Below are 72,089 nucleotides of genomic sequence, written 5' to 3' on the forward strand. Positions count from 1 at the left end.
TCCCGAGAATTGTATTGTGTCAATGATGGTATTACGCCATGGGACATGTAAAGCGGCCTAAGAGTGCCGTACATAGTATTTGCGCACAGGGCGCGGCTTGGCCACTGGTAGCCGAGAATATTCACTGAGCTCGGCGTAAGCGGACCGGAGTCAGTGGGATAACGGAGGGAGCAGCCTGAGAGCGCTAGCCCTAGTTATCATTTGTGCAGTAATATATGATATGAATTGATATGCTCAACATGTTGGATACTTGATTATACTGAATGATTATATGATTGAGAACTTGTGACGCATTGTGAGATATGGGTTTGTCTGTTGATTGCTTGTGCTCTACTGTTATGTTTTCTTGCTGGGCCTTGGCTCACGGATGCTACGTGGTGCAGGTAAAGGCAAAGGCAGATTGGACCAAGTCTGAGGTGGAGAGCTCCGAGGTGGAATGTACATAGCCAGCTGTTCGATCACCATGGTCGAGGAGTGGGACAGGACAGGGATTACCTAACTGTTTGTTTTGCCTTAGTAGGCTGGTTATTGTACTTAAACCTTGTAACTTTTGTAAACGATCTTTAAACTTGTATTTTGGGATCCCGTGTAAACAAATAATGTTTCTTAATGAAAATGTGGCTTTCGAGACCAAAATACTTTAAACCCTAGTGCCATTATAGTCTCAGTAACACGATTTTGTTTAACTGACTTGGTTAGCAAGTCTGACACTTTATAAACACACAGTGTAACGGTCTTGGCTATCCATGGCGTTACAAATGATCACTTATCTATAAAGCCCCGGTGACCCTATCGTCACATGGCTAAAGGGAACGGAACCCACCTTAGTGACTTGTACAACTGTCACTCTTTTATTTAGGGCTATAAGCCCGGTATGGTTACCGGAACCACCGGTGTTAAATCACTATTTTGATTAGGATTGACTTGATAATCATCCACTCAGGAGGGTAGGATTCCTTATCCTGGATACCCATCATTACGTGAACATATTTGCCTGCTTGAATAAAGCTATATTTGCTAGGCGTGTGCCTTATGATTTGATGACATGTTATTACTGTTCATGAGCATATTAAGTTTTCTTGCTAGGCTTCGGCTCACGAGTGCTATGTGGTGCAGGTAAAGGCAAAAGAAAACTGGACCATCCTTGAGTTGGAGAGCTTAACTGACGATGTGTACATATGCAGCTGCTCGACCGATTAGCGAGTTTAGCACTGTTTATAAGGCACACCGTAACGGTCCCTGGAGTTTAGGGCGTTACAATAACACTGCAATGTGTAAGTAGATCATATCGTAGATTGGCAAGTCAGTGTAAATCCTATGCACTGACTAATCTTCGGACTAACTTATATTTGAACACATAATCATATTTATATTCCACTATGATTATGTCACTATAAATACGATTATCTATATGCTCAGGATTTAATAGAAGTTTATATTAAACAAATAATCTTGAAAATAAAACATGTGAGCAAAGTGATTAACCAAGTCAAAAAATTATTTATATTTTTTTTATTAATAATAAATGAGATTACAAAGAAATTGAGTTTTAATTAGGGCATAAAACCCCAACAAACTCCCACTTGCAATAATTGAAACTAATGCCTTAATTCTACTAATCACATTTCCTTGATAGGCTTATCAAATGTAGCTTCTGTTAGTGTCTATGTAAACGGATTTGCAAGATTCTCTTCAGATGCAATCTTCATAACCTTCACATCTCCCTTGGCCACATATTCTCGAATTATGTGATACTTCATTTCTATATGCTTACTCCTCTTGTGACTACGAGGTTCTTTCGAGTTGGCTATCACTCCTGTGTTGTCACAAAACAACACAAGCGATTTATCCATATCTGGAATAACACCAAGATCTGAATAAAACTTCTTTAGCCAGACTATTTCCTTAGCTACTTCAGACGCAACTATGTACTCAGCCTCCATGGTGGATGTAATGCCCTGGATAACCAAGAATGTTACACTGTGTGTTTGAAATAGTCCAAGACTTAAGTTGTCTTGACATCCTTTTGCTAGATCTCATAGTCGAGAGTGGCTGCTATGGATAGGAGGATGCGAATGGACCTGAGCATGGATACCAGACTAAAAGCTTCATCATAGTCCACACCTTCTCTTTGGGTATAACCCTTTGCCACTAATCGAGCTTTATAAGTTTCGATATTTCCATCAACACCTCGTTTCTTCTTATAGATCCACTTGCACCCAATGAGTAATGTCCTAAATTCCCTAATATGGCTTAGTGCCTTGATTAGGGGGCCAGGATGACAATAATTGGTTTATTGTATTATTATGTGATAATATGCATGATTATGTGAGTTATATTATTATATGGTTGTGTTTGCATGGATGTGGGTCCGTTTCTTATTAGAATGACATTTTTCGTAATTTTGGCACGTTGAGGACATATTTGTATATTTGTGTGTATATGGATTGAGACCACATTATTACATGGATATATTTGGATTATTCGGCACGAGACGATCCCAGCGAGCAAAGTAGCGGTTTGGTCATAACGAGGTCAAATACCCGGCTCTGGGTGAGCCTAGGGGTAATTTAGTACATTACCAAGATCGGGTAATGAGGAAATTATTTGGTAATTATTTGAGGATATTGGAAGTAACAGGAATTGTGAGACGTTAATTAGGATTAACAGGATATGTGACTAATGACAAAATTTCCCTTGAAGGGCTTTGGGAGAGTGTTTTGACCCTAGGGGCATATGTGTCATTTTGAGTCAAAACCAGTGACTGAGTCACTCATCCCTTCAACAAGAGGAAAGCTCAAAACAGAGTAATCAAATAGAACTAGCTTACTTCCTTTCTTCTCTACACGTTTTTCTTTCTCTCTCTCAAAGCCTTGGAGTTCTTGAAATTTTGGAAGCTTGGGACTAGGAATTGGTATAGCAGCAACATAAGGTCGTTCATAGCTTCCAAGGTAATGATTTTAACCTTTGATTCCTTGAGTTTTTGATTTTTCTGGTGGTGTTCTTGGTGTTCTTGAGTTTGAAAAACTCAAGTATTGATTTTGTGGTGGTGTTTTGATGTATTTAAACTTGGGTTTTGATGAGGTTGATGCATTGATGAGGTTTTGGGGTTAAATTGTAAGTTTGGATGGTGTTTAGATAAGGTTTTGGTGACATGAATTCAGGGGGAAACGCAGGGGAAGAACTAAAATGTTATGGGCTGTAAGGATAGCGCCCCAGCGCTGTCCTGGGCGCCCCAGCGCTAGGCAAGGGAAAAGCAGGGGTAGCTCTCTGACTTGGTGTAACGCCCTACTTCCTTAGAGTCGTTACTAAGTGAGTTTAAAACTTGCAATTAACTCACTAATCGAGGTTTTAGGTTAAAAGTGTGGCTAAACTGTAATAAAAGTCATATAATTTGAAAATGTAGTCATTCGTTGGAATTATAAAGCGTTATACATTTGGGATCCCAAAATACGGTTTAGAAATATTTACAACTCAAAAATATGATTAAAGTTGACTAAACGACAAAATTTAGATTAATACATAACATCTCCCAAAAATACCCCTGGCCATGGCAGCCAGGTAGGCCGAACATGTACACATCGCTTCATGCTCTCCGTACTCATGGTTGGTCGACCTTTCCCTTGCCCTTACCTGCACCATAGAGCACCCGTGAGCCGAAGCCCAGCAAGAAAACTCAACACAAATAATCAACATATGCATATCTATCAATCAACATATAACAAGGCAGCCAACGAGCTAAACACATAGCGGGCATGTCGTCCCAAGCGCTTCACCAAGCCCTGGTTTTGCGGTCTACATCGTGAGGATGACTCAAGTATCCGAGAAGGGTCTCACCCTAGCGGCTTACACTCCGCGTGCTCAACGCCGCTCTTGACCTTTGCCGTACTCGGCCTTGCACTCCACGTGCTTAACGCCCCTTGTCGTACTCAGCTTCCTGCCGTTCTCGACCTTCGCCGTTCCCCGCCTTCGCCGTTCATTCACAAATATGCAATACATAGCATATATTCAACAAATATTTAAACAAATACAAAATATAAACAATAGGGCTACGCCCTGCAATTCAATCACATAGGTTCGTGCCCTGCAATACAAACTATATGGCCACGTCCTGCTCTACGGGCACAATAGTTTTCTTACCTATGTCCCAAGCTTCCCGAGCTCCGATATCCCGAGCACAGTCCTCTAGTCCGAGCCTCACTGAAAACCTAGTCAAAACGCATCAACAACATCCATCCATCAAGCTTTAATCCATTAAATAACTTTGGGATATTATAGTCTCCGGGACCTTGGACTCCACCAATCCGGGTGATAAAATCCATTTGAGCCTTAACTTTTGGATTCCCAAGCAAAAAACCTTCTCAGGGTCCAAAAACCCCCTAAGAGCCGCGGCCCCATGGCCTTGTGCCGTGGCCCGTCTCAACCTCCCCAAATCTCAGACACGCGCCGCGGCCCAACCAAAGGGGCGCCGTGGCCCGTCTTTCTTCTTGGCCTCCCATCTCATCTACAGGGTCACGACTCACCAAGAACAGAGCCGCAGCCCGACCCCTTCGAACCCAGAAAAATCCCTCATTTCAGTAACCAAAACTCAGCCAATTAACTCAAAATCAATCCAACAACATAATTTAACTATCATAGTAGTTCTAGAATGGTCCCAACAACAAAACCCAACAAAAAGCTAGCTTAAAACCTCATCAAATTCCTAATTCAATCTTTAACTTCAAAGACCCAAGAACACTAAAACTCAGCCAAGAACTACAGAATTTAATGGCTAAAATCATGATTCAAAGCTTACCTCAATTTTGGTTTGAGTTCCCCAAGCTAATACTGAGCTAATCTTCAGGTCTAGAGCTCCAATTTGTGACTTCTAGTCCAACAATTACCACTTAGCTTTCAAAGTTTTCTCTTGGAGAAGAGTCTAGAGGAAACAAGAGTGAGAGAGAGAAGAATGGGTCGGTTTAGGCAAAGTGTTTCTGATTTTGTCTTATCTAACTTAAGTCACTTAAGTTACTCCCAAGGCTCGAGGTACCAAAAACGCCCCCGATGGCAAAATGGTAAATTTCCCTGATATTCCCAATTAAATGCTCTAACTTCAAATATATGTCCAATTATTTATTTTCATAACCCGATAACCCAATAAAACGTCTATTGCCCAAAATACCCCTTGACTCGCCCTGAGTCGGGTATTGGGTCCTGTTGTGACTTTCTAGCTAAACCGCTCCCTAGGACTGTCTTGGATCGTGCATCACAAATATATAACCACTCACACGTGATAAAGATCACAATATACACAAATATTGCATTTATGCCCTCAACGGGCTAAAATTACAAACATGCCCCTAATAACCAAATGGGGCCCACATACATATTTAATTCACCTAAACATGCATTTCTAATCACATACTCATCAAATTCACATATTAATATAATGAATCACTTATTGCCCTCCAGGCGTGCTAATTAAGTCCTTAAGCCTTATTAGCAAATTTGGAATGCTACACCTGGATGGCGCCTCTGCACTGTCTTCAACGCCCTTGCGCTAGTCTAGTTTCAGCAAAGCCCATTTTTAGGGCTTGGGAGGACTTATGAGTCAAGGACGGTAATAGCATTGAGTGTTGGTCGAAAAATATTGACTTATCAGTCAAGGACGACAATAGTGTTGAGCATTGGTCGAAAAGCATTGACTTATGAGTTAAGGGCGGCAATAACGCGTAAAGCACTGGTCGATATGGTTAGATGTAATCAGGAGTGCATTATATGCTCGGCCAACCCAATGGTCGTGGAAAACTAAAGCGCCAGGTACACTGGGCCAGCTTCACGGCTGGTTATACAGATGATAGGGCAATGGGCTCCAGGGTAACTTATTATTCTCATATCCTAGGGCACTGAGCCCCTGTGTGATTTATTAATCATGTACTTGGGCAATGGGCCCCGATATGATTCAGTTAATCATTTATGTAAGGCGATTGGCCCCATATGACACTAGTCATTTATTTGAACGGTATGCATGCATGAGTAGGATTATTACTGTTAGACATGCTTATTATGATTTGGTAATGTATTATTAATTGCTTATGAGCATGTTTAAATTTTCTTGCTGGGCCTTGGCTCATGGGTGCTATGTGGTGCAGGTAAGGGGAAATGAAAGCTAGACCAGCCATGAGTTGGAGAGCTTAGGTGGCAACGTGTACATATGCAGCTGCTTGACCACCACGACCAAGGTTTCTCAAAGGAACTAGGGTTTAACCTTATTTTTGCCGCTTAGGTCGGCAGATTGTAACTTTTGAGTTGTAATGACCATTTTACAACTGTAAACAACTTTGTAAATGTTTATTATGGTATCCCATGTACAACTTAATGTTTTAATGAAATATTCATCCCTTTTGACCGAAAATTTTAACCTTGGACCATTAATCACATTTAGATGCACGTTTATGACCTAATGACTCGTTTAGCGAGTTAAGCACTATTTAAAATACACAGTGTAACGGTCTTGGCTAACGATTTTAATGCATTGTGTGTCACCCAAGTCTGTATCAGGTTTCCCTGATTTTCTCATTTGTTTGTTTAATCAATCTTTAAGACAATATATTTATCCCAACATAAATATCAGCTAATTACAAATTAACTTTATCTTAAAATATCGGTTTTAAATTAAATAAATAAATATCATATTATAAGGGGAATTTACTCATTTGGTACCATGTGTTTTTGCAAAGTATCATTTTGGTACCCTCTTTTTTCAATAATGCTCGTATGCTACCCTGTATTTTAACATTATACATATTTGGTACCCTAGACTCATATTTGATAAATAAAATTTTATCAATATGACAAAACTGTCATAAGTTATATGTAATTAAATAATTAAATTTGAATTTGGAACTTATATAATTGAAAGCATGGTGATTAAATTGGTAAAATTTTATTAAATAAATTTGAGTTTAGGGTACCAAATATGTACGATTTCAAAATAAAGGGTACCAAATGAGCATTATTGTAAACACAGGGTACCAAAATGATACTTTACAAAAATACAAGGTACCAAATGATTACCTACCCATAATTATTATAAATAAGATATTTATTATTCTCTCTCTTTATATTAATTCAAACAAGATTAATGTTAATTTTAACCTAAAGTTTTTCAAAATAAAAACTATATAGTTATATAATTAATTAATTCACAATTAATCAATTATCCATAATTATCACATAATTATTTCCTTACCCTGAAAAATAAATTCATTTGCAATTTTGTCATTTCTCTTTACAAATCTTTCTTTTGACATTCTTACCCTTGACAGTGTAGGACAGATATGTTCTGTGGACCATGAAGCTATAATACGAAGCTCCAATAAACTAGATTATTAATAAACTCTTTATCTAATAATCATATTTATTAATTCCATGATTACCCCACAATAAATATGGAATTGCACTCTAAGTATTTATAGAATTATATTTACAGAGTTTTCTCTAGGTCCATCGATATAATCAATATATGTAGTTATGTCCTCCATTATTAGTTTGTTAATTAAATGTGGTCAAAATTATCGTTTTACCCTTCTAATTACCTCTTGATCCTTAAATACCATTAATTCACTACCGAATAATTAATCTATAATCTAATTATAGATTTGAGCTCAATAACTATTCAATTCCAAAATCAACTCTTAAAGGAACCAATATTCGATCCGTTAGGAAAGTGTGGATTTCATTATTGTAATTCATGTTCCCAGCCATCCATGATATTAAATATCCAAAACAAAAGTCATTAGTCTCATTATTCTAAGAGACCTTAACGAGTGAATCAAAAGATCCAATAAACATAAACATGAGTTCATGAATACTCAGGATTTAGACTAATCTACAAATGATCATCTATTATGATAATAATTAAATTTTTACATCAAATGACAAGTTTATAAAGATAATTAATTTTCATCGGTCCTGTCATATATAATATTTATTATATACAACACATTTACTAAGATATCTATCCACGTCAGTAATATGAATCTAGATTACTTGCATCTCATATGCTTAGCCAACTGTACTAGTAGACATTCATTAAAGATTCCTTACTTTAATATGTTACTGACTATTTTATTCATTATATGTGATCTCAATTCTTTCGTACTAATACAAGATCATATTCTCATGAATGAATAAAAAAAATTCTTGATATTATTATATAATTCATTCAAACAATAATTATAACATTCAAATATAATAAAATTGTATTTTTATTTAAAACCAATAAAATGTCTTTACATGCTTTTAGGACATTAATCCTCACAAAAACTACCATGTACATATAGCTTTTTGATAATGTTTTCAATTTTAATTTTAAATGATTTTATTATATTGCAAAAAATGTATTATTAATAATGAAAAAATATACAACTATTTTAATATTTAAATTTTATTAATCACACATTTTTCATTATATTTTTTAATCTATATAAAATAAATTATAATTAAAGCACATGTGTTTCCACCAATAGCATTCCATTTAAAACAACAGCAATAATATATATAGAGGGAAAACACGCACTTCTTATATATTTGTCTAATTTAAATTAAAATTGATAGTCTAATTCTACCAGTATTGTACTAAATGTATTAAGAGAGTGTGAATTTGAAAGAAAAAAAAGATTTGTTATTTAAAATTATTTATATTAATTTAGAAATATTAAATGATTAAAGATATAATAAGAGATTAAAAAAAATGTACCACAACCGATATAAAAGCTACACACTATATTTAAATTTAACTATGGATATTTTTAAGTGGGACAATATCATATTTAATTATACTATAGTGATTAGCTACACATTATTGTGTATAAATAGGGTGTTCAAATTTTGTGTGTATCTCAATCATTATTGAGCCATTTAGTTACGAGTAATGAAAATAGGGAATGAGAATGAAATGGAATAATAATTAAAATGGATAAAAAAATTATAAAAGAAATATTTAATTTTTCTTTTGGCCATGTATTAGAATTAGGGGTGATCACGGTATGGGTGGTGCAGTTTATTGCCAATTTATTAGACCATACCGCATATGCGGTTTGAGCAATTAATATTTCAAATTGTAACCCGCACTGCAAAAATAAGGTCCAGTGTCACCGCAGTATGGGCGATTTATCCCTATTTCTAAATAATTTAACAATTAAACATTATAATTAATAAATATTCATAATAAAACTCATAACTAAAGAATGTTCAACAAAACAATAAATATACAACAAATTAATAATTTTTTAGCAAAACAATAAAAATATAACAAACTAATAACAAAGTAAAAAATGTGATATAAAAGTAAAAGTTTTGGTTAAGGAGGAATATACTTAGGTTAAAATAGAATATGTATTAACATCCTATAAAAAATAATAGTTTTTTTTAGATATTGTGTATATTATACTATATAAATATATATGCATTAAATTTAAATGTGATAAAATTAAAAAAAAATACATGTATATATAAAAAATTAATATATAATAATGTGGTGCGGTGTGGTTTGAACCGCAAATATAAAATTTAAAATCGCAATTCGCATTGCACCGCGTGGATTGGTAAAAATGCAAACTACAACCGTACTATGAAAGATTTTAAACCGTAAATTTTGGTGCAGTGCGAGCAGTTTGTGCGGTGAGGGTGGTTTGATGATCAACCTTACTTGGAATGGTCTTTGATATTTCCTTCTATGTTTGAATGAAATAGTTATCCCACTAAAATAGTGGCAAAGTGATTCCATTGGAATCACATTCTAACCTTTTAGTTTCTAACCAAACAATGAAAATGTATCATTTTCTTTCCTTTCCCCCAACCAAGCTTATAATAATATTGACAAATCATGAAAGCTTTCATTCATAGTAACTATTAATTTTGACCATATTAAAAAAAAAAAAAACAGACAGATAGATAGATAGAAGCTAGTTAGTCTCGTTGTGGCATGGTGATTACCTTAACTACTAGTAACTATATATCTATATTCTAATATAGGTGACTTGTACTAGAGATCAATATAGCTCAATGAAAATATATGTTATATAAACAAAAGTATAACGAAGTACATAATAAGATTAGTTGAAACAAATTAACTAAACACTTTGAACAACCTTTGGTAATCACCTAATTATAAATCCATATCTTTCATTCTCCTAAGTTCAAATTTAACTAACTTTTGAACAAGAACATAGGTATATAAGATATATATATACATATAAACATTGGTTTGGTGCACCACACATTGGGGTTGATTTCTTATAAATTGGATCAATTAATGAAACCTAGGAAGTAGTGGGTTAATTTCTCATGATAAATTAACATCTAAGGTAGTTCACCACCTCATAAATAAACTATATAATATAGTTTATAAGAGTGTTACACAATTAATCAAAAACATTTTAACATATACACATATATATATTATCCGGATTGCTTCAACAATACACCAAAAAGAATATTGTTGTACATTTAGTGGTGATTAATTTAATTACACATATTTTTTTTGTTAGATTACTCCAATTTGGACCGAAATTTGTGGTAAACTTGGTCCTTTTGTGTCTTTATTATTATAGTTTATACAAGTAGTACTATTACATTTGTACGGAATACCACATAATCATATCAATATAAATATTCATATATATATATATATATTGCCTTTATTAATATTATATATATAAGTATAAAATATTTGCTTCAAATTAAGGTTTTTTAAACTCCATCTTCATCCCCACGATTACAAATCATAAACACATGCCACAACGTGCTATGTGGATTAATTTTTCTTACTATTTATTTTTTTTTATTTTTTTTAAATAAAGAATAATAGAATTCTTGGATCTATTTGTTGTGCTTATATTTATTGCACATGAATTATTATTATTATTAGTAATTGCACATGATATTTGATACCTAGTTGGGATACAATCTTGAGATTTTATATTGTTTATAAGGCTCTAATCAAGGGGTAGTTATCTAAACATAATACTTTAATTTAAGGCCATATTTCTATGGTGTTTAATTAAATAGAGATTGGATCTTATTCCTTTTAGCCTTTATTTTTTATATATATAATTATGTCACAGTTAACCAATTTATTCTATCATTATATCTTTTTAAAGCTAGCTCAGCTTTATTTAAAGCAAATCAAACTATTATTTGTTTTTATTTTTAAAAAAATATATAATAATATTTATATACATGGGATATCAACTCAAAGCCACTAATTTATTATTTAGTATTTGAAGGTTTATAATTAAGAAATCTTTGATAACTTCATTTTTTTTAATTATTAAGTTTGTTCATAACCCAGCTCATGATCGATAATGAAGAAATTAAATCTGATCCAAATTAATTGATCAATTATACCAATTAAGGTACAGTTGACTCTTCTATATGTATAGTTGTCATGGAAATTATTAATACAATTACTTTATAAAATTATAAATATACATTGCTTAATTAACCTAAAGAATATCAATTGCTCTTGTAATATTTCTTTTGTTCCTTAAAAGGGAAAAAAAACTTGAAAAGGAAAGTTCCAAGAACTATCTATGCAGATAGGAATAACTTTTGCTATAAATCTTTTTTTTTTAATATATAAATTTATTGCACCAACTAAATCCATTATGTTTTTTTTTAATTATAAATAATAATAGTTGGAATAGACATTTTTATCTTCAAAATATATATTCTCTCTGTAATATATTTTGTGACCACCATTTAAAAAAAATATTTCCATACATTTTAAGTGTAAAAAGATGTCCCTAACATTATTCCTGTATTTAAAAAAAAAACATTTTTCTTGTAAAAATATTAATTTTTCCTTAATTAGTAGTTAAAGTTTAATTAATTTTTCATATTCTAATGTTACTACTTTACTTGTCACACAAAAAATTACAAAAATCTTAACTTTGCCGTAACTAATTGCATTAAAAAAAGAATTGATTTTCACTAATTTTAAAAGCTTTGAACTCAAAATTCTATAATAAATAAAGAAACCAAAATTAATCATATGTCAAATTTCGTTTAATTAAGAAATAACATTATATTCAAAGATGATTTTTTATAAATTATATGCCACTTGCTAAATTATAAGATAGACACTCACTCACTATTACAAAACTAGCAACAAAAAAAATAGTTATATATTGTGCATAATGTTACATAATATATGTAACACATTTTTATATTTAGTGTGAAACAAATACTCACCGACACTATTAATATTTTTTTTTAATTTAATGTACACAATATTATATCATTTAATTTTATGTACATGGATGAGGGTAAAATATAAAGAGAATTATTGTGGTCAAATTTAAGTATTCTCCTAACATTGGTTGCACATAGAGAAATTTACTACTTGGTTAACTTATATTTTTTATTTTATTTTTTGATAAAATAGAAGGTATTAATATAATATAATATTAGGTGGGCTATAGTGATTGTATTTGGGGCCCAATTTTAATGACAGGGAATCAGTTGGGCCTAAATATGAGCCCAATTCTATGATTGTATGGCCATAGCCTTTAGCCTTGGCCCTACCACCATCAAACAACTTATTTTGGTAGCCCTACCTGTCCACCCATATCTTATCAAAAGATTTTAATTATAATTTATGTGTGACAATTATTAATTTGGGATTCATTTCAAATATTCTTATTTATTTATTTATTCTTCTCCACCTTTTTCTTTTTCTCTAAAAATGGTGTTTGTAAATATTTCATAATATATGGACAAATTTTTTATTCTATATTGTTCTATAATGTTCATGTCTTCTTCATGTTCTTTCCCTTTATTTTTTTTTTATATATATTTTTTGGATTTTTCATTTCTTTCTTATAAATTATAGGCTAATTCTTTATAGTTGAGACTACATATTATATAATTTTTAGGGGAAAAATTGTTTAACAATTGCCTATGAGAAATCCTAGCAAGCTACTCAAAGCTTAAAAGTCATAATTAGGCCTAATAAATAAAATAACTCATTATTATTATTATTATTATCATTATTTTTTGGCATGAGGTGTAGTTTATGTGCTTAGAAAGCTCAATTTATAAATAGGTGCCTTATATTTTGTCTTAACTTAAAATTACCTAAAAGTACATTTACAAAAGAGCACTTCTTGTTATTTTTAGACTCTACTAAAATTGTATATAAAAGTTCAAATTTTTTAATATATATTTTTTAAAATTTTAATAAAATTATATAATTTTAATTATTTTTCTTTTACATTTAATTAAAGCTTCATTAATTGAGGGCTTGAGCTAGATTTAGGCATGACCTACCTTAGTTCAAGATGGACCATGTATAATAATATAATATTATTAAATTATCTCAAAATACTATCGAATGAATTGAACAATTAATGATTTATTTTAATAAAGACTTGAGACTAAATTATTTTGCACAGTATTATTTTTTTTTTTTTTATTGAAGTCATGTATTTCATTTTAATAAGTGGTTCTAATATTGGATTTAAACCTCTATGGTAAAAGAAAAAAAAATAAGAATTACAGCAAATATGTTTATGAAAATTAATATTTTTCTTATAATAAAAAATAAAATATAAAATAATAAACTCTCACCCACAACCACTAAAGTAAGAATTATTTCAACCATTAAATCAGCTATGGTCAAATAATTGTAAAAGTGGTTTAATTGACACTTTTTCCCTCTCTCTTTATCTTTTTTCAATTATTTAATTATTTGTAAATATATATTTATGTAAATTGTTATAAATATTCTTATATTTAAATAACAAAATTAACTTCTTCATTCACTCCATCTCGACATATTTTAATATAATCGATATATTTTTAATATAACTCATACAATTAAATTATTAATTTGAAATCATACCAAATGTAAAAATAATATATTTTTTCCCGTATGTATTATTATTTTTTAAATTGAGAATATATATTAGATAAATATATATATATATATGGAGGCATGCCAAGGTGGCAGCTCTCTTCCAATGATTTTTTGACTTTAAATTATTATTATTTTTATAGAAATTTTTACTAATGCGCTATGGCCTATTTTTTTTTAATATTTCATCTCTTTATTCATATTTTTGTTATTCTTATTATGTTCTTACTAATATACAGTTATTAATTTTTTTACTTGAAACAAAAATTTTAGGTTTGTTATTTTTAATAATTTTTTATTAATAGATAATTTGTATAAAATATTTATAATTTAAAATTTACAATAAATTTATTGAAGAAAAAAAAACATAATTATAAATGGACTCAAATGTAAGTGTGATGTTTTGATTAAACTATTTAAGATAAATTTAAAAAAGATGGATGACGTGACACTGAAATGAGTCATATGAAAATGATTAATTATGACCAATATGCATGAGTTGTCCCATTTGGTATAAATACTAAATAATCCACACACATATCTTATATATTCTATTAAAAAAAAAAAGAGTAGAATCATTAGTTTTAATAATTTATTTGGTTAATTTTAATGAAATATTTTAAATATTTATGAAATATATCTTTAAAATTAATTTAAAAATAGATATTTGTCAATTATATTAACATAAATTTAAATATTATAAAATATTATTATTATAATAATATTTAATATAAAACTACTTATATGTAATAATTATATTAATATAAATTTAAATACTATAAAATATTATTATGATAATTCTAATTTTTATTAATATGAATTCAAATATTATAAATATTTAATATTTGTATCAATATAAATTTAAATATTTTAAAATATCATTATAATAATAATAATATATAATACAAAATCTTAATTTTTATTAAAAAAATTATCATTTATGTTTAAAAAAATTATGATATTATATATATTTAAAAAAATTATAAATAGTGTTTGGTTTAATTTTTCATTTAATATTTTTATGTCATTCTTTTATATATAATATTGTTTATTTATTTAAAATTTATATAACAATCATATAAGTTTAATAAATATAATTAATAAATTTTATAAATAAATATATTCAACATTACTTATATCTAATATATATATATATGCTAAATTAATTATTTTTTCTTTTTTTTATAAAAAAAAGTATGGGAAATTAAATTAGAATACAATTATTATAAATAGGGACACAAAAGTCCCCATAAGTATGAGTATTTTATAATTTCAATTTAACCAAAGTTTGTACATTAATAAATACCATGTTAGCTACCCTACAAAATATTATTTATTTTAATTTTTAATACTTTGTTTAAAATGGAAACTATTGGTAAAGTTTGGTGATTATATTGTTTGTGCTATAAGCATATTATGCCCTAAATTACGGATTAGGATTATGATTGTGATGGGGATAGATATAGATATAGATAATAGATATGGATATTTAATTATCAATAATATAAATAAGTTATAAATTTAAAATTGTCACATCCAAATTACCATTTTTTTTAATTTTAAGAAACTACAGCTTATAAATACAAGTGAGTTAGTTCTTTTAATCAACTTAGTTAATCTTAGTAGGAAAATTAAGTTACTAAAATTTGACATTATTTAAAAAATGTAATGTATTTATTTATATTATTTTTAAATGAATAAATAAATACAATTAATCAAGTAGAGCTCTAAGCTCACAATATCCTCTCCTTTTATTTATTTATTTTGGTGTAAAGACAAAACCGTGGATCTATCTCATCTCATCCCACCATCTCTCTTTCTCTCTCTAAAAATATGAACAGAAAATAATACTGAACAAAGCTACAAGGTGAAGAAGAAGCTTTCTCTCTCTTACCTCCAAAGGGGAAAGAAGAAAAATAAAAATTGGATTTTTAGGGTTTTCTTCTTTTCTTTCTATTTGTTCTCTCTCACTTTCTTTCTAAGCAAACAGCATGCAATATCATCCTTCAGATCTGTCCCATACCCACTTCTCCAACATATTAATCTAAGCTTCTTCTTCTTCTTCTTCTCTCTCTCTCTCTCTCTCTTTCTTCTTTCTCTTTTTCTCTCTCTACAGTTGATCTGAGCAATACCCACTTAGCCGTTTCTCCCTTTCTCTTTCTAGAAATGTCTTCCATGCGCCCAGATCTGACTTGCAGAGTATACCCAGAGCCAGATTCCATGGACATCGACCACCTTGATCGCCTCCCCGACTCGGTCCTTCTTCTCGTCTTCAACAAGATCGGAGATGTCAAAGCTCTAGGTCGGTGCTGCGTCGTTTCGCGTCGTTTTCACACGCTCGTTCCTCAGGTTGAAAACGTCGTCGTTCGTGTCGACTGCGTTATCTCCGACGATGATTCCTCCTCCGCCTCCTCCTCCTCGGATAAGTCCCGTGGCCCTTTCTCTAACCTCTTCCGGTTCGTCTTTGGCGGCATTGTAAAGCCCCTTCAAGCTCTTAGCCAGTTTCTCGGCCCCAAAAGAGCTTCATCTTCTTCCTCTTCGTCTTCTGCTTTCGGTTCTGGTTCAGGTTTTGGCTCGCTGGCCGTCGGTACCGAAGACGACGGTAGTGAGGTTGATCAAGCCGGCGTGACCCACCACTCGCCGACTCAGGTTTTAAAGAATTTTAACGAGATTCGGTTTCTGAGGATCGAGCTTCCCAGTGGAGAGTTGGGTATAGACGACGGCGTTTTGTTGAAATGGAGAGCTGATTTCGGTTCTACTCTCGATAATTGCGTGATTCTGGGTGCATCGTCGGTGATTTCGCCGGGATCGATCAAGGCCGCGATTGGTCAGGATAATGGGACTGATGGGGTTTGCTCAAATAATGGCGCTGCAGTCGGCGGTGGGGACGATAATGGAAGCATACCCGATTCGTTTTACACTAACGGTGGTCTGAAATTGAGAGTGGTTTGGACGATTAGCTCCCTGATTGCAGCTTCGGCGAGGCATTACTTGCTCCAACCTATAATCTCCGAGCACAAGACGTTGGACAATTTGGTCCTGACCGACGCGGATGGTCAAGGAGTGTTGTGCATGAACAGGGATCAGCTCGAGGAGTTGAGGGTGAAGCCATTGTCGGCGTCTTCGGCCTCCAAGAGGACGCTCGTACCGGCTCTTAACATGAGACTTTGGTACGCGCCTCACTTGGAATTGCCGGACGGTGTCATTTTGAAAGGCGCCACCTTGGTCGCCATTCGGCCGAGCGAGCAATCGGCGGCCAAGAAGGAGGTCTCTGATGGGTCTTGGGTCTCGTCGGCGTTTGAGGAGCCCTTTGGAACGGCGGCCAAGATGCTGGTCAAGAGGCGCACTTACTGCCTTGAGATGAACTCCTTCTGATGACATTAATGGTGATCTGAGGTATATTTTTTTCCAAATTCAAACTGTTCATTTCTTCACATTCTGTGATTGATTGTGCTTAAACATTATTGATAGAATTCCATATTAGATTTTGATTGCATGCATTACTTCTAGTGCAATAAATGTCTCTTAGCTTGTTGGGAGCTTTCATTTCCTCATTTCCTTGTACATATAACACTAAATATGCTTAAGAGGTTTCCAAATTAAGGGAGGAAAACTGGGTATTTTCTTCTTATTATTATACTGACTCGTGATGTATATATGGAAATATGTATGTAATACTAAATATGCTGAATATGTTTCTAAATCAAGCGAGGAAAACTGGGTTTTCTCTTTTTATTGCACTGACTTGTTGGTGTTAAGTAATTTGTTATATACTAGAAGTGTTGGAATTTGTGTTTTGATGCATAAAAGATACTGTTATGTGGTTTGGTCACTCATTATGATTTGGTTGGGATAATCAGGTAAAGCAAAAATGGATAGAAGGAGAAGAGGGGATAAGGGGGAAGAGTGTATTTCTGATACGGGAGAACCACTGAACAATTTTGTCATTGTTCCACTTGAAGATAAAATCTTGGTTGGACAGGCAGGAAAGAAAAGAAATAAAAAAGGAAGAAGAGGCCGCCGTCCTTTCTTTTCATAAAAAAAATCCTTCGCTATATGATGTGCTTGAACTAGAAGAGTCGAAGAAATGCATCTGCTGGTTGTTTTTATTTCAGGCATATGCTCGTAAGAGTTCACACACGCACGCATCAACGCAGCTAAAAGGGTTGATCTTTGTTAGTTAGAGCTTTGAAGTTTGTAGTCACCTACTTCTATCTATATCTTCATCTTCATCTCTCTGTATTGTGAATATTGTAGGCATGACTATGCTATTTGCTTATGTGTTATATAATATATATATATATGTTAAAGTTCATTTCAGTCAATACTAAAAGCATTTTCTTTTACTATCTCTTCCTCTCTCCCAAGAGCATAGTTGTAAGCTAAAATGGCCCATTTTGGACTTTTTGAAAAGCCACGAGAATTCCCATTCCCAGGTCCTAAACCAGCTCGTAATTAGTTTTAGACCTAGTTTAGTGATTGGGGTGCCCATTAAAAGAGATTAAAAAGGTCATTGTTATCCTTGAAATCACAAATGGCAGGTCCTTGTTATTCTTGAAATCACAAATGGCTTGATTTCTTATCACTGGGCTGGGCGTCATCTTTGTCAGTATTACCATCTTCGCCATTAATATAGCTATGCTGCTATGGAATGAGTAATTGAGAATATCTTTTTGCTTGAAATCACTGAATGAAATTTTCTATTCTCAATTAAGTCTCAGTTTTAATATGGTAAATTTGAGTGGTGTAACCGTAAAAAGGCCCATCACATTCAAATCAATTGGACCCCCTTTTAAAAATAATGATGGGTTTTGAACACTGTCTTATTAGAGAGAGCCACAGCCAGAGTCAGTGATTTGAGGTACTATTTATGAGGTGTTAGAATGTTCATTTCCTTTCTTCTCAATTGTAATTCTGGAAATATTTTGGTACAAAACAATCTGATGAGATTTTTGTTATTACTTGACACAAAAAATGGTGGTGTTTTTTCATTCAGGTGCATGTAACAATCAAATCACTTTTTTTTCTTCTTCAACTTGATTAGGTATACTTTCAACTTGGTGATTGTTAAAGGTCAATTAGGCAGTGTATTTATTTATTTATTTATGATAGCAATATTAGTGGCTATTAATTATGAAGCACCTAGGCTACCAAATGAGCAATTGGAAAACACCAATCATCACTGTGTACCCCCAATATAGAGCATATATTATATTATATTATATTATATATACACATACTATTATTCCCTTTCTTTTGTGTAAAATATCAAATGTTTGTCTCAAAATGAATGGAGGGTAGTTGTATAAAACCAATTCTTCATGTGATTGTGATTAACATAACAAAAAGCATATGTTCTTTTATGACTAGGGAGTGGTATGGACCAACTTGGTTTTTAGTAGGCTTTTGTCCACTTGATTTCTGGAACTTATTTCCTGTTTTGCAATGTTTTCAGGGTCCCAAATATCCTAAAAAAAAAAAAAAAAGTTGCTTATATGCAATTTTATCCGACACTCAAAATGTGACTTGTTTTCTTTTCTCCTCTCCTTAATATATTATGATTAATTTTTTGTTTTCTTTTCTTTTAAAAGTTGAAACCAAGATAAGGGTCGGTGAGAAAGTTGAAATGAAAAGGCATGAGAGACTAACAAGGCATATATATATAAATATTTACATATTTTGTAACTGTTGGGATTTTTATTAGGCCTTTTTTCTTTAAAAACACTCACACATTACAGCACAGCTAAATCTGTTGTCTCTTATAAGAGTGTAGTGTACTACTACAAAACAAAACAAAACAAAAGAAGCATAGTGATATGATTTTATTTTCTACCATGCACACAAACACAACATACATAAGATTGTTTATTTATTTATGGAAAAGAGTTTAAGCTGGTTCCAGATCTCATTTGCTAATATAATTATAATCTTCTAAAAATATTTGTGTTGAAGATAAAGAAATATTTTAATTGAGACAATTATTTTAATGAGTAATTAGCTGGGTCTGCCTCTACCTTTATCTGTTTGTCACATGTGAGATACCTTAACTTTGCATGCTCACAAGTCACAGTCCACGTGAACTCTAATGTCTACACATTACACACTCACCTCACCACTATAAATATATATATTGGGAACGATTACACTTCATCTTTTTTTTTCAACACCGGTGTATTTTTTTTCTATTTCGGTACCTGAATAGTTATAATAAAAAAAAAATTATATGATGGTGTACATTATAGCTATCTAGAACATCATACAAATTTTTAAGAAATTCTGAATAAATTATGATACCGAAACAGGGTCTAAACTGTCTATTGCACACGTACCTATTTTTTTTGTGTGCGCGTGTAAAATTTGATAGTTTGAACTCTGTTTTCGGCTTCGTAAACTATTCAAAATTTCTTGAAAATTTACAGAATATTCTAAATACCTACAATGTATACCGTCATATAAAAAAAATTAGGATTATATTTATCCAAATGCCGAAATAGAAAAATAATACACGGGTATTAAAAAAAAAAGTAATACAATGTAGTCGCTTCCTCTCTATATATATATATATATATAAAATTATATTACACATTTGTTTATGCCTGTAATCCTCAACCCATTATTTTTCTTTCTCCTTATACTTTTTCCTTTTGTTTAATCTATTATTGACCCTTTTTTATTCCAAGGCAATCCTAGAGATAGTGAAGATTTATTATTGAGCTGAAACAATGAAGCAAAAATAATTGGCTGATTATTTTTTGTTTTTTAAATATCTAACTTTTTTACTTGGTTTTGGACCATTTTCTAAGGCTATTATAATAGTATATGGATCTCAAACAACCTTTTGTTAGGAATTAGCTATCTATGACCCTCAAGAGCTGATATTTTATAGATTAATTGTGGTCCAATTTTGGTGGTAAATTAAATGCTCTTTTCCTCAACCAATTTTTTTTTTTTTTTTAAAAGTCAATGTCTAAAGCCCAATCATTTCATTGTATGTTTCAATCCCATTTCTAAGTGCCTAAATAAGACATCAATAATAACCACCTACTGACAGCTGGGAATTATTAATTTCTCAACTTCAATTATTTATATATATATATATACATTTTTTCTTAGACTACCTCTCTTTCATTTTACATGGAACCCTTTACTAGTTCACTCTTTAACTTTAACTCTCTTTTTGATTTAAAGTGAATCTTTGACTTTATTACCATATAAGGCTGTGTATCTAAGGGTGGATTTCTTTTCATCTAGCTTTCCCTTTTTCATTGCATTGCCAATTGTGGAATGAAGCTATGCATGGCATAGTTGAAACTACGGGTGTTCATAAAACCACCTACTCCGTACAAACTGCCTACACTGTACTGTAATTTGTAGTTTAGAATCCTTCACGGTGTAGTTACGGTTTGTATTTTTGCCAAATCGCGTGGTGCGGTGTGGTGCAGTTTGCGGTTTTAAATTTTATAAATGCGGTTTAAACCACACTGCACCGCATCATTATATATATTAACTTTTTTATATATATATTTTTAATTTTACTACATTTAAAATTAATGCATAAATATTTATATAGTATAATATAATATACACAATATCTAGAAAGAAATATAATGTTTGATAAGATACTAACACATATTCAACTTCAATCGAAAGATATCCTCCTTAATTAAAATAGTATTTACTTTTATATTATATTTTTTATTTGTTATTAGTTTGTTATATTTTTATTGTTTTGCTTAAAGTTTATTAGCTTGTTGTACATTTAATTATTTTGTTAAACACTATGATTATGAGATTTATCATGAATCTTTCTTAATTATAATATTTAATTGTTAAATTATTTGACGATGGGTATAAACCGCCAAAATCGCACCGCACCACACCGCATTTTTGCGGTGCGGTTTATGCAGTTTGAGGTCTATGTAGTGCGGGTTGCAGTTTGGAAAATTGTTCAAACCACATATGCGATGTGGTCCAAAAAATTAGAATAAAACCTCACCAACCGCACTACGAACACCCCTAGTTGAAACCCTTTTTTTTCATAACATTAATTAACTTGGGCAGTGTTTAGGCTAACTTTTAGAATTACCCATAAAAGTAAATTTTACTTTTTGATGGTGCTCTCTGAAAAGAGAGAAAATTGCTTTTAAATGGTAGCTTTTTAAAAGTACCATATATGTTATCCACCATTAGGAATCCACTCTTGAAAAAACAGTATCATTATACATGTTTTGATATGCTTAGTCTTTCTTTCTACATTATGAGGCTTCACTTAATTGAAATATAAGGGCTTACTAGGCATGTTTTCAATTATAGATCTAAATGAATTTTTTTCTTGACCAATTTCTGGCAAGAGAAATGATTACATGTGTTAGACTATAATTATTGGGTCATTTTCTAAATTAGAAAAGAAAAAATAAGCTACTCACTAAAAAAATTAGATTAACTACCAAAAGACTGTACAGTCAACAATTTACAACAATCTCAAGAAAATGAGTCAGTTCCAATAATTGAAAAATCTTCATTAACTATGGATAGCAAGATCAGTAAACACATTAAACATTTTCATGTGCTAATAAAACAAATGATAGAAAGGTATTGAATTATTTGGAGCACAGAAGGAAGTGAATAATAGACCAATTATAGCCCTCTTTTTAGAGCCTTTAATCTTAATAATGTGACCATTTTGTACAGCTAAAGCAACACACTTCTACAGCTAAAAGCAAACCCTTATAGTAAATGTCTACTAAAGACTATTACTGCACCAGCACATGCTACAAATGTTAGAATGCTTTTTTAAAATTAAAAAAATAAATGTCATTAAAATTCAAATGCAGACTCCAAAACTGAACTGAAGCAATCAAGCCATGAAAATTGTGGTGATATATAGTTCAATGGTTTTGAAGCTGAGTGTGTTCCAGAAACTGAGGTTAAGCCAGTTGCTTCAACTTGAGAAATTGTACACATAATTTTGGTAAAGGAAAAAAGAATTACTTTACTGGAGAATTGTCAGTTAAATTTCATCAAAACATGATCAATACACACGTACATAAATATATATATAATATATTATATCCGAATTATATGAATGGAAGCTGAATGACTTCAAAATAGGGCGATTTAGACTAGTAGAAAATATCAAACTGTATCAGAAGCATTTAATATAAGCAGTCATCTGATCAAGGGAAGTAGGCTTCACTCTAGCCTGAAGCTACCTTTTCCACCACTTCTTTTTCTTCACTTTTCTGCAAACAGAAGCTTTGCCATTAGATTGATATCCACAAATCAAACCCCTTTGCTTTTGAGATAATTTTGCTAAAAAAAACTTAAGATAAACACCAAAAACAAGCTGAGGTATATGTTGAGAGTATGCCAAGTTTCATTATTCTTGTGCACAAGAAAACATTATTCATTAGAAATTGGTGCTTGCAAAACAAACTAAAAATTTACAAAGTAAATGACACACTATTAATATGCTATAAAACATCAACAACTCCTTGCAGTCCTCATAATATGACTTTGAAAGACTGTAAAAGTAGGTCAATTAAGTTGACAGGAAAATGAAGCTGGACTATTCATATCTTCTCGTTTAAGCCATCTAATGTCAGATATGAAGAAGAGCATTGTACCATTTTGTTTGCAAAAATGGTAAAGGACCCAATTGAATTTTATCAAGAGCTGAGGTGGCAATTTTTGGATTGGTTGGTCGATGTAATTTGGTATTTTTGAATTGATTCACAGCCAATCAATAAAGAAAACAAAGATGCTGCTTTGGCCCATGATTGATAGCCAATCAATAAAGAAAAAGCTGCTGATTGGGCCGTGATTTGGCCTATTTGAACTGATTTTTAGCTACCATTTGCACTATATCATTTGAAATCATTGATTAATATAGGGAAAAGTGAAATAAACAATAAAATGGGACAAGATTTTATGCTAAGAGATCAGGTGAGATGAGCTAGTATATACTGGAGTGTGATGATGCAGAAAAACTTGAAACAGCATTCCATCTTCCTAATTGTATGGTTAGTTCAATATGGTAAAGACAATTTGAAAGAGAGGAATCAAGTTTAAGGATTATAGCCAATACTTTTCCAAACAAATTCTTGTCTAGTTGATCATGCATACTTTTCTTTTCTCTGATAGAGGAAAGCAGAATCCCTTCAGAAATGCATGCAGGGTTTATAAACACCATCTTCAAAACTTAGATAGAAGAAAGTATGATCCTTTATGAATGCATGAGTGATTTATGAAAATCTACATCCTGATACAAGAGAGAATAGCTGGCTGATAAGCTATCTAGAAAGTCTATAAATGAAGTCAAGACCATGCCTACTCAGACTAACCAAAATAAAACATATAATTATGGGTTTTCTGAAATTTAGTCCAAGAAAATTTTGGAGATAAAAATAATATTTTGGTTCTAGATGTAGTCAATCTTCAGAAGACCAATTTTTTATAGCAAATCCATATAGAGCAGTCTAATCTAGCTACTTCTAGTTGCTTGGTATACATGTATAGGACTTCTAGTAACTCATAAGAGGCATGCTAGTGAGTTGCATAGCTTTCAATAATAGGCAAGAGAGCAAGCAAGAGTTTCAATTTTAGAGCTATAGAGGAGATGAAAGATATTTCAATAATACAAATCACCATAATACCAACTGATCATAACTATAGGAGTGACAGCATGAAATGAAATGAAGTAATGAACCACGTAACAATGTTCCTGCTCATAATTTTCTATTCAGAATCTAGTAAATTGATCAGTAATGGACTGATCTTTGGGCCTTTCTGTTGCCTTATTAGTACAACTCAAACTAGCCTATTGATGTTTAAAGGGACCAACCAATCTTTTCAACCTCCAACAGTCATTTTGCAAAACCTATGTCCTTTGCTTCTCTCTCTTACATAGAAATAGTCCATCTTATAATACCTTATGAACACATGCACAGTCACCTCCCTCAAATAGCAACTCCTAAAGATAACATTTCCCAACATTCATATCCTTTTAAAATTGGATGTTGCAAATGATACAGGAGCAATTTTAGCCAATACATACATAGCCTCAGATATTCTAAAGATTACAACAAACCATAGGTATTAAACCAACAACGTGAGCGTAGTTTGAGGTAAACTAAGGATGCTTGAAACTTAAAAAAAAGGGAGATTTTCAAGACCTATGAAGCTTTAAAACTATTGACTACAATATTGACTATGACAATTAAGGTTCAAAAACTCAATTTTTGTTTCAAATAATAATTTGAGCTTTTGTCAAGAAACAATTCCACGTCATATTTTACACTTAATCTCAGATTACTGAAAGACCTTATAAAGGTTCAAGTTCAACTTGAAAGGTTATTTAAGAACTTTGTCACTCTGACAAGTGAATTTATCTTATAAAAATTAAAAGATATAAAACCAAGAAGAAAAAAAACACAAAACACTTCATGAAAAAGTTTCTCATTTTATTTTATTTGCCATTGTTTGAGTTTGCAAGATTCAGATGTGCTACCAAGCTCTGAAAAAGCCTTGATACTCTAATTTGTGCATCTTAGTCTACAAACTAAAACATTAGCATTTTTGGACCTAAAACAATTTAAAATCCCTGCTTATAATAGAATAACGTGGATGTATATAAATATATATATAAATTCTAGGCATGAACATGTACTTTAAATTTAAATGAAAACATTTCTAATGCAGTGTTAAATCTTGCTATTATATATTAGCCTTTTGAAAAAGGAAAATTTCTAAAGTATTATTAAAAGTTATATCAACTTCAGTATAATAATTTTTTTTAATTGACATATTGTCATTAAAATACTTTTTAATATCTGATTAATATTTTTTTTGAATGGATAATATCTGGTTATTAGTTATTATTAATGAAGACTCTTTCACTTATTATTTATTTAAAAAGTTATAATTTCAATAAATATTTAATTAAATATTGTACCAAATAATATGTATATTGTACTTCAAAAAAAATTGTCAGAAAAATATATACTTCAAAAAATACATGTATATTGTACAAAATATAGTATTTACTAGATAGGCTTATTTGTTAGGCTACGATACTAAATACATATATAATAGTGCATATTAGCATATAGATATTTCCGAGAAGAATAATAATATGTGAACCAAAACATTAGACCAACTAACGTGGCATCAAAACATTAGACCAACTAACGTGGCACTAGTTGGTGTAGTATTTTGGGTAATAATTTTGATACACAATCATCACTCTTCCGAAAAATATGCAAAAACTTGTACTGTTGTTATCCAAACAGGAAAAGTAAATTATATAACATAAACAATAGGGCACAAGGATATCCTTAACGTGGGGCTATATGCTTACATCTACAAAATCAAAGAAAAACAATAAAATTTCAGTATGTAAATGAAGATTGTATATTACACTCGCTAAAGAAACATTAGATAAGAAAGAGTCCATAACTTGGACTTGGTTATTGGTATGCTTTGGATGAGAAATCCTTTGGCTACTACTCATATCCAAACTAAAGCCACCATTTTGGCCATAAATGTGTATCCCATTGAGCTAAGAAGCATGCATAATGGCTTCTTCTTAATCACTAGTTTACCTAATATTGGTCCTAATCTTATAACCATATATGATAAATCTCTGCCTCGGCTAAATATTTTCGCAACTTTCTATTATTTTTAGCTCTCTCTTGCAAGGTTTATCTTTTGCACAAACCACTGAGCAAAAGCCAAAGCTCATTGTAGAAGAAAGTAGTTAACAACCAAAATAGACCCTTCTTCTCCTTATTTTTAGTCTCATTTTGTTTTTTTACAAAGGGGTTGGGTATTCAATTTGGTAACGATGGATTTTGTGTTACTTTGAGAGGTATTATATATACATATCTATCTATATCTATATATATAGATATTGGCTAGGTTGGTGGGAAATACAAGGACACCACTAAAATTGTTATTTCGAATTATGTGCAAGATGTACAAGAAGCGTACATGCTTCATTCATTGTAAGTGTACTAAAGCAACAATGCAATCTTATTGTGAGTTTGTCATGCAACCATGCTAAGGCATACAACAGCTACAAAAGAAGTTAAAAATGCTATTTGGCTTCAAAGAAACAGTTACTGCAGAAACAGCCAAAATATTATACAACTAACAAGAAATTAAATGTCACCAAAAAAAAATGTACTTCATTAAAGATGGTAGAAAAAGGGGTTATTAATACAGTTAAGAGAATAGTTCTATAATAATCAATAATCCAACAGTCATGGTTACCAAGCACTGTTTGGACTTGGTATGCAGTAGATAAAACTTTGGGAGGAAAAACAACCAAAAATAATCTATATAAATATTTTAGCCAAATTGAAGATCTGTGTACAAGACTAGAAGATTAGCCTTGGTAAAAAAAATCGTACTTTTAGGTTCTAATAAGCCAAATAAATAGACACATAACCAAAATAGTGACAAAACTATAGCCACAGGGTGGCTTTACAACTAAAGTCAATGCTTTAGCTTGGCAATAGCCAATGGATGGTTCTCCTTCTAAAGTTCATGGACCAATCATGAACTCAAAGTTAACTGGCTTCCACTTTCCTAATATTACTTTATTCTCTTGTCACTTTGTTTAGCAAATAGAAGGTACAGGATTCTATGGTTTGGCTGAGATTTAGTGGTGTGACTATTGGGGTGTAATGAGATTATTTTTGTGGTGGCATTTGCCAATAGCTCTTGTATTATAATCTTCTTTTGCAAAGTACATAAATTTTCTCTCTATTATTTGATTGGCCTGTAAACTTATTATATATTTCCTCTATACAAGTATATTGCTACAGAAACTGGTATGCTAACACTATACTCAGGTATTCCACTATCACATTCTATAGGATTTATATCTGTTTTATCTATGTAAAGATTAAATCATGCTTAAAAAATTGAATTAAAGTCATTCTAAATTTTGTTACTAACGTTCTAGCTGGGATCTTAGTAGTAGGACCTAGTACTATGCCTATTCCATCCCCAGCCCTCTTTTCAAATTGTCAAACAGAAGCTTAATAGTAAATGAACTTGTTGCATTGCTTTAATAAAATTAATTTAAATTACTAAACAGTGTTTAAAGCATAACTACTTTTTGGGAGTGTGTACTGGAGTTAGTAGCAAAGAAAATATATTATAAAATACTGAGACTTCTGGTATCTCAAGTCCAATCACAACTGCCCCAAAGTTAATAAACCAATCAAGTCTTCAAAACTCCTTTCACTATAACCTAACATATAAAAGTTATACAAGGCACTGAGCAATGGCTTATAATTAGTTTCTAAAGTTTGTAGGATCTAGGATGAAAAAATAGTTAATACTTATGAGAAAAATAAGGAATGGTTGCTTAATATTACAAGTCTTTGGTATCTGAGGCAAAAAAAAAATGGTGCAGATGACGAAGAACATGGTCAGTTTTGCCTTCTCAATCTTCATCTGTAAGAGTTCAAGTAATTTGTCTCCCTTAATACTTTACTAGATTAGTTACTCTCATTTCAAGTTTATAACAATTCAAGAAAACCGTATTAGGCTTTTTGTAAATGGAGTTATATATCTATTCCTTAGTTTAATATCATCTAAGTTAAAGATAAAATGCCATAAAATTAATAGAAATTTTTTTTCATCAAATACAGGTAGTGCAATGATACTCAATACCAAAACAAAAAAACAAAAGAATGCAGGGAACTTAGAACACACACATTTTGGCTTATAAAGAATGTAATAATATTAGAAGGGAGTCAAACATATCTGATTGTGATTGTATAACTGAAGGCCAAATAAAAAGGTTTGAGAAGATAAGGAAAATAAAACATTGTTTCAGTATGATATGAAGTTTTCTTTTGAATACGAGTCCTGAGGGAGAGACCACGTACAAAAATAGTTTTAAGGGAATACTTCCAATGAAAATAGATTTCCATAAAAATATCTTAATTTATTTGGTACGGCAATCTGGATAATTGCACTGCAAGAATTTTCTTTATTTTTCTTTTTAATTAAGGAATAGTGTTCAATCATATCCTAATACAATATTCCAAAAGTTATGATCAATGTTTAGCGCTAGTTTTAATCTACATAAATTTTTTTTTTAATATTAATTTCACAAATAGTGTATACATTTATTGCTAAATAGCAACTATCTTATTTAGGAAAGGCATATAATTATTAATAAATAAATACATAAATAAAAGGAAGGTCTACACTGCGTCCCACCCCAAGATTTTTTTTCAAAAGGAAATGAAAAATAATATACATATGGATTCTAAAGGTCATATCCAAACATAATATTCCACTTTTTTCCAACCTATTCTATTACCTATATGTATGCCATTATTTCCTTGCACCATATATATATTCATAAACACCTACTGTACTAGGTTCAAGAACCAATAATCCCTTTTATTGTTAATTAATATAAACTCTTGTCTAAATATAACTTTCCCACTATTTCACGACTTTTAAAGAACATAAAAACTCAAGTGTTAGCTTTTTAGGAGCTTGAGCCATTATAGCTATAGCCCCATTGCACTTCAATTTTGTTTATCCTATTTCAAAATTTCAAAATTTATTATTAGGTTTTTAGTTATCATTAATAAAGTAACATATTTACATCTTTCACTATTAAAGTAAGTTTTGGTGAAATTCAAACGTAATAACTACTCATTAGATCTTTTCATCATCATGCACTACTTTTCTAACCATGATATTTACTTAATGATTTATCTTATCTAATAGATTTTTCTCAAAGACAAAATATAGGGAAAATTTCGGGTGCATCCTACAAAAGAGCATACCGGTACACTCCTCTCTAGTTTTTGCCTAGAAAAGTATTTTCGACACAATTTTTTTTTATGGTTGTGTATATTGTAATTATTTAAAACATACCGTAAATTTTCAAGAAATTTCGAAAAATTTACCGTGCCAAAAAATAATAATTAAATAATTTGATAAACTCGTGACTATTTTTTTTATAGGCGTGGAAAATTTCTTATTTGGATATTGTTTTCAGCACTGTAAATTATTCAGAATTTAGTGAAAATTTGCAGGATACCCTAAATAACTACAATATATAAGGATATAAAAATATTTGCGCCAAAAAATCCTTCCCGAACCAAAAACTGGAGAAAGGATGCACTGATGTGCCCTTTTTGGGGTGCACCGAAGAACTACCCCAATATATATATATGGATTTTTTTAACATGTCAACTCTCTCTCTCTCTCTTCATTGATAGTTATTAGCTAATAGACAAGAATGCCTAAACCTTAAAAGAACACAATGTAAAACAGTAATGGTATATGGAGTATTACTATTTTGCACCTTAAGTTACCCAACATTAAATGTGGTTGGTTAGCAACAGTACATAATACTTATTAATTTTAAATATGTGGAACCCGATATTGGATTATACCAATCCAATAACAGTATGTCATTCCTTGTGGTGTCTTGTGGTGTTGGACACCAGTGCTCATAGCGAATGTGATCATCAGCTCAAGCAAGAAGAAAGAATGCTAGAACTACTACAACTACGTGCATGGCAGGCTTTTTTTAAAAAAACTTTTTAAGCCCTTCATGTGATTCACCTCGACAAATCTAAAAACTAAAACCAGTAGTGATTAACTTCCGACATCGGTTGCCATGTGTTGTGATTGGAAAGCAGGAAAAGGAAATAAAATAAGAGAAAGAAAACGCTAGAAAATGGGAGAGTGGACACTCGTAATTAATAAAGCAAGCTCTACCGGAGTAGCATTTACATATTTTTTGTTAAAGCGAGGTTGTTCCTCTCATAACCAACACATGACATAGCCACGGGGAAGTTAACAACTGTCAAAGACTTAACAAATGCTAGAGAGAAGGGAACCAAAGAAAGAGAACAAAAAAGGAGACAACCAGCCGATCGAATCACTATTCACAACAATCCATGCAGCATGGATCAAAAGAGAAGACATTATATATTTATTTATATATTTATATTTATAATAGAAAACATATAACCATAAAAATATGCCCAATGCCTTTCGACTTATTTAAGATTACCAAGAAAGCAAAACCTGTTATCATTCATGGTTGTATGCACTCAACACGTAAATCCAAAAAAAAAGCAATAAAAGAAAGAGAAATATATATAATAATATATTTCTGCGTTAGAGACGGAAACCTATGCTATGTCATGAATGAGGAGAAAGAAACAAACAAACAAACAAGCAGAGATCGATATGGAAAAACAATGAAACAAATTGTAATAAAAGATAAAAAAGACAAATGGTAATGAGAGAATTGAATGGAGATTACCAGAAAGAAGAACATGTGCCAAGAGGAATCTGCATATGCCATTAAATTCAGTTCTTTCCTTTTCCCTTCTGCTGGTCAGAATGCCGGTTACCATCGCCGTAGCAGAGTTGCAGTCGGCCATCAACAAACCCAGCTGAGAACTGATGGTGGTGGTTGTGGTTGCTGTGATGGTGATTCTCCATGGGAGGAGCAGCAGCAGCCGGAGCCGCGGCTCCTATGAAGAAGGGTACATTATTTGTTCCGTCTATGGGAGAAAACCTCTGAAAGTGAGGCAAAAGAGACGGTGAATTGGACTGAAGGGTCCCCCTATTGAAACCAGCAAGGCCGGAAGAGATAGAGAAGTTGAGGTTGTAGTCACCCCCATTGCCGTTGGGTTGGGACGTGGCCACCGGAATGAGATGTTCGGGAACAAAAGAGAAATGTTGTGGCAGTACTGTCTGATCACCATTATTATGGTTCTGATGTTGATGATGATTATGATGATCACCAAACGGAGACATAGACATAGACATTGACATCGTCTGCGACGGTAACGAGTTACCCAGATGGATTTGCCCAGAAAACCCAGAAGATTGGTGATGTTGTTGTTGTTGTGCTCTCGAAGAAGAAGAAGATAACCCGAGAAGCCCTGAGGCAAAGTAATCCATATGAGCTCCTCCACCGCCACCGGTTGCACCTGGGTTTTGCTGGGTGGGACTAGAAGTGTTGTTGTCATTGACATTACTCATTCCAGCCGTGAGAAGCTCAGTAAAAGTTGAGTTTTGAGAAATGGAGTTGATATTGTTACTGTTGTTGTGGTGGTGGCTGCTGCTCCGGTGGACAATCCTGGACTCATTCTCTTTCTCCTTCTCCTTAGCAGCTCTCTCCCTGGCTCGCTCCCGGGCCTTAACCCGGTTCACCCGAATATCAGACCGAGAGAGAGACAAGCCAGAGCCTTTACTCGTCTCCGAAGTACTACTACAAGCAGATTTCGACAAAGAAAGATTATGCTGCTGGTTTTGGTTTTGCTGCTGCTGATCTTGATGATTCTGATAATTCATACCCTGATCAGTACCGTCCATCTCAACCTCAGCTGAGTCAAAACCTTGTTCGGTTCCAACACTAGCCCTCTTCTCATCGCTGAGCTGCTTAGGCGTATCGGGGAAAGAACTGCTGAGAGAAGGAAGCTCAGCAATGGCGTCCGACGCCGCATTGATCAACCACTCAACCGCTTTACTGGGTTGATCGAACCCCAACCGATCTTGAAGGTCGTAGAACTGAATCGCCGTCGTCACCGACAACCTAACGCGCCGGTCTCTCAACCCTTTCGAGGTCCACACTTTGCTGTGCCGATCTTTACCACCAGAGGCTCGTGAAACCCTAATAATTCGCGACGAGTGGTGCCACCCACGAAGCCGATTCGCGCCGCCGCCGGCGTTGATGACGGATAGGTCAGCAGCTCCACCTCCGCCGGCCACCCTTTTAATCTCTCGGCCATCTACCTCGTCATCAGGGTAGTGGTCGTTTCCCCCTTTCTGGCCTAATAGCTTAATATTACTGGAATCACTCCTACCATTTCCAATCCTTGAGTACTTACACGCTTGTGCTTGAATCTCCTCCACCTCCATAGCAGTACTTTCATGCCTTTCCCAAACAAAAACAAATAAAACAAGTCGAACTCATCAAGACTATGCCAAAAGTTACCAAAGACTTAACCTTTTGAGCTTCAAGTTCTTTTTTTTTTTCCTTTCTCTTCTTTCTTATTTCGTTTCACTCTTCTTATCCCTTGGACACAGAGAGAGAGAGAGGAGAGAGAAAGTGGTGAAGGGTATGAGAGAAAGAGGAGAAGAGATGAGAGTTGGTGATTAGAGAGAGAGAGAGAAGAGATGAGAGGTGCAGGTGCAGGTGGGGTTGGCTGTGTCCTATTGCATTGATGACGATAATTCAGAGAGTACTTTGGCTTTGTATTGATAAAAAGACCTTTTTTTACGCTTTGATATATCACAGTCCAAGTCAGGAAGAGGGAGAGGGCTCTCACTCTCACTCTCTCTCTTTTAAGCTTTTTGCAGTTTTGCAGAGAGAGGTGAGTGATGGTGGTGGTGGTGCTGCTGGCTGCTGTGCTGGGTGTGCTTTCAAAAGCTAAGCTTGCAGATTTTTTATAGCCTCTTCTCAAGCCTGCAAAACACAAACAGGAAAAAACCATTTGACAATAAATATGAGAGCTTAATAATAAGTACATCAAAAAAAATATATAAATATATAAAAATATACAATAACACAGTAGTACTATATCTATATACAGATAAGTAATAAAAGCAATACTACTCACTGTTTGTGTAAGCCTTTTACACAGCCTAAAAGATCTGACTTGGTATTAATCTTAGCTTAGTTATATATATATATACAATTAAACTGAAAAAACAGCTAAAGCTTCATGCCTAACAAAAGGGTTTTAAAGAAAAAGATAAGCTTTAGCCGAAATGCAAAGGAAAAAGCACAACTACTAACACTAATTAGTAGTAGTATACAGTTATAGCATACATATAGTAGTAGTAGTATTAGTACCAGTACAAGCTCCTATTTTAAAGACTATGATCTGTAATAAGGACCCTTTTTCTTTTTCTTTCCTTTTTCTCTTTCCAGCTTCAGATTCAAGCTAAAGAAGTAAATTTCAATACAAGCCGCCGATTTGAGACCGACCCTTTTGAGAAGAGAGTATTTAAAGACCTTGGCTGGCCGTTGCAGTCCCTAAAAATGGCAGACTCATACATATTAGACCGCCATTATATATATACATATAATATTTAAAATATGCAAATGACAAACCTTGAACAGTGTTGGATTAATTAGATTCTGGGGTACAGGTGTCAAAGTCTCTGGGGAGCTAAACGTTGACTGTGATTTTGTGCTTAAATATTTTCTTTTCTTTTTTCTTTGTAAGCTCACAGATCTGTGTATTCAAAGTTCATGGGATCAGTTCCATTACTGCAAAAACCAATATAACCATAAACAAAAACAAAACACTAAATTCCACATATTAATTTCTTAATTAATCGTAATATATATACACACTCTTTCTCCTCTCATTGCCACCACTGGCCACTGTAATATCATCAATCCCATTTTAGATTTTCATATGAACACCTCCTCTTTTGAGTTTCTATCAAAATCTTACCTTTTCAGCTCATGATTTTGAAAAATATATAAACTAATAAATCTGAAAACCCATTTACAAGTTGAAATTTTTTTCTGTATATATATATATTGGAAATTATATATATATATGACAAAATAAGCTCCAAGTGAAGATCAAAACCCCACGAACCAAACTTGAATTCACAAAAAATCTCAGCTCAGATTGGGGCAAAAACAAAGAAAGAGAGAAAGAGATTCAAAATAGTGAAAAAAGAAAAGAAAAAAACTTACTGATTTGACAGTAGGAGTAGTTTAGGGTTGGTTTTAAGCTAGCACTAGCTACACATATATATACTAGTATATGTTTGGCGAGTGAGAAAACGAACGAAAGAGAAAGAGAAAATCCAAGCATGTGGGAATTTGAGGGACAGTAAATCTATTGAGAGAAATAGATTAAGTAGAGAGAGAGAGAGAGGTGTCGATCTTCATAGTGCCATAACTAAGATTAAAAAGCCATAAAATTAAATAAAATTAAATATTTGGGGCCATCTTCCTCATTCGAGCAAATCACCGGACTTATCGGCAAAAAAAAAACAAAACAAACAGACACAGCGCCGTTCCCCTTAAAACTTTTTTTTAATTTAATTCCGCTTTTGCCCCTCTCATTCTTATTTTTTTCTGTTTTGCCCTTTTCGATTTTATATTTGTTTGTTTTTATTGATTTTTCTTCTTAAACAAATACTGATGCATATGATTTTTCTTGGGATGTCTGAAACCAGATAAATAAAATAAATAATGTTAATTTTTTTTATTTTTTTTGTAGATATATATGTATTTTTCTTCTCATTTGGACTTTTCTTCATCGTTGTATTATTGGCTTTGATAATTTATTTATTTATTTATTTATTTAATTTTCACATTTTTGGTTGGTATTTGGTTTGGTGAGTAACGATTCTTGTTTGTATCTTAAAAGATTTTTTATTTATTTAATTTTTTGTTTTTGTTTTTGTTTTTGTTTTAAACATTATCATTAACTTGAATTTATTATGCTGAATATTCTGTGTACTTTTCTTTTTATTTGTTCCTATCTGGCTGATTTTTTTTCTAAGCTAGAACAAATCTCTTCTCTGTCTATATGTAATGTAACTAGTAATATTTATTATAAAAATAAGTACTACAAATGAATATAAATACAAAATAAAAAATTAATGGGATTTGTTTAGGTAAGAGTTCACATAAATGAGCAAAATTAATAAATAATAAATAATTATAGAGGATTAAGATGATGAAATGAAGAAGATCACTATTAATGATGTCATTAGATGAATCACATCATGTCTTTATAGTGTGATATAATTATCATCATATTCTCTTAATCCGTTAATATGGTTAATATATATATAGAGAGAGATAGAAATTTGAGTTGGAATATTAGATAAGTATGAGATAAAAAGCAAGAATAAAAATAGAAATTTGTTATCTAAATTTGAATATTCTCATTTAACTCAATATTAGTTAGGTGTACAAGTTACTACGTATAAAATTATTAAATATTTAATAATTATATTAAAATAAATTTAAATATTATAAAAAATATATTATTATTAAAATGATATATAATACATAAAACTAAACAAACTAATATTGCACCTTATTTTCACCTAATATTGTGTTTGGTAAAATTTTTGTTTTTGAATTTTTTAAACACACAAATGAAAATATTATTTTTATTTTTGTTATTTTATTTTTAAAAAATAAAAATATGTTTCGTAACTACTTTTGTTTTTTGTTTTTTAAAACAAAAAATAATAAATACGTTTGAATAAAATGAGGTATTGATTGAAGAAGAGAAGAAAAAAAAACTAAAAATCGAAAACGGTTTAAAAATATTTTGAAAGTAAAAATTTTTTATTTTCAAAATTTAATAAATTTTATTTAAAATTTAGAAAAATAATAAATAAAAATAGAGTTATTAAATACTATTTTATGTTTAATTGTCAAATTTCTAATTATTTAAATAAATAACTATTCTTTTTAAGTATTACCAAATAGCATCATAGTTTTATGATTTCACTTAGTATTAGTTGTGACAATATTTTTTCCAATGATAATGATGATTATGTGGCCAACCTAAACTATATGATTAACTATTTTTGTTATCATCTTCACCAAAAAAAAACAAAAAAAAAAACTATTTTGGTTATCATTAAGCGATGAAAAGGATTAGTTTAGAAAGCCATGCATATAAATAATACATATTAATTATTTAACTTTAATTATCAACAATATATATAAATATATCAATGTCACGCTAACGGGAGTCTTAAGTAATCATTTATTTTCTTTGAATAATTTACTTCTTCTAATGTTTTCATTGTCTTCATTAATACTTTAATGTTATGTGGTTCTCTTTTTTCTCCATTGCCAAATTATTCAATTCATGTTTTGCATTTATTTTGGTTCTAATTACAAGTAAAGAGAAAATGATGAACACTTAGTATTAAATTTATAATATCTTAACTAGCTAGTTTTAAATTTGCATACATATATATATATATATATAACTTAAGGTGGGTCTATTGGCATGATATTTTTTAATTAATTAATGATTATCAAATATATTAATTAAATAAATTCTCATTTACTGTTATGAAATAAATATTTCTTTTCTTACCCACCTCTAAAACATTTAGTATATATTATTAATATATTAATGAGTTTATTATTTTTTTAAAATACATAATTTAATTTTTAAGTTTCACTAATATGGAAATAGAATATTGTAATTTTACTAACTATCTTGATTCTATTGAGATCAATTTTGTTAATTTTTCATTATTCATGTTCATATTTATTCTTTATTTGAGTTAAAAAAAAAATTTGTGATAAAGTTTTTTCATTCTTAAAATATATATTATTTTAATTAAGAGCATAAAAAATGCTTTATTTGAAAAAATAATAAATAAACTATAGAGGTGGAAAAAAAAATTTGGAAAATTATTTATTAATAGATAATCTTGTATAAAATAAATTTTAAAAATTTATGAATATTTCGAAAATGTTAAGTACGGAAAAAAAAATATGTGTAAGCACCCATAATTTAATCATCATTCATTGAAAAGAAGAAGAAGAAGAAAAAAAAAGAGAGAGAAGTCATATTTTATTTTATACTAATGGTGAACCACATACCTTATAATTAATAAAATCTAAATACTAAATATTAAAATAGTTGTATATACTAGTGGTAGCACATAATTTAATTTATATAGATAAAAAATATAATAAAAAAAAGTGTGATTGATAAAATTAAATATTAAAATAGTTGTATATTTTTTTCATTGTTAGTGATATATTTTTTACAATATATACTAAAATCATTTACAACTAAAACTGAATACATTATCAAAAGCTACATGTACAAAATAGCTTTATTATCTCGTTTACATATTTTGTCATTTTTTTATTTAGTTGCATAATTAAATTACTAAGATGCATAATTTATTTAATATTTTAAAGTTAAGAATTTAATACCAATCAAATTATATTTTACATGTATTTAGTTGGCAATTTTTAAGTCTAAAATTGTTTATCACAGATTTGGCTAACGACACTAAATCTAATATACGACAAATAATTAAATAACTGAATGATAAAATAAAGAACATTAAGAATTTAAAGTGCTTTGGCCCCAAGTATTGGTAATGACATACATCTATTTGACACTTTCATTGAATAAAATCCCAAACTCAACATCAAAATAATAAGATTCAACTGAGTGAGAAAATACAAAACAATAGAGAATTTCTGTATGTACAGTGTGCATAAAAATAAATGAGTTGTTCAATCAAGTTTTTATAGACTTCAGGACTTTACATAATGGGTTTTGGGTTTTAGATAGACTTTTATTACGATATTTATAGATAAATGACTAAAAAATACATTCAAAATCCGATACAAAAATAAAATACATTCAAAATAGATATTCAAAAAATAAGATGCTCGAGCTATGCATCTTGAACTTTATACTCGACCAGCTACATATTTATCGAATAGTTACATCTTCAACGTCCAGTGGTATTCTTGTTGTAATGCTTTTGTAGCACATGCACTTATCTTGATCACTATATCCGACCAAATATTGATGTCATATAAGTATTCTCTTTGTCAAGTGCCCTTCAAAAGTGTCACATCATCAAGTTATTTTTTAGGGATAATATGGTGCAAACTATTTTTAAAATTAAATACTTTTTTTCTAATTGTCTTTTAGAAAAAATACCTATGAATTTCATTATATAATAAAATATTCAAAAATTCTAAATTAAAACTATGAATTTAAAAAATTTATTTGATCAAATTTTAATTATTTAATTTAGAAAACTTTTGTTACACCCAGATTTCGAGCCATGAGAATTGTGACCTCGAAAGCTGGATTCATAATGAATGGACTCCTAATATCTGGAACACGTCCGAAGCCTAGGCATCAAGCCTGCAAAGCAGAGGCGACTTCGAAGATGGTAGCCTCGAGATCCTCACAAGCTCGAAAGGCTGACCCCGAAATACGTCCGTTCTCGGGATAGCCTCGGATTAGGGGTCCCGAGCTCGACATATGTATGAGTTCGAAACCACATGATTTCGGGAAGATGCTATAGCTCAAAAATCGATAAGAGACCTGGGTGAATAGGGCCTTGGCGATATAGGATAATAACTTTGAATATCCTAATGAATCATCTATAAGAGATGCGGTCTACATTGATTACTATAAATCCCCTATAATCAAGTGATATTATTTGTTCAGTTATACGCCCCCTGATCTTCAGGGGATGTTTCTTTGTATATAGGATTGCTGGCTTTTAATGCCATTTAATTTATTTGCATATACAGAATAACTTCCCGAAATATGTGGAATAGTATTCTGAAATATTCTCTATAAATAGAGAGGTCATGCACCATTGTAAATGACCGAATTTTGGTGATCTTGAGAGAAAACTCTGGAAAATTCATTCTTGAAGAATTTTCAGAGATCATCTTAAGTTTAATAACAATGACTCGTGAACTAGGCAGATTTAACTGCTGAACCACGTAAAAAATCTCGTTTGTGTTATCATATTTCCTTTGGCCATAACTTATTATTGTTTTCGTGCTCTTATTTCACTGTTGACGAAAAACGGCGTCAATAACTTTAAAGCCAACAAAAAGTTATATATAAATATATTTTATTTAATTAATGGCTAGAACAATAAAAATAATTATGTAATTTCTCATTAAAAAAGAAACTAAACGACAAAATAAAAAATATGTATATTTATGTCTTATTTCACTATTACATATATATTTGGATAGACAAAATACGTTAAATGGCAAAATAAATAATTAATAAAAGAAAGAAAAATAAATTTAAGCATATAAATATTTTTCGGTCACAGTTTTGAAAACATAATTGATATAATAATTTAAATAATTTAATATGAAATTTTAAAATATGTGATGAGAAATTATTATGACTCATTATGGTGTTAGAAAACAAAAAAAATGTTAAATTTTAATAGAAAACAACAATTTTTATTAAATACACATTTATTATATATAAAGATCTATTGAAGAATTTTCACACATGTATAACATAAATATATAGCCTAATTCAATAAGTATATATATAAATATAAATAATCTATATTTGAAGTAAAAATGCCTATAATAAATGTAATATATCTTAGAAAAAAAAGAATCTACAAAGGAAAGATTTTTAAAAAAAAAAACAGTAGAGAGTCAGAATAAAAGAAATTATTGACACAATAATTAATAATTAAATTTTGAGAAGAAGTGGTAGATGAAAGTAAAAAATATGCTCTTTACTTCTAGTTGGTTTTGGATATTGAAGAGCTTTCATTGCAATGGAAGACTGGAATATATAAATATGTAAAATATTATTATTGCTCATCAAGGACTTAAAATAAAAAACTAACTTTCCAAAGATTAAATGTATAAAGCCAAAGAACTTTCCCTCTTATTAACTACTTTTCACTTGGGAGAGTGAGTAGCTGTACAAAGATAAGTATATTCAAAATCATGAAAGTGAAATATATATATTTACCTTCATACTCATTATGATTCTAATTAATGTGATCAATAGTACAACTGACCAGAATAATAAAAATTGGTTCCCCTGGTCTATCTATACAAAGAAAAAAAAAACCTTACAACTTATTTCTACTATATTCTTGATCAGCTTATTTTTATTAGATTAAATAGGATTTTTGTTCTCGAATTATTACTATTTTAAAACCACGCCCTTCAAATTTTTTGCGTTATTAAAAATTTCTCTCGAACTATTACCACTACTAAACTGTGCTCATTTGTCTAAAAAAGGTGACGTGACATATTGAGCAACTGACACGTAACTTTTTCACACCCCGTGAAGTATTGTTATTGTAGAGTTATGTCTTTTGAATTATTATTAAATTGTAGAGTTGTGCCCCTCGAACTGTTATAACTACCAAAACGTGTCCCCTGAATTTTGAATAGAGGGGCACAATTTAATAATGATAATAATTTGTGTAAGTTTTTAATAATGTAAAATATTTGGGAGACACGATTTGAAAATGGTAATAATTCGGGTGGTGAAAATCATATTTATTCTTTTCATTATGTCCGAAACAACATTTAATTTGATGAAAATATAAGTTTTAAAATATCACTTTCACAAAAATATTTATTGAAAGTTGGTTTGCAACTTTTATATTTTCCAAGTCCAACACAATTCAATTGTAATTACTGTCAAAACACACTAAAATATTAACCAAAACACACCAAAATTTTACATGATTTAGTGAATAAATACCTACTCTATAAGACCTTATCCATTTAATTATTATTTTTTTACTAAGAATCAATGATAATCTATTATCAACACCAAACAAAAATAAAGAAACAAACCAAAACTTTTTATTTGTTTCAATAATAACACATATTACCCTCTTCAATGCAAGTTCTTTTATTTAGAGCATCTCATTCAATTTTTACAACTAGAATCCCTCAAATGAAAAACATTGAACTCTCCCTTGAGTTTTTGATCTTGAGACTCTCTCAAAATTTGACTTGAAATTCATTCAAGAATCTATATATATAGTATTCTCCCACTGTCTCACCAAAGAAACACTTTTTATGTACGTCTTACTTGTAAGATTTGTAAAAATCAACACTAGAAACAATAGAAGATGACACTAATCAACAATTTAAGAAACGAATGAACAATTTAAACAAATATAATAACTATGCACTTAGGTCAACAATTAAATGTTGCCACAATTTGTTTATAATGAGCCAATTCAGGTAAAACAAACATTTACATTTAAGTTAAAGAGTTTTTTCGATAAATTTTTAACCTATATTAGTGTAAAATAGATGAGATGTAAGTGTTAATTATAAAAGGAAAAATATCATTTTGGCCCATGTATTTTTCTCGAATACGCGATCGGTTCTTATGTTTTGTTAAATGACAATTTGGACCATGTATTTTACAAAATGAATCAAAATAGTATCCTAGACCCGATTTTGGTCAAAATATTTTCAATTATTAGATCAATTCTCGGATCGTTAGTAATGTGATATGTTCAGAAAAGTAGAGAAAGTGGTCGAAGAGCTGAAAATAAAATATTATATTTGAATTTTTTTTTACCAAAATTTGGTATAATGTACTATTTTGATCAATTTTGTAAAACACTGGGTCCAAATTGTTTAATAATACATAGGGCCAATCGCATATTTGAGAAAAATACAGAGGCCAAACTGATATTTTCCCATTATAAAATGAGATTTCTAAAAAAAATATTTTGAAAAAAAAATATTCATTTGCAAAAACATTTGTAAATTTAAATTGCTCTCAGTTTCAGAAGAATTAATTAGTGAGTACTTATACTAGTTAGCTCTATGATGTGTTTAAAGATGTTGATTTAGAAGAACAACTTAATTAATGGTTATTAGTAACACTAGCATGGAGCCATATTAATTTGTGTCTCTAGAGTGTTGTATCCCTCTAAATTTTATTTTTATAAAAAGTATAATTAGTTTATTAATTGTATTAAGAAAAAAATCTTCAAAATCATAAAAAAGTAGCTACTGAGCTTTTCCTAAAATTAAAAATGAAATAAAAATTAATCCCCTAAATGCAATCTGTTTCTCTTGGAAAGTACACTATTAGAGATTAAATACTAAAATTTACATGATAAATATATATACAAGTATCAATGTGAATTTAATTTTGAGTATGATTACAAGTATATTGCTTCCCAACAATAGTGTAAAAAGATTAAACCATCCTTAGTTATTATGTATTTATAACAAATTTTTTAAGCGTAATTATTAAGCATCCATAAATAAAATGATTATCTTGGTTATTTATTTATTTTGGTTTGCATGGAACATAAGATAATAAATAATATGGTTTAATTATTGAATTTATACTTCCTTTCCATTTAAATTTATACTTCCTTTCCATTTAATTTAATAAATTATTGAATTTGTCAAAAAATATTTTTTGACAAAGTGAAATAAATCAAGTAAGAATAATAAGAATGAAACAGAAGCAAATGAACAAATAAAACCAAATAAAAGGATCAAACTCCATACGTGAGATAAAATAATATTAGATTGAATTAGTAGTTTTTATTACTATTTATTAACAATAAATTATGACAAAACAAAATTATTAAATATAAGCCTATTATATATATTTAAAATATGTACATACTTTATAAATACTAATATTTATATATAGGAAAATTATTGTTTGGTGATTGTTTTTAATTACTTCCTATCCTATAGGTACTTTAGTATTTTTGATACGTATAATAAGTTGCAATTCCATTTTTTTTAGATGACGCAGAGTAATGTATTTACAGGGAACATCCCATAATTTTTTAGGAAATTTTGAATAATTTAGGATACCGAAATCATGATTCAAACAGTTTGTTGCAAGTGTGCTTATTTCAAAATTTATATGTGTGTACAACATGCTGTTTGAATCATGATTTCAACATTTTAAATTATCTGGAATTTTCTGAAAATTTGTGAGATGTCTATTGTAACTACATTATACACAGTCATGTAAAAAAAGTTACAACTTATTCATATACCGAAAATACTAAAAGTACATATGTGTAATGGTTGTTTTTAATTACTACCTATATGTACTTTTAAAATTTTTGGTATATGAAAAAATTGTAACTCTATTTTTTTTACATGACGATGTATGATGTAGTTACAGATGATCTCCCATAAATTTTCAAAAAAAATTGAATAATTTAGAATGCCGAAATTAGAATTTAAACAACTTGTTATACGCATGCTTGTTTCGATATTTATACACACATGCAATAGGTTGTTTGAATCTTGATTTCAGTATCCTAAATTATCAAGAAATTCTTCAAAATTTGTGGAAGGTTTCCCATGTAAAAAAAATAGAGTTACCATGTAGCGTTCCAAATTTGTTAATAAGGCTTAAGGCCTTGATTAGTGTACTCGGAGTGCAATAATTGATTTAATTATGTTAATATGTGAATTAAATGATTATGTGATTAGAAATGCATGTTTAGGTGAATTAAATATGCATGTGAGCCCAATTTGGTTAGTGGGGGCATATTTATAATTTTGGCTCGTTGTGGGCGTAAATGTAAATTGTATGCAGGTCGTGCTTGATACCACGAGATTGTGGTGATATATTCGTGATGCATGATCTGAGACGGTCCTAGGGAGCGGAATAGCAAAATAGTCACAACGAGGTCAAATATTCGACTCGGGGTAAGGTTGGGGGTATTTTGGGAACATTGTTGGTGTTCGAGATTTACCGGGCAGTGGGTAGTAAGTTAGCGATTATTTAAGCGTGTCAGGGATTAAATGGGAAATTATAGGAACACTCGAGGACTTAGCTGGATGTGGAAATTGACAGAACTGCCCTTGGTGACAGGTATTTTAGATATTTTGGAGGCTGGGGGATAAGTTTGAACTTGGATTAGGCAATTGAGACCTTAGAATTAAGGAAAGACAGAAAATAGAAACTTTCAACACTCTCTCTCCCTCGGCTCTCCATCTCTCTCTTCGATGCTTGGTAGTTTGATGAGTTTTGAGGACTTGAGGCTAAGAAATTGAAGGATTGGAGGCTTGGGGTGCTTGGGAATCAACTCAAGGGTGAATATATCATAAATGTACGGTTTAAACTTAATTTATTTCTGATGAATTCTGCTGTAAACTTTAAGCTTGCATGAGAGTTGGATTTTGAGTATTTGGTGAGGATATGTAATTATTTCTGGATTGTTACGAGGCCTAGGCTATGTGGATAGGAAATATAGGCTCAATTCTAGGTTTAAATGGTGTTTGGAGTGTGAATTACGGATTTAGGCTCGGAAAAATGCAGTAGAAAGCTGGGTTTCTGGGTTTAAGGGGCTCGCGCCTATGACCCTGTTCTACAGGCGTCGCGGTCTGTGTGTGGAAAAGGGCCTAGGGAGCCCTTGAGATTGCCCAGGCGTCGCGGCGTAGGCCATAGCCGCGACCTGTGTCCTTTAGCAGAGAGAGCTTTGCTCTCTGACTTGCAATGGGCCGTGACCCTAGGGGGTGAGCTGCGACTCAAAATAGGGAAAAAGGGGCAAATGTGGGTTTTAAGCTCGGGAACCCAAACGTCAAGGCGCGAGAAGGATTCTACTACTCAGTTTAGTAGAATTCAAGGTCCCGAAGGTTAGAATAATATTCTGAAGTTCTTATTTGGTTTAGAGTTTGATGGATTGTTATTATGGATGCGTTGTGACTAGGTTTTCGTCAAAGCTCGGGTTAGGGGATCGTGCTTGGGGTCGCGGTAATCAATCAACTCGGGACACAGGTAAGAAAACTGTTTTTGCCCGTAGAGCAGGGCATGACCCTATTGTTTGTATTTCAGGGCATGGCCCTATTGTTTGTGTTTAATATATGTGTGAATATATGTGAATGATATGATGTGTTATGCATGCTAATGAATGAACGGCGAAGGCCGAGAACGGTAAAGGTCGGGTACAGCAAGGGGTCAAGATCGACGTTAAAGCACGTTGAGTGCAGGTCGCTAGGACGAGACCCCTTCAAGGGTGTTGTATCCACCCGCTCGGTGAAGACCGCGAATCCAGGGACTGGTAAAGCACCTGGGTCGGCGTAGGCCGCTATGTGTTTAGTTTGTTGATTGTTTTGTTGCATATTGTAGATTGACATGTGATATGTTATATGGTGAGTTTTCTTGCTGGGCTTCGGCTCACGGGTGCTCTATAGTGCAGGTAAGGGCAAGGGAAATGCCGACCAACCATGAGTTGGAGAGCATGGAGCAACAGGTACATGTTTGACCTACTTGGTTGCCACAACCAATGGTATTTTGGGAAATGTATTGTAATGATATGCTTTGTCGCTTAGGTCGACCGTAATTATATTTATGAGTTGTAATACATTTTCTAAATAGTATTTTGGAATCCCAAATGTATTACTTTTATGATTTTAATGAATGTTCAAACATTTATATCCAATGTTGTCAAATGAGTCTTTGTTTCAATTTTAATCACACCTTTTAACCTAAAACCTCAATTAACGAGCTAATGACACATTTATAAATAAAATGGTAACGACTCTAAGGAAATAGGGTGTTACATGCCATTTATTCATGCACTAAAAATACTAAAAAATACATATAAATAGTGATTAAAAACAAGCACTACCCAATAGTTTTCCATCTTTAAAATATGGTTTATCTCTTATATGTAACAAATAATGCTTATGTATGTAATTCAGAGACACTTCTTAACATTTTCCTTAGTTATTTTTAGGGATATTGGTGGTGATAATACCCTTTTTTTTTTCCAAAAGTTATACTTTAATACCCAAATTTTTTTTTTTGGTGGTAATAATACATAAATCTATAATTTTGGTGCAACCGTTAGTACTTACCGTTAACTGCCCGTTAAGTATCCACGTTGCATGTTTTTATCAGTTTAATTGACGGCGATAATATCAAAATCTTTTCAAAAGTTATACTTTAATACCATTTTTTTGCAGTAATACCTAAATCTACAATTTTGGTGCAACCGTTAGTACTCACCGTTAAGTATCCATGTGACACATATAGATTTTATGATGATTTTAGACTAAATTATTTAAATATTATAAAAATCATTTAAAAAATATAAAATATTATTAAAAGCTAATTAATAATATGAATTTTGGGATGATTTTGAGTTTCAATTTTAATTTGGGTTGTTTTGAATTTGCAAATTTTAGTTTTATTAATTAGTTTCTAATAATCTTTTAGATTTTTTAAAATTTAAATGATTTTTATAGTATTTAAAGAATTTAGGGATATTGGCGGCGATAATATCCAAATCATTTATAAAGTTACACTCTAATACCTAAATTTACAAGTATAAAAAATGTGTCACGTAGATATTTAACAGTAAATACTAACAGTTGCATCAAAATTGTAGATTTGAGTATTATTACCGCAAAAAAAAATTGAGTATTAAAGTGTAACTTTAAAAAAAAATTAAAGTATTATCACTGCCAATAACACTTATTATTATTATTATTATTATTATTATTATTATACATCCTTCTTTCTCGAACTACATGATACAATATTTTCCACTCAAAGTTTATTATTATTATTATTATTATGTGAAGTGGAATCAGATAGAAGAAATAAATGGGTTTGATGGACAACTTCAGAAATAAGATAAATGCCACATTTGTAAAGCTATTTGGTATTTTGCCTATAAATAAATACAAAATAAATAAGTGAAGCTAAAACAAAAGATGGGTAGATCACTAAACAGTAAATACAAATGTCTCATGTGTATATAAAAATATATACAGTTAGGTAAAATATCCCCAATAATTAATGTTTGGGGTAAAAAAAAGAAAAGACAATTATATAAGCACATCAATATTATATATAGTTAGTTGATATATAGGACTATTTTGTCTTTCACTATCAATATCAAGTACGTAGTCAATTCAAAGCTAAACATTATGCTCAATTTTACACCTATTGAATGATATCAAACCAAAATAAAAATAAATAAATAAAACAAGATGACAATTGATTGAAATTTGTCTAATTTAGAAATAAAAACCATTTATTTCAATGAAGAGATCACCTATAAACCATTTATCCCTTTTCTATTTGTTTGATAATTGGAGTAGAAGTCAAAGAGAAACATTCTTAAGTATTTACATTTTCTAAATTCAACTCTATACATTTTTTTTTCTTTCTTATTTTTTAATTGAATATATAATACTAATTAAGATATGCATTATGTTATACCCAGATTTCGAGCTATGTTAATTATGACTTCGAAAGTTGGATTCGCAAATCAGTGGACCCATAAGTTTGGAACACATGCTCCAGGATTGTATGTCGAGCTTGCAAGATATAGACGACCTCGAGTATGGTGACCTCGAAGTATTCATGATCTCGGAAGACAGCTCCGGGAACACACTCATCTTCGGGCACGACTTCGGATCAGGGGTCCCGAGCTCGACGATACGAACGATCTCGAAAGCCGTGTGGCCTCGGGAGATATTCCTAAGCTCGATAGATGACGGGAAACCTGGGAGGCTAAAGCCTTAGAGATACGCGATAACCACCTTGAGTATCAACAAGTGTTATAAATATGGGATGTAATCCTCATTTATTATTGTAAATCCCCTAGAATCGTGAGATATTATTTGGTATTATACGTCTCCTGGTCTCCAGGGGACGTTTCCTTTTATATCTGATTATAGGCATTTAAAGCCATTTATTTTATTTATACAAAAAGAGTAACTACCCAAAATATGTGGGATAGTATTCTTTAGCCTTCTCTATAAATAGAGAAGCCATGCACCATTGTAAAAGACCGAAATTCTGATCCTTGAGAGAAAACTCTGGAGAATTCATTCTTGAAGAATTCCTAGAGATAATCTTGAGTTTAATAACAAAGACTCGTGGACTAGGCAGATTTAACTGCTGAACCACGTAAAAATCGTGTGTTTACATTGTTTTATGTCAATTGGCCATTTTCAGTTATTGTTTACGTGCTCTTCTTTCACTGTTTGACGAAAAAAGGCGTCAACAATTTGGTGCTTTCATTGAGAGTGTTAAGCGTTCATCCCTGAAAAAATCATGGCCACAAACAATCAGAACACCCCTGATGAAAACTACCCAAGGCGTCCTGGAAAACAACCAATGGAGAACCCGGATGCTGAGGAGAGAAGTGGGTCCTCTGATTCCCGGGGACCACCGCCTCCGCCAAGGGATGAGGATATGTACTACAATCCCGAACTTTACGTTCCTATTGTAGAACTGGAAAACCGACAGTTGAAACAGCTGTTGGCAGAGGCCAACAAACGGAATGAGGAGTTGACTAGGATAGTCGCAGAGGCGCAGGTGGCTCAGCCCCCGCCTCCGCGCGAAAACGAAGTCCCTCCTCCAAGGGACGTGCATGTTCCTCCCAGGAGGCCCCGTGGACGTCCACGAAAGGATGCTGCCACAGGGAGGCCGACTCAACCTTCGGCGCCAGCAGAGCCATCTGCTCCTCCTAGGCCTCAAAGGAGTACCCGAGCTCGGGTCCCGCCTAACCCGCCTGTGGAAGTGCCTGTAGGAACTGAGAATAACCGAACCCTTGCAGAGGCTCGGACTCAGGTACCTGGTAGCGCACTGAATGCGACAGACCCATCTCGGGCAAATTCAGAACCCTCTAGGCCGCGGCAAGGGTGGCAGCCACCGTCGCCAATACGGTTCCCTCAGTCACCCATAAGATATCCTTCGCCGCCCCGCAGAAATGCTCAACCTGCTCGAGATCAGGATCAAGGGCGTGCAGGGAATGGACAAGGGAACAGAGAGACTTTCCGGGAGCGGAGAGGCGCTCCATCTGAGAAAAGTCAGACGTCTCGGTCTCGAACCGCGGAGACGAGGCGACGTGGAAAGAATCCATCTCGAAATAACCGCGCAATGAGTTTTACCAGTGAAGATTCCGGAGATACCGGGTCGATCAGTAAGCATGACTGAGGTCGTAAAAATACTGGAAGTCGCAATAATCACCCCGACCTGCGCAATCATCTGAATCAGAGTCGGGGGAATGGAGATCAAACAAATCCGGACTTGAGGGATCGCTTGAATAGGCATAGAGATCCCTCGCGGAGACGCGAGCCTGGAATTACGATCAATGACAGTCAATTCCAAACAGTACCTCCTACTGACCCAGTCCAAGAAAGAATCGATCAGCTCGAAAGAGCTTTTAGGCTTTTAAAGAATGAACGAGGAAATGGTCGATATGAGGACTCTGATGAGGAGCTCAAGCTGTTTGCTCCCCATATTTCTGACACTCAATTTCCTCAAGGGTTTCGGATTCCTCACGTCTCTACGTTTGAGGGAAAGACTGACCCATGTAGTCACCTGAGCACGTTCAACACTATCATGAGAGCCAGTAACGTGGGTTACGAGCTCAGGTGCATGTTGTTTCCAACATCATTGGCAGGTCCTGCCAAAAGTTGGTTCGAAAAGTACAAGAGACACTCGATAACCTCATGGGAGCAGTTGTCCAAAGACTTTAAGAAGCAGTTCAGAGCAATGGTAGGGGTCAGACCAGAAGCGTCCACCTTAACTAACGTCCGGCAGCAACCGGGTGAAACATTGAAGAGTTACTTGACAAGATTTAATCTGGAAGTAGCCCGAGCTCGGGATGTGGATGACAGTGGACACCTCATGGCTATCCGAGCTGGCGTATTACCGGGAAATGCCCTTTGGGAAGATATGCAAGGGAAACCGGTAAAATCGATAACCGAGTTTAACAGATGAGCGCAGAGGTTTGTCAATGTAGAGGAAGCGAGGTCGACGCTCAAAGCGACCTCCCAGTCTGAAACTACAACGATAAACATCAACTCTGCCTCAACATCGGCGGACCCAGCGACATCAAAGCCTACCTCGGAGAACCCATACAAGAGGAAAAAGAACGAAGGAAGTAATCCCGAAGGTGAGGGAGGAAAGAAAAAGAAAGGAGAGAGGTATTTCTCCGTATATAAAGTGCACACCGAGCTCAACGAGTCTCGGGAAAACATATACCTGGCTAATGAAAACCAGGTCCCCTTCAGGCGTCCGGACCCAATGAGAAATAAAAAATCCAAGAGGGATTCCAGTAAGTATTGTCGATTCCACAGAGACACCGGGCACACAACTGACGAATGTCGACAACTAAAGGATGAGATCGAAGGGTTGATCTCGAGAGGTTACTTCCGGCAGTATGTCAAAAACCAGAATACTAGTCAGACGGCCGCAAGCCAGAGAGTAGCCACGCCTCCGACGACACAAAATAATAGCTCTCGATCTCGGGAAGACGACAGCCCCCCCCCCCCCCCCCCCCGATAGATGGAGATGACGTAATAACCATCTCGGGAGGGCCTCATCTCGCAGGAGGAGGCAGGAATGCCCAAAAGAGATATGTTAACGAGCTTAAGACAGGGGACGGGTCTCCTTATGAACCCGAACCTAGGGCACCTAAAAGCCAGAGGATTGAATCACAACCCATAACCTTCACTGAGGAGGACGCCTCCCATGTTCAGTTCTCACATCATGATCCGCTGGTTATTACTCTTTAGCTCACCAACAAAAGAGTCCACCGAGTTCTCATAGATAATGGGAGCTCCGTCAACATCCTTTACAAAGCGACCCTCGAAAAAATGGGACTCTCCCTTCGTGACCTGAAGGCATGTGCAACTACTTTGTACGACTTTTCGGGAGAAGGAACTGCCTGCATGGGATCCATTGAGCTCCCTGTGACCCTGGGAGACTATCCAGTCTCGGTGACCAAGATAATGGAGTTCGTGGTGGTAGACCTGCCATCTGCCTACAATGTGCTGCTCGGGAGACCCGCCCTGGTCGGGCTGGGGGCAGTTTCATCAGTAAGGCATCTGGCCCTTAAGTTCCCGACTCCTAGCGGAGTCGGGACATTAAAAGGAGACCAGTTGGCAGGGAGAGAGTGCTATAGCATCTCTTTGAGGGGAAAGAAGCAAACGAGCGCTCAGACACTCGTTATCATACAAAATAAAGATGGAACGGTCTTAGAAATTGACTAAGAGATTGATCCGAGGATTGATGAGAAAATTGACCTCAAACCTCTAGAGGAGCTCGAAGAAGTTCAGCTCGATGAAGCTGAACCCTCAAAGAAGGTGAAGATTGGAAAACACCTCCAAGACGAGGCCAAATAGCAATTAATCTGTTTTCTGAAGAAGAACCAGGATGTCTTTGCATGGTCACACTCAGACATGGTGGGGATAAGCCCAAATGTAGCAAGCCATGCTCTAAACATAGATAAAAGCTTCCCCCCGAAGCAACAAAAGCAAAGGCAGCTGGACGAAAACAGGAAGAAAGCACTGAAGGAGGAGGTTGACAGGTTAAAGGCAAACCATTTCATTAGGGACGCCTTTTACCCTGAATGGGTAGCCAATCCGGTATTGGTCCCAAAGACCAATGGGACGTGGAGAACCTGTATTGACTACTCAGATCTCAACAAAGCTTGCCCAAAAGATTGTTTTCCGTTACCAAGGATTGACCAGCTCGTGGATGCCACAGCAGGGCATGGCCTGATGTCGTTCATGGATGCCTATTCTAGATATAACCAGATTCCCATGCACGCCCCAGACCAAGAACATACGAGCTTCATCACGGATAAAGGGCTATATTGTTATAATGTCATGCCATTCGGCCTCAAGAATGCTGGAGCCACATACCAGCGGCTCGTAAACATGATGTTTTCGGTACAAATCGGGAACAACATGGAGGTTTATGTTGATGACATGCTTGTCAAGTCTCAACTTAACAAGAACCATGTTGATGACCTCGAAGAGTGCTTCGGCATGCTCAAGAAGTATAACATGAAGCTAAATCCTCAGAAGTGCACTTTTGGGGTATCTTCGGGAAAGTTTCTGGGCTTTATTGTAAACTCTTGTGGAATCGAGGCTAACCCCGACAAGATCAAGGCCCTAATTGATATGCCCTCACCTCGAAGGCATAAGGATGTCCAAAGTCTGACTGGCAGGATGGCGGCCCTAAGCAGATTCATCTCGAAATCTACAGATTGTGGTCTTCCATTTTTCAACTTATTGAGGGGAGGTAAGAAGTTTGAATGGACAGAGGAATGCGAGCTGGCCTTTCAGGAGCTCAAAAAGCACCTTGCGGAACCACCCATCCTGTCAAAACCTGAAACGGGAGAAATACTGTACCTATACCTTTCAACTACCGAACACGCAATAAGCGCAGTGCTCGTCCGAGAAGAAGAGAGGGTGCAGAGACCCGTTTACTACATCAGTAAAAGATTACTGGGGGCAGAGTCAAGATATCCATTGATGGAAAAACTCGCGCTCAGTCTAATTCATTCATCTCGAAAGCTCCGCCCCTACTTTCAGGCACATCCCATCCATGTGCTGACTGATCAACCACTTAGACAAGTCCTATCTAAACTAGAAGCTTCAGGTCGACTTCTTAAGTGGGCTGTTGAGCTCGGACAGTTCGAGATCACCTACCACCCGAGAACGACCATTAAAGCACAGGCATTGGCGGACTTTATAGTGGAATGTACGGGTATAGCCGACGACGAGGTAATAACCACGGCCCACGAGCTGTGGAAACTCTACGTCGACGGCTCGTCAAATGAAAATGGAGCAGGGGCAGGGGTCATTTTGGTTACCCCCGCAGGAAGCAGATTTCATTCCGCCTTAAGATTTTACTTTAAAGCATCGAATAACGAGGCCGAATACGAGGCTTTACTCGCGGGACTTCGTATAGCTAACGAGCTCAAAGCTAAAGCTATACATTGCTACAGTGACTCCCAGCTCGTGGTTAATCAAATCTTGGGAGAATATCAGGCTCGCGGCACGATAATGGCAGCTTATTTGGAAAAGGCAAAATCCGCGTTAGAGAGTTTCGAATTCTATACAATCGAACAAGTTCCCCGCAATCAGAACTCGAATGCAGATGCCTTAGCTCGACTCGCTACGTCCCTCGAAAACGAAGAGCTGAATGTTGTGCCCATAAAACATTTATCAGCACCTAGCATTAACGAGCCAGAAGGGAAAGATGTGTGTATGATCGAAATAGAGCCGACCTGGATGACCCCCATAGTTGATTATCTCGAAAACGGAGTTCTTCCAAAAGATCGGAGCCAAGCTCGAAAGTTGATGTATCAACTTCCCCGTTACACAATTATGGATGGAAGGCTATACCGAAGGGGATATTCCATGCCGTTACTCAGGTGCGTAACCCCTCCCGAAGCTAAGAAAATCATTAAAGAAATCCATGAAGGATTCTGCGGAGATCACACCGGGGGGCATAGCCTATCCAAGAAGATAATACGCTAGGGATATTTCTGGCCAACCATTAAAACGGATTCTTTCGATTATGTGAAGAAATGCGACAAATGCCAGAGATTCGCCACGATACCCCGAGCCCCACCATCCGAGCTGACCATGTTGACATCCCCATGGCCTTTTGCAGTATTGGGCATCGACCTCATAGGCTCTCTCCCGACTGGCAAAGGTGGAGTAAAATATGCTGTAGTAGCCGTGGATTACTTCACAAAATGGACGGAGGCTGAACCATTGGCGACCATAACTTCGAAAAAGATCCTTGATTTCATGGTAAAAAACATCGTATGCCGATACGGAGTACCGAGGAAGATCGTTTCCGATAACGGAACCCAGTTCGATTGCGATTTGTTCACCAACTTTTGTGAAAAGAACGGCATAATAAAGAGTTTTTCATCAGTGGCTCACCCTCAAGCGAATGGTCAGGTCGAAGCCATTAACAAAACTCTCAAGAGTTCACTAAAGAAAAAGTTGGAGGAAGCAAAGGGACGATGGCCCGAGGAATTGCCTCAAGTCCTTTGGGGGTATAGGACCACAGCTCGGACATCAACAGGACATACCCTGTTCTCTCTAGCATACGGCTGCAAGGCAATGTTTCCTATCGAGGTCGAAATCCCAACGATCCGAACTCAAATTTATGATCAGAATTCAAATCACAGTCAGCTCGAAGAAACCCTAGACTTGATCGAAGAAAAAAGAGAAGAGGCCCAGCTGAGAAATGTCGATTACCAGCAACGCACTATCAGATATTTCAACAAGAGGGTTCGAGATCGAAAGTTCGGAATGGAAGATCTGGTGTTGAGGCACGTATTCTTAGCAACCCGAGATCCCGCAGCTGGAGTGCTCGGGCCGAACTAGGAAGGACCATACCAGATAGAGTCAGTAATCCGACCTGGCGTATACAAACTTGCGAGATTGGACGGGAGCCTAGTACCGCGAGCATGGAATGGCAAACACCTTAGACCTTACTATCAGTAGTATAGGAAGTGTGCTGCCTGTAACCATGACTTTCTATATGTATTAGCTTGTCTGTTTTTGAATTCCATCAAATAAAAGATCTATTTTGTTCAATATGTAATCTCTTTTTATTTTTTATTTTTTTTTATTTTTGCAATCTCTCTTAATTTAAAAACCTATGGTCACACTCATAGGATATTAAGGGGGCATCATTGGTATACATACCATCAGCTTAAAAAATAAAAAATATATACAAAAGTATTTGGATATAACCAAGTACGCGAAGCTTAGATAGTTCGGACATAACCGAATCATCAAAAAGTATTTGGATGTAACTAAATACGCGTGCTTAGATAGTTCGGACATAACCGAATTATAAAAAAGTATTTGGATATAACCAAGTACGCAAGTTTAGATAGTTCGGACATAACCGAATCATCAAAAAGTATTTGAATGTAACTAAATACACGAGCTTAGATAGTTCGGACATAACCGAATTATAAAAAAGTATTTGGATATAACCATGTACGCGAGCTTAGATAGTTCGGACATAACCGAATCATCAAAAACCTAAAACATTTGGAGTTAACCAGATGTGCAAACTTAACAGGTTTGGAACAAACCGGCCAAAAAACTAATCGATGATAAGTAGGAACCTAAACCTACTTCGAGATAAGTCGAGATCGAGGCTGGAATATCTTAAAGGAAAATAGTTTCGAACTCTTAACCTCGGAGCAAAAACTGAGGATGAGGAAAAGTGACTAAATAAAAAAGATATAACCAAATCATATACGTTACATACCATATAAGTACTTCCGGGTTCGTGGTTAAAGTAATATCCAACCTTGATAAATAACGAGGTCGGAAGCGGATAATTCGAACAAACTATGCATGAATGCATCGAGTTTCGAGCCTAAAATCCAAACTATGTTTGTATGAATAAATAAACATAACTGATTCATCCATAAAAAATGTGTAAAATATTTCGAACCAAGAAATGTAAAGCACATGTAAATAATATTTAAAGAAATTGTATCAGCCCCGTGGGCATAAATTAAGATAGTTACAAAAATAGGGGGACACAGCCCCAATAAATGATTTCCCCGAGATCAGAGTTAAGGAAGAAGAGTCTCCTTGGCCTTCTCAGCATCAGTAGCACCGGACCCCCCAGGACGAATAGCATGACTATCCTTCTGAGCCGCCTCTCGAGCAGCTTCACTGGCCTCGAGACGAGCATTCCACCGCTCAACATATGTGGCCTCGAGATGGCCCAGGAAGCTGGTATCGAGGTCGGCGTTATCAGCCCAAAGCTTGTACATGGCCTGGTCGACTGCTTTCTCCTTCTGCTCCTTATACTCGTCCAGGAGGCGGGCCTTCTCGCTCTCCATAAAGTCGAAGGTGATAGATTTATCCTCTTCGAGCTTGGCATTGGCCTTCTCGAGCTCGGCATTCGACTTTTCCAGCTCCTCGAGACGGGTCTTCATTTTTTCAAGTTCAGACTTCGAGTCTTTGAGCTCGTCAGCCATCTTAAGCTCGAGATCCTTCGATTTTCTGGGCCAGAGACATGCTCGTTTGTACCTCGTTGGTCAGCTTATAGTTGAGCTGTGTCGAAACGACAAGGGGCTGAAACACAAAGAACGAATTAGATCGCGGGCTGAGGTACAAACATTTAAAGGAGAGTTACGAAGGTTACCGCGGCAGTAAGCTCGATACTCTTGTCGTAAAGAGTATTGCAATCCGAGGCCTTGTGCACGAGGTCCCAGTGTGTAGCACCCACATTACTTTGATATAATATAGCCAATAATCACATGATTGCATTGCATTACATATCATACAATATGTATAGTTTGAGCATATGCATATTCTTATAAGTGTTTTCATGTATAAGTATAAAAGTTGTGTATGTGATGTCTATATGTATGCTCAATATTATTAACCTTGTGGCATTTGAGTTGTCTTTTATGGGTGTTTGATGTGCTCAAGATATAAGAAAGTATGAAAAATATGGACAAGGCATGGAATTAAGTGATGAAAGAGAGATATAGAAGGCAAAATAGGTTAAGTAGTGAAAAATAGTACAATGTCGATTACTAGTATTTCGGTGTAAAATTGAGTATCTATGGATTTACCAAATGTAATCGAGGTATGATTAAGGTCTCATTGATGATGTAAAAATGGTTTTAGAACCATTAGATCAATTCTTGATGGGAGGTATACATAATCAGTGGTATTGATGCAAAGTCAAACCGAGCTTAGCATAAGTGCGCTACGCTCGATCGGGTAAGCATAACTATTGGGTATGAAGTGATATGGACCTAAGGTTTGGTGTGAGTGTTTTACACATAAGGATAATAGGCATAGCAGATGATTAAGTCGAAATTATTGAAGTGATAAGGTTTTCATAAGTCAAAAGGTGAAATGATGAGATGAAAGGTGTCAAATTTTGATACAATAAGGCTAAATCATTGAAAATAAGGAATTTTCATCAACCTTATCACTTTGCACGACCATTATTCTGAAAAACAGAGAGAAAAGAAAACCAAAAACCATTTCTTGGCTGGTTTGAAGAAATTCTAAGGAGATCCAAGTGAAAGCAAAGCCAAAGAAGTAGATTAAGCTTAGTTCTAACCTTTTTATGGTAAGTTCTTGTACTTGGAAGTTAAACTATGTTTTTGAATTTTTCTGAGAGCTTATATATGGTGTTTTATCCTTTTTAAGATATTTCTTGGGGTTTCCAAGTGGTTTGAGGTTTAGAAAAGCTTGAAGAGATTGTTTTCGCCGAAAAGTTGCTCGGTAAGTGAAATTTTGTGTTTTATGAGGTTTTTGGGGTTCTTGGAGTACAAGATGATTTTTGGTTATTTGATTGAGTTTATAAGAGAGTATATATGTTTATAAATGTTTGAATATATGTGGAGACTCATTTAATTTGGGTGATGATCTAGGAGATAAGAATTTTATCAAAATCGGTATATGATAACTTTATGATGAATCATGTTGGTATTTGGGATATATGGTTATGGCAGGTTATTTGATGTTGATTATTGGTTGATTTTGATATTTGAGGATAGATAAAATTAAGGGGAAACTCTGTCAAAATTTCTCTAAGTGTCTAAGATAAATCTAACGCTCGATCTAGGTGGTTTAAGGCATTTTAGGCATGATTTTGATATGATGTTTTATGGGTATTTTTAAATGAGAGTTCAATGTCTTACTGCCTTCATTATGATGAGAAATCCATGCCATTGTCAGGATAAGCACATCAATACCTAAGACACCACTTGTTACACGGCGAACTATATTTTGGACAAAAGGTAAGTAAAGTACTCAGCTGCAACACAAGAATTACATGTTATGTGAAAGTATGCATTATATGAATATTTTGTGAGTAAGTGGTATTAACATACATTGACACTTCATCATAAATTTGTATGCATGGCATAATAGTGATATGGTAAATTTATTATATGATATAAGACCATGCATGATATTATGATGATTAATTATATGATGCTTTTGCAAGTTTTGTGCAACATAAAAGAAAGTTGTAATAAGAAGTTTAAGTTCAGTGCCACTGTTTTGAAAAGGCAAATGAAAGTGTTAATAAGTGTAAACGGAGGCCTATAGTAGGCTTATAGTGGCTGCCCAATAATTTGGGCTAGGTTTTAGTGAACCAATTATATTGTTTGCCATGTTTCCGTTTTATTTCTCCTCCATATGAGTTATTGTTATATGTATTGACACCACAGTGTGTGGCCGCCTTAACTCTTGAGCCCGACGGGGCAACGATGGAATAAGATTTTTAATGTGCCCTACTGTGGTGATGGCTAGCCGGAGGAGAACCCATGGGATTTTGTATTATATGTGTAACAAGCCCTGCAGGCATTGACCAATTCAAACAGTGTGCACAATATTAAGGGGCCCAAAATTTAAAAAGAAGTTGTATATGTCCATTGATATTGGGTAATCATTAGCATTGCATGCATTGCTTTGTTTACTGAGCTTTAGGCTCACAGTTGTCTTGTGTTGCAGGTAGAGAAAGAAATGTGTGAATGACATGAGGAGAACTGAAGCATGGTCCTGACCCTGATTTGTACATATGAACATATCGACCTTTTTGTGGGTTATTTCAGTTATCAGTGAGATGTTTGTAATAAAGTGTGAAGTTATGTTTTGAAAACAAATTGGGTTATTTAATACTTATGTATAATATGTTTGAGACCCACTTTATGTTTAATGTAAATAATGTGAAATAAGTTTTCAAGTTTTAAAAAAAAAAAATGTCCAGACTTTTGCAGTAATAAATTATGATATAGTTTTAAAACGTAACACATCAAATATGGTTTTAACTAAAATAAGTGAGGGTGTTACACAGTGGTCGGTGCCGAAGCTCGAAAAGCTTTGACCCACCCGAGAGAGGACATCCGAGCTGAGCATAGCCCCTTGGGTCCCAGCAGTACCGTCAAGCACGAACTCCTCAATATGAGTTCGGGCCGTCGGCAGCTGAACCTTGGACGTAGAAGGTTTCTTCGGGGGCCGAACAACTGCTATTTGAGTTTCGATCGAAGCAAGCGAGATGGGCACGGTCGAGCCAGGCGCATCAACCTGGACAGTCGGTTCCGTGGCTGTGCTCGCAGTAGTCTGGGCCGTGGGGGTCGTCTCGCGGCGTCTGGGTACCTTGGACGGTCGGTCGGACCTCCCTGGTATTCTCGGACGCTTGCTCCTCTGGGCGCCAGCTCCCCCATCGCTAAAGAGCACAGCGTCGAGGTCGAGATTCATGGCACCTGCACAGTTACAATGAGTTAGACAATAATAATAAGTTTGAAAAGAGAGGGAAACCAGGTAAAGAAAAAACCTAACTGGAATTCTCCCCCGAGCTCGAACTTGGGGACCAAGAAATTCCCCCGTCTTCAGAGGAGGCGGGGGGAGTGCCTTCCCTATATGTGGGTGATAACCTCGAGAGGTCCCTATAATCGTTGGTCCCATACTGAACGGCTATCCCGTTCCACATCTCGTCCGTGGTGTACATGGTGTCGTATTTCCTGAGCCCACTATCAAACCTATGGACGCAGTCATCTACCCAACTCCATATGTAGAAGTGGTATCTATCCTGTGGGCACGAGACTAGCCTATTGGGCCTGTGTTTTAGTAAGGTCGGGGACCACATTCTCGAGGTAGGAAGGACTTTACCTTCATCCGAATCCGAGCTTGAGGCTTCATCATTAGCCTCATTCCCAGACAGCGGGCTCCTTGGGCGAACTGGAAGTGGCGGCCTCGTTTCTCTCCTCGAGGGAAGGGCGCCTGTGGGCAGTGGCACCTCCTCCCAGTGTTCATATTTTTTATTGGACCAGTCATAGGTTGACTGGCCCTCTCCCAACAGCCCACAAGCTCGGAGCTTGCCCTCATGTAATAGGTACGAGAGAGACCTCCTGCCATAAGGGAGTTGGAGCAAGGCCTCTCTGTGCCCCTTCATTGCTTCATCAGGGGTGGGACCCTGAAAATTAGCTGAAAGGCGAAACACATTTCAACTAAATATGGATTTAAGAACTAAAGTCTCGAGCACAGAAATAAAGGTAACGAGAATACTTACGAATCCGCCTGAACGAATAATGTCGAGACGGGGACAGACCATCTGTCCAGAAGAAGGCTCTTTTGAAATCAGGCGGGTGGTTGGGAAGATCCCCAAAAACCTTCGTCTCCTTGGGGTAGCTCGAGAGGTAGTAAAAGCCATCCCCTCCCCGAGCTCGGGAGGGGTTACTTTTTAAACAAAAGAGATATAAAATCTCTTGAGGTGAAGGTCCTTCCCACCCCAGCTCGTGGTACAAGGACCTCAGGGCAGACAGCACCCTGTACGAATTGGTGTTGAGTTGGAACGGAGCCAACCCAACGAAATCAGTAAAGTCTTTGAAAAAAGACTTCAAGGGCAGCAGTGCTCCTGCCCTCATATGTTCTTGGCTCCATGCCGCATATTTCACTGTGGCGTCACAGCCGCCGGGGGCGAAGCAGCTCCGTTCTTGACTAGTCGGAGCTCGACACTTCAAGGTGCCTGACAAACCAAGGCCATGGAAAGCCAGGATTTCAGTTATTTGACTGGTTGTGGTAACCGTGCTCCAGTAGAGCTCGGCCTCGAACATTTCTCTCCTCGGCTGTGAGGAGGAAGGTTCCCCCATTAATGGAAATTTGAGCTCTCCGGGGGGGTATGCGACAGTAACCTTTAAAGCAGGATCGAGAGGAATCAGCCTAGGGCCTAAATTAGATTCCGGATAGATGGCCTCCCGAAGAACTCTCCTCTTCCCCTCGATGACTTCGTCTATCTGACGGCGGTAGTGAGCTCGAATGTCCTCTTGCTCGCGCGCAAGCTCGTATTCTTTTATCCGACGTTGATTCCGGGCGAACAGCGATTCTGGGCTCGGAGATTTTGGCTCGTAAGGGATTGCCTGCGATGACCCCCACCGTCTTTCCAGATTCTGTGACATCTAACGAGAAAGAAAAAATGGTGAGGGCCATGCATACAAGAATCACGAGCTCGATGGAATGAGCTCGGAGATTTAGGAACGAGACAAACTAAATATTAAGACCCTTATTGAGGAGTCAGGGGCGTGTATTCCACGAAAAAGAAAAGGAGCGTGGATAATTTTTTGAAAATCCCGAAATTCAAGGGAAAGAAGAGTGGCGGTTAACCAGGAAAGGCGTCTTAGGGTTTCGTGCATTTATCAAGGCCCATGTTTTTATCCGAAAACTTAGTGTACAAGAAACATTGCCTAAAAATTTCAAAACCCAGAAAAATTGGAACCTCACTCAAATATGAAAACTGGGTATAAGCCAGTGATGTAAATCTAGTACGGGAGTCTAAAAAGCATCTGAGCCTATCGGATCAAAACCTCCTATCACATTATGCTAAGGATGTAAACTAGTATACAAACATACACAACAAGAACAGTTTGAATAAAAACTGACGAAATGGGAAACAGAGATTGCTTACTTACACAATAATGGCGACTGCAGGGAGAGTGTTGATTGAAGAAGAGGTTGCAAATAGGAACTCACTGACTCGAACAGACCAGGATTCTTTTGTTTCTTTGGCCGAGAAAACATGCACAGATTGGAAGCTTTTTATGAGGAGGTCTCTGGTTTCTTTTTTCTTCTTTTCTTGCTCTTGGTAAATGAAGGTAAAAATGAAGACGAAGAGTAGGGTCTTGTATATATAGGTGGGAAAAAGTCATTAATCTAGGACGTTGAAAAAAATCCTTGCAAAATCCAACGGTCAGGGATCAATGACAAGATGGCGCCGAAAAGGTGTCAGACGGACGATTGTGGGCGTGTTTCCAAGGTACTCAAGTACCAACAATGAGCAATGCCCAATTGACGCGTGTCCATTTTCAAGAGTGTATGACGGTACCGTTCTCAAAGAAAGTAGTTCAAAAGTTTCATTCTCTTAGGATTCGAACAAATACTTTTGAGGGGGCAAGATGTTATACCAAGATTTCGAGCTATGTTAATTATGACCTCGAAAGTTGGATTCGCAAATCAGTGGACCCATAAGTTTGGAAACATGCTCCAGGATTGTATGTCGAGCTTGCAAGATATAGACGACCTCGAGTATGGTGACCTCGAAGTATTCATGATCTCGGAAGACAGCTCCGGGAACACACTCATCTTCGGGCACGACTTCGGATCAGGGGTCCCGAGCTCGATGATACGAACGATCTCGAAAGTCGTGTGGCCTCGGGAGATATTCCTAAGCTCGATAGATGACGGGAAACCTGGGAGGCTAAAGCCTTAGAGATACACGATAACCACCTTGAGTATCAACAAGTGTTATAAATATGGGATGTAATCCTCATTTATTATTGTAAATCCCCTAGAATTGTGAGATATTATTTGGTATTATACGTCTCCTGGTCTCCAGGGGACGTTTCCTTTTATATCTGATTATAGGCATTTAAAGCCATTTATTTTATTTATACAAAAAGAGTAACTACCCAAAATATGTGGGATAGTATTCTTTAGCCTTCTCTATAAATAGAGAAGCCATGCACCATTGTAAAAGACCGAAATTCTGATCCTTGAGAGAAAACTCTGGAGAATTCATTCTTGAAGAATTCCTAGAGATAATCTTGAGTTTAATAACAAAGACTCGTGGACTAGGCAGATTTAACTGCTGAACCACGTAAAAATCGTGTGTTTACATTGTTTATGTCAATTGGCCATTTTCAGTTATTGTTTACGTGCTCTTCTTTCACTGTTTGACGAAAAATGGCGTCAACACATTAGTAGTCATAATTATGAAAATAGTTGGAAAGGTTAAAAGATATTTAAATAATATTAAAAAAACAATGATAATACATGCTTGCCTCAAAATTTATACTAATCTTTTACTCTCACTAATATGATATATTTTCTTAGCATAATAAATCTCACTTTAATAAATAATATTAAGTAAAAGTATTATTTTATAGGAGTATATATAAACTTTAAGTGCATATATCACTTCTATTAAACATAAAATAAAATACTTAAAAATATATATTCTTTTATACACACTTAAATATATTTTATATCACGAATAATTTTTTTTAAGAGTTTATACTTTTTTAGATACTGTGTTTTTTTTATTACCTGTTTGGACCTTGAGTTTTAAAAAATTTATTTTTGGACCCTATATTTTGTAAAATAATTCAAATAGGCCGCCAAACTCAATTTTTATGAAGAAAAAATTGAATATAACAACACAATTTTTAAGCAGAATGATTTTATTTTTGTTCTGAATTGTTAGTTTAGTGAATTATTTGTGATTTTAGTTGATAAAGCTTTGACCAAAATCGAGTTTAAGGTTCTATTTGAACAATTTTACAAAATATAGAGTCAAAAAAGTAATTTGATAAAACACAAAGTCCAAACAAGTAATGAGATAAAATACAGAGTCTAAAAAAATACAAACCTTTTTAAAAAAAAAAAATGAAATGGCAATATTGTAATTATAAATAATAGAAGGGTCAATTCCAAAGAAGGTTGAAAAGGAGAGCACTAAGCACCCCCAAAGTGATGTAACCAAATGTCGAGTTGAGAGTACTTACTCAAATATCCCAACTAATCACACCCTTTAAAATATAATTAAATTAAAATAATTAAATAAATAAAAAGTAATAAGGTTTATATATATAAATACATATTTAATGGAGGGGGTGAGTAGTACAAATCTTTAAATGCTTTAATAATTAATAATATGATAATAAAGCAAGGATTTGAGGGGGCATTAAGGGTTAATTAAATGAGATAAGACTTATTGGTCCGTACTAGTAATGATGTATCTCTTTGCTTCCTACCATCATTAATTAATAAAATTAATTAAGTCATTAATTAATTAATTAATTAATCAATTATAATATATATTATATGTGGAGCGTGGCAGCATTTGATGGGGCCATGGAAGCAAGCAGCATAATAATCCCACTATGAATCTAGTTGCTGGCAAACTTAAGAGCATTTTGTTACCAAAGGAGACCAATTATTTGAGCACTTGTAATACTTTCCCTTATAAATTTATGGAGCACACTTTTTATTTAAACAATTAATTAATAGGTGGTAACATTATTTAAAATTTAAAGTTTAAAAATTAATTTAATCATTTTACAATTAGGGACAGCTCATCATGATATCACTATGGAATATACTTAAAAAAAAAAAAAAAAACCTATGATATCACATTTCACCACAATGGTTTCCTTCAAGAGCTTGGTATCAATTATGGTGGAAGTTCTTTCTTTCTTTTGTATCTTTCAATGTTGAAATTTTTTTCTATATGGTGATATTGTTTATTACTATGAATAGGTGTTAACTTAATAGAAATATAGCTAAAAATATTTAGACTTCAACAAGAAGATGTCTATGTTGACAAGTTATTACATGTTTGTAAATTCAAAAATTTAATAACAACTTAAAAAATAAAATAATTTTTTAGTTAAGGAGTCAAACACCCTCCAAATTATTTTTCGGACAATATTTAGTATTTTCTTTTGTTGTTTCATCTTAAACTTTAAGATAGCTTATTATATAGCTTTTTTTAATATTCAGAAATTATTTCTGAGTGGAGAAAAGTTCTTTAACATGAGACTTTATAAAATTATAATTTATTACCATGTAGAGTTTTTTTCTATTTATAATTGATACAAATTGGGACTTGAATTTTTTTATAATTATATAAGAGTTATTCCAATATAAAATTACACTTTGTACAAATTTTACGTATTAATTCTTAAAGACAAAGATAACCTCTGGAATTTAAGAATTTTTTTATAAGGTTTAATAATATATAATTTTTTTAAAAAAAATAATGACAATAAAATAAAATTTTACTAAATTATAAGTATACGTTTATCATGGAATGCCTGTGTTATTTTATTTTTAAGTTAAAGATGTTGAGAATAGATTTGTATTGTATTTTCTTGATATTTGTTCTTGTATGTACTTCTTTACTAGACTTTTAGCTCACCCCTTACTTTTATCTTTCAGGTAGATGTTATGATTTGTCTGGCACGCATGGTGGGCTGTGAGTTTCCAAAGTCATGTATGTATGCAGAGGGGAGTTGTGGATGTAAACAATCCCAGAAACGCCAAGAGTCATATTTGAGTTTTATTATGTTACTTTAAAAATTCAGTGGGATTCTGTTATTTTATTATGAACTGCATAAAGACATTTATTTTTTAAACAAATGGACCCATATTGCATATTTTAATAAGACCCCAGTAAACTTTTTGGATAATTATTTGTATTTTTCTAAATAAGTATAAGAATGACATTTTTGCAAATATAGTTGAAATAGGGCGTTTACAAATGATATTCAGAGATATCTCGTTCATTTTTCAAGGAACCCCTTTACATACATACTAAAGATTGGGAAAGCCTTATCTAACCGTGTGATAAGTATATTTTCTACTTGTTTATTTGTTTTACTTTCTTTTAAGTTTTTAGTACTATGGTTGCAAATTAGTCATTATGCCTACAATAATTATGACGTCTAGAAAGAAACTCTTCAAAGAGATTCGTGAGATTCCAAAGGTTCGCATTGATGAGATGAACGACGAGGATGAAAGGGTTTCCATCCTTTGAAAGACCACTGTTGCATGTGAGCGCATTGAGTGGAAGGTTAATAGGAGGGGAGCACACTCGTTTGGTCTATCAAGCGGTATTGAATATTGAGGGCAGCATTAGCTATATTTCCCGAAGCCCTCTTCAACTTAACCATGATGTGAAATGACGTGCTTCAAGATAACATCCCGGAGTCTAGCAGGTTCCGATCCCTCGTATATCGATTCTTGAATATGTATGAGTTTCACATAATGGAGTTCATCCTCACATATGATGAAGATGGCAATCTAATATATATATATAATTGGAGAAGCTTGAGAGCTTGCCAAAGAGCTCCGTAGTACAAATTATAAGCCACCTCCTTTTTTTAATTATTATATTATTAATTTTTACTTTTATTGTTAATTTTATTAAAAATTCTAATTAAAATGAATTGTTAGAATAATTGCTATTCTAGTTAAGACAGTTAGGTAATACCGTTAGTGGGGTTATTATGTCCGAGCCTATAAATAGGTGTCATTGTCTATTAATGTTCACGATGTTGTAATTACCATTCTTTAATACAGAAACAAGTTTCATTCATTATTTTGTCTTGTGCGTGTGTGTGAGTAATCTGTGTTCTTAGAGTACCAAGTTTCTGGCTAAGGTGTGAGATAAAGATCGAAGCTACTGACCCAAGAAGTGGTATCAGAGCCAGGTTTGGTTCTTGAGGCTTGAACCGTAATAAGTGGAGGTTTGAAGACAAGAAGAACAACCAGGGAGCAGTGATGGGTAATGCAAAGTTCGATCTTGAAAAATTCACAGGGAAGAACGATTTTGGATTATGGAGGGTGAAGATGAGGGCTGTGCTTGTGCAACAAGGGATCCAGTCGGCCTTGTTGGGAGAGGACAAGCTTCCCGAGGGATTGACAGAGAAGGAGAAGATAGAAATGCTGGACAAGGCTCATAGTGCTATTATTCTAAGTCTCGGGGATAAAGTACTAAGAGAGGTCTCGAAGGAGAGAACAGCTGCAGCTCTCTGGTCTAAACTCGAAAGCCTGTATTTGACGAAATCCCTTGCTAATCGATTGTTCTTGAAGCAAAAACTCTACTCTTTCAAGATGGGGTTGAACAGAAGCATTGAAGATCATCTAGATGAGTTTAACAAGATCATTCTTGATCTTGAAAACATAGATATTCGAATTGAAGATGAGGACCAGGCAATTATTGTTCTGAATTCATTGCCTTCAGATTCATATGACCACTTCGTGGACACCATGATATATGGAAGAGAGACTTTGACACTTGAAGAAGTTCAAAATGCATTGATGTCCAAGGAAATGAAAAGGAAGTCAGAGATGAAAGAGGAGGCAGATGGAAGTGGCTTAATTGTTCGAGGGAAATCTTTCAAGAAAGATGATAAAGATCAATCCAATCAAGGTAAAAGAACAGGATTGAAGCCAAGACAAAGAAGATGTTATGTTTGCAACAAGACTGACCACTTGAGAAGAGACTGTCCAGTCTTAAAGAACTACAATCAGAGATTTGGTAGTGCTGGAGTTGTTTCTGAGGAAGAGTGTTCTGATGGCTATGAAAGTGCTGAAGTGTTAATAGCATCAGAGGATGTTTCTAGTTCGAGTTGGGTGTTGGACTCAGGGTGTTCGTTTCATATCTGTCCAGAGAAAGCAAGATTTTGCAGGTTCAAAACTGTTTCATCTAGGAGTGTTAAGTTGGGTGATAACCGAGCCTGCAGAATAGAAGGTATTGGATCAGTTACACTCAAACTAGAAGATGGTACAAAAACTGAATTGAAGAATGTCAGATTTGTTCCAGAGATCAAGAGAAATTTGATCTCAGTTTCCATGCTGGATCAAGATGGTTATGTGGTCAAGGTGGAGAATGGTGGTATGAAGGTTCTTAAAGGATCAAGAATAGTCATGAAAGGCAAAGAGAAGAATGACATTTATGTGTTACAGGAAGGTCAGAATGGTGAGGAGCTAAATGCAATTTTGAGTTCGAATGGTAATACCATGTTGTGGCACAGGAGACTTGCACATATTGGGAGGAAAGGACTAAAACTATTGCATAAAAGAGGTGTGTTTGGAAAGGACCAGATTCAAGAGCTCGAGTTTTGTGATCATTGTGTTCTTGGCAAAACAACAAAACTCAAGTTTGGAACTGGACAACATACTTCAAAGGGAATTATGGATTACATCCATTCAGATCTATGGGGGCCTTCGAGAACTGTAACCAAAGGTGGAGCCAGGTACTTTCTACTCTTTGTAGATGACTATTCTAGATATGTATGGACTTTTATTTTAAAGAATAAATCTGATGCATTTGCAAAATTTGTGGAGTGGAAAACTTTACTGGAGAACCAGACAGGGAAGAAAATCAAGAAACTCAGAACAGATAATGGGCTCGAATTTTGTTCTGATGAATTCAATGATCATTGCAAGAGGTATGGAATAGGAAGGCACAAGACAGTACCTCACAACCCTCAACAAAATGGGCTCGCAGAGAGGATGAACATAACCATTTTGGAAAGGGTAAGGTGCATGTTGATCTACTCAGGATTACCAAATTTTTTTTGGGGAGAAGCAGTAGTTACAACCACCTATTTGATCAATAGATGCCCCTCTTCAGCAATTGAGTTTAAGACTCCAATAGAGGTTTGGTCAGGAAGACTTGCAGCTTATGGAAACCTCAGAATATTTGGCTGTGTTGCATATGCTCATATCAAGCAGGACAAGCTAGAACCGAGAGCAAGGAGATGCATTTTCTTGGGATACCCCGATGGAGTAAAAGGGTATAAATTAATGAGCATAGAAGCTGGAAATCATCAGAAGTTTTTTGTCAGCAGGGATGTCACTTTTAAAGAAAATGAGATGTATAAAGACACCTTAAAGAACAAAGAAAGAGATGGTTGTGAGGCTCTTGACAGCAACAAGCAGGAATTTCAGATTGAGGTGGAGACTAACAGTGATGAGGTTCACAAGAAGTCAGCAACACAGGCAGCAAGAGAGTTCAGTGAAGAAGAAGATCAGGCAAATAATGAAGATGAACAGGAGGAGGCTGACTACCAACTAACAAGAGACAGAGAAAAGAGACAAACAAAGGCTCCTACAAGGTTCGGGTTTGCTGATGTAGTGCATTATGCACTAAACATAGCAGAAATGGATGGAGAAGAACCAACCACTTATGAAGAGGCAACAAACTCGGTTGATGGGATGAAGTGGAGAAATGCTATGATGGAAGAAATTGAGTCTTTGAAGAAAAATCAGACCTGGACACTAGTCAAGAAACAAGTGGGACAGAAGATCATAAGTTGCAAATGGGTGTACAAATACAAGGAAGGGATTCCAGGGGTAGAGGAGGCAAGGTATAAAGCTAGATTAGTAGCTAGAGGTTTTACACAGAGGCAGGGAATTGATTACAATGAAATCTTTTCCCCTGTGGTAAAACATACCTCAATAAGATTGTTATTGAGTTTAGTTGCTACTGAGGATCTTGAGCTTGAACAGCTCGATGTTAAAACTGCTTTCTTGCATGGAGATCTCGAAGAAAGCATTTGTATGAAACAGCCACAAGGCTATGAAGAACCAGGAAGAGAAGATGAAGTATGCTTGCTGAAAAAATCATTGTATGGACTGAAACAGTCACCAAGGCAATGGTATAGAAGATTCGATGATTTTGTGATTAAGGCAGGTTTTAAGAGGAGTTCATATGACTGTTGTGTGTATGTTAAGCACTCCAAAGCCACTGTTTATCTGTTATTATATGTGGATGATATGTTAATAGCAAGCAAGAGCATAGAAGAAATTAAAAGGGTGAAATTGGTGCTTAATAAGGAGTTTGAAATGAAGGATCTAGGGGCTGCAAAGAAAATACTGGGTATAGAGATCATCAGAAATAGAGAAATGAGGAGATTAATGCTGTCACAAGAAGGTTACATACAGAAGATACTAAAGAAGTTTTCAATGACAGATGTCAAGACTGTTAGCACACCTATTGGACAGCAATTCAAATTGTCTCAGCACCAATCACCATCTAACATGCAGGAAGAGAATTACATGTCTAAGGTACCTTACACTAATTTGGTGGGGAGCTTAATGTACCTAATGATATGCACAAGACCTGATTTGTGCCATGGAGTAAGTATTGTTAGCAGGTATATGAGTAATCCGGGCTTAGAGCATTGGCAGGCTGTTAAATGGATAGTGAAGTATCTGAAAGGCACAAACACAGTGGGATTAATGTATGGAGCTAATATCAAGACTGCTGACATAGAAGGCTTTGTAGACTCGGATTATGCAGGAGATTTGGATTCGAGGAGATCACAAACAGGTTATGTATTTCAACTCAGAGGATGCACCATTAGCTGGAAGGCTAATCTACAAGCCACAGTGGCCCTATCGACTACTGAAGCAGAATACATGGCTTGTACATAAGCTGTCAAAGAAGCTATCTGGCTAAAAGGGATATCAAGGGAGATGGGACTTGATCAGAGAAGTGTGATAATCTATTGTGATAGCCAGAGTGCATTACACTTGAGCAAGAACCAAGTGTTTCATGAGAGGACAAAGCACATTGATGTGAGGCTTCATTTTATCCGAGACATAATTTCAGAAGGAAAGGTGAAGATGGCAAAGATAGGTACTGAAGATAATCCAGCTGATATGCTTACCAAAGTGCTCCCTACATCTAAGTTTAGACATTGTCTAACCTTACTGCAAGTTTCTGCAAACTATGCATAAACATGCTTGTACTTTTAATATTGATTCTGTAATCTCTAGATTAGCAATTAGGTGGAGATATGTTAGAATAATTGCTATTCTAGTTAAGACAGTTAGGTAATACCGTTAGTGGGGTTATTATGTCCGAGCCTATAAATAGGTGTCATTGTCTATTAATGTTCACGATGTTGTAATTACCATTCTTCAATACAGAAACAAGTTTCATTCATTATTTTGTCTTGTGCGTGTGTGTGAGTAATCTGTGTTCTTAGAGTACCAAGTTTCTGGCGAAGGTGTGAGATAAAGATCGAAGCTACTGACCCAAGATGAATTGTATATATATTTATAAGGAACAACGATGAATTCAAATGTAATTTTACTTATATTTCAACTTCTCTATTTGAATTTTGATAATTGTTAGTAGAGTTTCCAATGTATCATGGCATATCTATTTTAAATTTATTACATGTAATAGAATTGATTAAATACTCTAATATATATATATTTATAAAAAAAATTTGAATTATTATACTTCTAGAATTAATTTTGAGCCAAAATTTAGTGGAAGAGATTAACAATTACACATCATAAGAATGTAAAAAAAATGCATGACACCGAAAGTTCAATTATTTGTTTTTTTTTGTCCACAAATATAAGACTCTCATTGGCATATGCATGAAAGATACAAAACCAATAATTAGCAACGAGGCTCTACAATTTTATTTAATTTGAAAAAAAGCAATACCATATATATATACGTTAAATTATACAATAGTACCAATCTTAACAACAAATATTTATACCTAAAATTATATAATAATCAAATTAAAAATCCATTATATATATGCCTCTCCACATCAAACCCCATTATACAAATGTTTTTATTTTTAATATTGAGAAATAGTGTGTATATATATATATATATTATTACACAATTTGGATTAATGACATCATAAGATGAGTGGTACTCAACTACCAACTTATTTTTTTTCCATATTATTGTATACTAGACTATCCTCACTAACTATCAACACTCCCTGTGATCGACTTTTCTCCTGAATATATATATATATATATAAATAAATATATATATATAAATATATATACTTGTCACTACTTGACTCACCATGACAAAGACATATATACATATATATTCACTAAAATATTGGTTTTGATTTTACAGGAGTACTATACTCACTATATATAAAAAAAACCTCTAGTGTATAAATATTCTAGAAATGTCAAAGTTATATTGTAACAAAAAAATTGTTTCATACGTACGTAATTTAATTTTTTATGGATTTAAGCTTTTATATTAGAAAGAAACCAATTTGCTGCTTACCTATATATATATATATATATATATATATGTAGATATATAGTTTCTCTAGCTAACTATAATGACCCAACATTAATATTGACTTTGACGGTGTGGTAGACATATCTCCAAAGATTATGGCTTGGAGAAATAACTTATCATCAAATCAAAAAATAAAAGTATCAATTTTTTAAGCAATTGTGAAACTGACTTCTATTATACGTTTTAAGCCAATCAATTGACTAGATTTAACCAATTATATATATGTAAATATATATATTTATATA

General features: G+C 34.0%; 2 protein-coding genes and 1 long non-coding RNA gene across 6 annotated transcripts; 2 read left to right on the forward strand and 1 right to left on the reverse strand.

Moving 5' to 3' along the window:
* Window positions 1-15,672: 15,672 nt before the first annotated feature.
* Window positions 15,673-18,249, forward strand: LOC133801896 (F-box protein At5g46170). Its single transcript, XM_062240107.1, has 2 exons — window positions 15,673-17,296; window positions 17,761-18,249. The coding sequence occupies exon 1, from the start codon at window positions 16,067-16,069 to the stop codon at window positions 17,273-17,275; it is 1,209 nt and encodes a 402-aa protein (XP_062096091.1). The 5' UTR covers window positions 15,673-16,066; the 3' UTR covers window positions 17,276-17,296; window positions 17,761-18,249.
* A 4,500-nt stretch (window positions 18,250-22,749) lies between these two features.
* LOC133801897 (transcription factor TCP2-like) lies at window positions 22,750-34,839 on the reverse strand. Of its 4 annotated transcripts, none has more exons than XM_062240108.1 (5): window positions 34,623-34,839; window positions 34,023-34,146; window positions 33,762-33,944; window positions 31,218-33,371; window positions 22,750-23,142 (listed from the first exon to the last, which is right to left on the reverse strand). In XM_062240108.1, the coding sequence occupies exon 4, from the start codon at window positions 32,822-32,824 to the stop codon at window positions 31,265-31,267; it is 1,560 nt and encodes a 519-aa protein (XP_062096092.1). In that variant the 5' UTR covers window positions 32,825-33,371; window positions 33,762-33,944; window positions 34,023-34,146; window positions 34,623-34,839; the 3' UTR covers window positions 22,750-23,142; window positions 31,218-31,264. The 4 variants fall into 4 exon arrangements, with proteins under 4 accessions (XP_062096092.1, XP_062096093.1, XP_062096094.1 ...); XM_062240109.1 differs by lacking the exon at window positions 34,623-34,839 and adding an exon at window positions 34,372-34,548; XM_062240110.1 differs by lacking the exon at window positions 34,623-34,839 and having other exon boundaries at window positions 34,023-34,165.
* A 22,208-nt stretch (window positions 34,840-57,047) lies between these two features.
* On the forward strand, window positions 57,048-58,936 carry LOC133800782 (uncharacterized). The gene is made up of 4 exons (XR_009876606.1): window positions 57,048-57,321; window positions 57,402-57,476; window positions 57,933-57,994; window positions 58,713-58,936. It is a non-coding gene; the product is annotated as an uncharacterized LOC133800782 (long non-coding RNA).
* Window positions 58,937-72,089: the final 13,153 nt, after the last annotated feature.

The sequence above is a fragment of the Humulus lupulus genome, chromosome 9 (genome assembly GCF_963169125.1).
Source record: "Humulus lupulus chromosome 9, drHumLupu1.1, whole genome shotgun sequence".
In the NCBI taxonomy this organism is placed as follows: domain Eukaryota; kingdom Viridiplantae; phylum Streptophyta; class Magnoliopsida; order Rosales; family Cannabaceae; genus Humulus; species Humulus lupulus.

Excerpts from the sequence above, each read along its gene's own strand:
- LOC133801896 (XM_062240107.1), top strand. The coding sequence starts at position 16,067 with ATGTCTTCCATGCGCCCAGATCTGACTTGCAGAGTATACCCAGAGCCA.
- LOC133801897 (XM_062240108.1), bottom strand. The coding sequence starts at position 32,824 with ATGGAGGTGGAGGAGATTCAAGCACAAGCGTGTAAGTACTCAAGGATT.